Source organism: Triticum dicoccoides, chromosome 2B (genome assembly GCF_002162155.2).
Source record: "Triticum dicoccoides isolate Atlit2015 ecotype Zavitan chromosome 2B, WEW_v2.0, whole genome shotgun sequence".
NCBI lineage: Eukaryota > Viridiplantae > Streptophyta > Magnoliopsida > Poales > Poaceae > Triticum > Triticum dicoccoides.
The window spans coordinates 510794522-510866610 of NC_041383.1; the positions used below are offsets into that span (position 1 = coordinate 510794522).

General features: G+C 44.4%; 3 protein-coding genes across 3 annotated transcripts in view; all 3 read right to left on the minus strand.

The window, feature by feature from the left end:
* The window catches only part of LOC119364552 (poly(A)-specific ribonuclease PARN-like), a 4443-nt gene extending 4112 nt beyond the window's left edge, over nt 1-331 (minus strand). Inside the window, exon 1 of the mRNA XM_037630037.1 lies at nt 1-331. This exon is cut by the window's left edge and continues 157 nt beyond it. Coding sequence (XP_037485934.1) covers nt 1-265 — 265 coding nt within the window. The 5' untranslated portion in view covers nt 266-331.
* Nucleotides 332-13238: 12907 nt separating this feature from the next.
* LOC119364554 (indole-3-glycerol phosphate synthase, chloroplastic-like) lies at nt 13239-17077 on the minus strand. The gene is made up of 10 exons (XM_037630038.1): nt 16844-17077; nt 16510-16767; nt 16227-16403; nt 15679-15753; nt 15536-15580; nt 15265-15429; nt 15064-15142; nt 14344-14426; nt 13677-13745; nt 13239-13578 (listed from the first exon to the last, which is right to left on the minus strand). Exons 1-10 carry the CDS (start codon nt 17021-17023, stop codon nt 13480-13482), a joined length of 1230 nt encoding a protein of 409 aa, XP_037485935.1. The 5' UTR covers nt 17024-17077; the 3' UTR covers nt 13239-13479.
* Nucleotides 17078-18415: 1338 nt separating this feature from the next.
* LOC119364555 (protection of telomeres protein 1b-like) lies at nt 18416-23783 on the minus strand. The gene is made up of 10 exons (XM_037630040.1): nt 23569-23783; nt 21576-21709; nt 21212-21395; nt 20542-20609; nt 20378-20466; nt 19827-20105; nt 19667-19743; nt 19515-19573; nt 19082-19237; nt 18416-18916 (listed from the first exon to the last, which is right to left on the minus strand). The coding sequence occupies exons 1-10, from the start codon at nt 23765-23767 to the stop codon at nt 18698-18700; spliced, it is 1464 nt and encodes a 487-aa protein (XP_037485937.1). The 5' UTR covers nt 23768-23783; the 3' UTR covers nt 18416-18697.
* Between the last annotated feature and the right edge of the window lie 48306 nt (nt 23784-72089).

The window sequence follows — 72089 nt, forward strand, 5'->3', positions numbered from 1 at the left end:
CGCTCATCTCAAGGTCGATCCCGACGAACGCGGCGTCGCGCACCCGCGCCCGCAGCTCCTCCAGCGCCTCCGCCAGGTTCCCCCGCGTCACCTGCTTCACCGCCACCCCGGCGACGCTGCCGTTCCCGGCTTCATCCCCGCCGCTGCTAGAGGGCGGCGGGGGGGAGGAGGAGGAGGAGGAGGCGAGGCGGGAGAGGAGGCGGGGGAGGAGGGTTTTGGGCGGCGGCGCGCGGAGGAGGGGGGCGAGGCGGCGGCGGCACTGCATGGCCACCGTCGCTGGAGGGGGGAGACGGGCAGTGGGTTCGCACTTGGGCTCGATTTGTTTGCCGTGTGAAAATGTGACAGAAAAGGTCCGAGTCGATTGGCCCGTACGAGAATCGTCATCGAACGGGCCTAAAACTCGGCCGCGCGTCGTAGGCCAACTCCGCACGCTCCGAGCCCTGAAAAAAAACCTCCAAAAATATTTCTCGGGAATGTTCCCCTCCAAAAAAAACTGAAAAAAAAGGTAGTAGGAATTAGATGTCATGTTTTGTGGAATTCTATAGGAATCCAAGACACGCAAATTATACTTTTTTTTGTTGCAAATGACATGTAAATTATTTCGCAGAAAAAAAATGACATGTAAATTATACACATATGTGTTTAGATGCCTCGTAATGAATTTTGCAAGACATCTCTAGAAGATACAAAAAAGAGAAGAGAGAAAGGTTCAAGCCTTAGACTTGGCACTCATGGTCGTATTTTTCTGGATTTATTTCATACCTTCTAGCAATGTATACTATGTCCCAAAAAACTGCAGCCCAGAATAAGAACACAACAAGAGGTCTATCAACCGATCTGTACAATGTAGCATGCCTGTGTGTCAGCATACCTGACACGTCGGGCCCGCAGGGCAGCGACCACACCAGCATCAGCGCTGCCCAGTGACCCGTCAGGCCAAGACGGCCCAACCCAAGAGTCCATGGGCCGGAACGGGCGAACTGAAGACCGCTCGCTTCGTTACTTAAGGCAAAGCTGCAGGAGGAGAATCCATTCAGAGGATCAGGGTATCGACGGCGGCTACCTACCCTGTGTTCCCTTCCTTGTTCTTCCTGTTCCTCCTGCACCCACAATTCCCCAATTCATGTAAACCATGTATCTTAAGCTACTACTTCGGAGAGCTTGATCGAGAGAAATACTAGTGTTGCTTATCATCTGGTATCAAAGACACCAACCACCACCCCTCCCCGCTCCGCCATGGCGCATCTCATCGAGACGCGCGGTCTTCGCCAAGCTCGCGAAGCCATGGATCCCAGCGTTTCCGCCTTCCTCACCCGCTTCGAGACCAAGATCGAGGCCGCCATCGATGGCCTCACCAAGGCGCAACAATCCACGGCGACGAAGATCGACGATCTGCTAAGCTGGCGCCCAGATCTCGAGCGCCGAGTCGCGGATCTGAGCGACGCAGTGGCTGCCCTCCAGGCGGTGCTGCCACCACTGTTCAAGGAGCAGGAGGACCAGCAATTGCGCACCTCCACGCTGCTGCCGCCGGGCGACCACATCGGCACCTCGACAGACACAGCGAGCAACCAACAAGGGCTCGATGGCCACGGGCATTCCATCTCCAACGGGGGCACCCGAGGGCGTCCCTGGTGACGCCGCCTCTGCCCTCGACAAAAGGTCAGACCGAGTTGCCGATCTCTCCAGTTCCTCTGTGTAACACCCACGATGCGGCTATATCTCCCACGTGTCGAGGCACGACTTAGAGGCATAAACACATTGTGGTTTTGTCGCAAGAAGGGTCATCTTCATACAATCCCATGTAATGAACAAGAAAGGGATAAATAGAGTTGGCTTACAATCGCCACTTCACACAAGTACTTAAATAAATCATACATCATTCAGAGTACACACATAGGTCCGACTATGGACAAATCCAAAAGAAAGAAGACAACCTCAAATGCTAGATCCCCGATCGTCCCAACTGGGCCCCACTAATGATCATCCGTAAAAGAAACATAGTAACGACCAAGGTCCTCGTCAAACTCCCGCTTGAGTTCGATAGCATCGCCTGCACTGGTATCATCGGCACATGCAACTGTTTTGATAGTATCTGTGAGTCACGAGGACTCAGCAATCTCAAAACCTGCGAGATCAAGACTATTTAAGCTTATGGGTAGGATGTGGTAATGAGGTGGAGCTGCAGCAAGCGATAAGCAAATATGGTGACTAACATACGAGTACAAGAGTAAGATGAGAAACTACGCAACGGTCATCATCTAGAAGTGATCAAGAAGTGATCCTAAAGACTACTTACGTTCAAACATAACCCAAACCGTGTTCACTTCCCGGACTCCGCCGAGAAAAGACCATCACGGCTACACATGCGGTTGATGCGTTTTAGTTAAGTCAAGTGTCAAGTTCTCTACAACCGGATATTAACAAATTCCCATCTGCCACATAACCGCGGGCATGGCTCTCGAAAGTTTATACCCTGCAGGGGTGTCCCAAGTTAGCCCATCACAAGCTCTCACGATCAACGAAGGATATTCCTTCTCCCGGAAAGACCCGATCAGACTCGGAATCCCGGTTACAAGACATTTCGGCAATGGTAAAACAAGACCAGCAAGACCGCTCGAATGTGCCGACAAATCCCGATAGGAGCTGCACATATCTTGTTCTTAGGGCGCACTGGATGAGTCAAGCTACGAGTAAAACCAGCCCTCAAGTTGCTTGGTTCGGACCAACACTTAGAGAAGCACTGGCCCGGGGGGGAGGGTTAAAATAAAGATGACCCTTGGTTTGGTCTGCCCAAGGGAAGGTTATAGGTTGTTAGGCAAAAGTAAAACCAAAGTTGGGCCTTGCTGGAGGAGTTTTATTCAAAGCGAACTGTCAAGGGGTTCCCATAAACCCGACCACGTGAGGAACGCAAAATCAAGGAACATAACACCGGTATGAAGGAAACTAAGGCGACAAGAGTGGAACAAAACACCAGGCATAAGGCCGAGCCTTCCACCCTTTACCAAGTATATAGATGCATTAATTAAATAAGAGATATTGTGATATCCCAAAATAATCCTGTTCCAACATGGAGCAATCTTCAACTTCACATGCAACTAGCAACGCTATAAGAGGGGGCTGAGCAAAAGCGGTAACTTAGCTAAACAACAGTTTGCTAGGAAAGGTGGGTTAGAGGCTTGACATGGCAATATGGGAGGCATGGTAAAACAAGTGATAGGTAGCGCAGCATAGCGATAGAACGAAGCAACTAGCAAGCAAAGATAGAAGTGATATCGAGCGTAATGGTCATCTTGCCTGAGATCCCGTAAGGAAGAAGAACGAGAACCCATGAAGTAGACGAACCAACATAGCAGAACGAATCCTCACCATCTTAACATAACCGGAACTATCGAGAAGAAGCACAACCGGAAAGAAGCAAACAACATGGTAAACAACCATCACATAAACATGGCATGATGCACAACCAAGTATGATGCATGTCTAGTTTAAATAAGCATGGCATGGCAATATGCAACAAACAATACTACAAGTTAAGTGGAGCTCAATATGCAAAACGAGTTGCATATTGACGAAACACCACATCGAATTATTTAGTTTACTCTTGATTAAGATACTCAACAATTATTAAATGTTAATTAACATGGAAAGAGGTGAAGCATAATAAAACTACCTATCTAGGCAATTTAAATGAGGCCGGAAATAACAAACAACAATTCAGGAAAATCCTCATGTCCATATTTTGAATTAGCTATTGTTCTTCCCTCAAGGACATGTACAATAATGTTATGACAAGTGTTCGAACAAGTGATGTCGACACCGATGACTTCCCGATTAAGATAGGACTGCATCAGGGGTCAGCTTTGAGCCCTTATCTTTTTGCATTGGTGATGGATGAGGTCACAAGGGGTATACAAGGAGATATCCCATGGTGTATGCTCTTTGCGGATGATGTGGTGCTAGTTGACGATAGTCGGACGGGGGTAAATAGGAAGTTAGAGTTATGGAGACAAACCTTGGAATCAAAAGGGTTTAGGCTTAGTAGAACTAAAACCGAGTACATGATGTGCGGTTTCAGTACTACTAGCTGTGAGGAGGAGGAGGTTAGCCTTGATGGCCAGGTGGTACCTCGGAAGGACACCTTTCGGTATTTGGGGTCAATGTTGCAGGAGGATGGGGGTATTGATGAAGATGTGAACCATCGAATCAAAGCCGGATGGATGAAGTGGCGCCAAGCTTCTGGCATTCTCTGTGACAAGAGAGTGCCACAAAAGCTAAAAGGCAAGTTCTACATGACGGCGGTTCGACCCGCAATGTTGTATGGCGCGGGGTGTTGGCCGACTAAAAGGCGACATGTTCAACAGTTAGGTGTGGCGGAGATGCGTATGTTGAGATGGATGTGTGGCCACACGAGGAAGGATCGAGTCCGGAATGATGATATACGAGATAGAGTTGGGGTAGCACCAATTGAGGAGAAGCTTGTCCAACATCGTTTGAGATGGTTTGGGCATATTCAGCGCAGGCCTCCAGAAGCTCCAGTGCATAGCGGACGGCTAAAGCGTGCGGAGAATGTCAAGAGAGGGCGGGGTCGACCGATTTTGACATGGGAGGAGTCCGTTAAGAGAGACCTGAAGGATTGGAGTATCGACAAAGAGCTAGCTATGGACAGGGATGCGTGGAAGCTTGCTATCCATGTGCCAGAGCCATGAGTTGGTTGCGAGATCTTATGGGTTTCACCTCTAGCCTACCCCAACTTGTTTGGGACTAAAGGCTTTGTTGTTGTTGTTATTGTTCTTCCCTAAACCATATTTTAGAGTTGTTAAACATGAAAAGTAATGCCATCATGTTAAACTATGCATTTTTCTAGACAATTTACATATATAGTTTATTTAATTCGGAGCTACGGTTAATTAGTTGTGAAATAAATCATTTTAGCATGGCATTTGAGCAAATTTAAACAAATAACATTTTGAACATTTCAAACATGGTTGAAAGTAGCAGATTATGAAACTAGATGAAAAACTAAGCATTTTACATGTATAAAGTTTTACATATGATGCATGGTCAATTAGTTATTAGATGCATGAACACTAGGGTTTTTTCTGCAAAACTGTAAATCACTGGATAATTGATAAAATCGTAGGCAGGAAAAAAACATGACATGGGCCGAATTAGGGCTACAGGCCGAAACAAGACATGGGCGCTGGGGGGTTTCTCACCATGGGCTAAGGCCCAGCCGGAGTGGCTTCTTTGGCGCGGGGAGATGGAGGGCGAGCTGGGCCTTGGCGCTTGTCCACGCTGGCGCCAGATCGGGTCAACGATGGGGCGGCGCTCATCCTGTCGCTCGAAGCAGAGGAAGCTAGCAGGCGCGGGACTTGCGGTCAAGACAAACAGGAGGGGCAGCGAGGACGACCTGCTAGTGTTGTTCACTGGCGGGACGATGACAAGGGCGGAGCAAGGCGGCGGCGTGGGCGATGAGATGGAGGTCGGGGATGGCTCAGTGCAGGGGCATGCTCCTGTGAACAAACGCAGAGAGCGACAGAGTTTAGAGAGGAGAGACAGCGAGAAGAAACGGAAAGAAAAGGCAGGGGCCAGGGGACAGCCTAATGGTTCGGTCGTCGACGATGGCGGGCGCTGGTCTGCTCCGGCGGCGTGGGGTCCTGGAGGAGGCCGCAGGTGAGGGAGGCGCTCGGCAGGATGCGAGGCACGCAGCGGCGACGGGGACGACCATGGATGCTCCTGCAGGCTTCCTGGAGAAGACAGGGAGCAGGTGAGAGAGGGAACGGGGGAAGAAGGGAAGGGCATGACGCTCATCTACTGGTTTGGTCGGCCGACGACAGTGTTGTTGGGGTGGCCGTCGTGGAGCGGCTGCAGCGGGTACGGGGACGAGAAGGAGCTGCTGGTTGGGTGCTCAGGTAGGAGGTTGGAGGGGGGATCGATGGATTTGGTCACAGGGGAGATCGAGCAGAGGAACTCCACTCCTCTAGATCGGACACACGAGGCAGAGGGAGGAGGCTGCGGTGGTTGGTCGATGGGATCTGGGGGGATCCCGAGGGAGATTTTGGAGAGAGTGGCAACGGTGAGGGACAAACCTCCTCGAATTTAGGGTTTGGTCTGATTTGGTTAGGGGTTGCTTTATATATAAGGAAATAAGGGAGTTTGGATTATCCGATCGAAATCGGATGGCCTGGGATAAATAGGTTAGGAGAGTCAAAGAAGAAACGGAAGATATTTTAGGGATGTTAGGGGATGATTCGAATCCAACGGAGATGACTGAACGGGTCAGGTTCAGGGCAGGTTTCGGACGCACGCGAGGGATGTGAGAGAGGTCGACGAAGACAAGGGTCTGACAATTGGTCAACAACAACAGAGAGAATCGGCAACTACGAACGGTAACGAGTTTTATGATAAACATGCAAATGCAATGCACATGATGCTATGAGATGAGATGCATGACATGAACAAAACGCAAAACAAAAGACAAAAACCCAACCACGAAGGAAATAACATATCACATAGCCGGAAATGGCAAGAGTTGGAGTTACAATTATGGAAAGTTACATCCGAGGTGTTACAACACTCCACCATTACAAGAGGATCTCGTCCCGAGATCTAAGGATGGCACCAGAGAGAAACGGAAGAGGAAGAGAAGAGGTAAAACTAAGTTGCTTCTTCGACCAATGAGTGAAACCAAAGAACCTTGAGAGGTTGAAAAGTTGAAAGAAAGAACATAACAGAGTCGAACACAATTGAGAGCACTGCAGTAGAAAATAGAAACAAGGAACACCATGTGAACCTTGGAGGTTGCAAAGCTATGAATGACGAGTACAATGGACAAGAAGGAATTGGAACCACTCTGGTTGAAACGAGATAGACAAGGAAGATCAAATTCGGACAGCACTCCGGTTGAAAAGAGATGCAAGACTTGATAAGATGAAAAGAACTTGAAGAGATAACACAGCACTCCGGTTAAATAGATAAGCACGAAAAGAACACGACCCTCACAATTCGAGATGATGAGTGAAAAGAGCAACATCACAATGCCTCCGGAACAAAAGAATAGAAGCTAGATTGTTGGGATAGAGGGACGAAGAAGAAAATGACAACTTCTTCCACAATTGAACTTGGAAAGCATCCTTGCAAAGAAGAATTGAACGGAGTTGTTGGAAAATCAACAACTAAAGGCACAAGCTTGTTGTGGGCTTATGGAAAACATCTCAAAATGATGAGGTGACAACTGGCCACTAATGAAAACAATTGATTGGTTAAGATCAATGAAGAGAAGAGAAACTTCTTTCACCAAGAGGATAACTAGAGAACTTGGGTCATTTATACGCACCACAATTAGCAACATTCCTTAGGGAAGGCTTTTAGGTGAAATATCACCCAATATAACTCCAATGAAGAGATTGACGGGTTGCGAAGGATCTCCTGAACAAGAGAAAATGATGGGTTTAATTATCTCATTCCTGACAACTTGTGAATCATGAAACATGAAGCAAATTGTCAAGAATGACATAACACCACCTCAAAAGATAAGGTTGAAAGAATTGCACTTCGGAATGCACGATGAAGAACACTTGAACTCCTAAAAAAAACATGTGTTGGGCACCATGTTTATTTTTGAGTACAGCTTGGCGGATCTTAGCTTCGAGAGAAATCTTGAAGAACAATTGACGAATGAAAAGAATCCTTGACGAACCACCATATGTAGAGCCTCCATGAAGAACTCCGGTAAAAAGAAAATGATAGAAAGAAAAGATAATTTGGAAGAACATGGTGAAGCCTTGCAATGATTTAGATGGAGCTTCATGATGAGACATCCAAGAAAACTTGGAACTTCGGGAAAGAAAAGATGAAGCATCTCGAACCGAGAAATGTGGCATGATGAACAACTCTGGAAAGAAGAAACTAGATCACTTGGATGAAACAATAACAAGAATTATGTTATGCGTATCCTTCACCAATTTAAATTGATGACAAGCAACGGATTTGGCATACTACTTATTCTCGTAGAAAGGATTAAGAGAGATATAGCATAAACTAGAGAAATGTCTTCAACGATCCACCGGTAGGATTGAAACAATGAAAGAATGAATGAATTAATATGATAATAACGAAGGAAGTGAAATCTTGAACGAACCACCGTAAGAATTGAAAATGAAAGTAGCAAAGGCACAATTCACCGGGAAGAATTGGAAAACAAATGAAGATACTTGAGGGGATTTAGATACCTGAGAATGAAGAGATCATGAACTGATTAGAGGATATTTGAACGATTCACCGGTAAGATTTGAAGAATGATAGCTACACGCTGAGAATGAAGAATTATGACATGATGGCCTTCGGAGGAAAGAAATGGAAACAACTCATGAAATGCTCCGGATGGTAAGAAAAGAATTGTCACAATCAAAACCAATTATGAGGATGGCATGAAGCTAGAACCATGAATCTTCAAGAGAATGGACCAAGATTTTAGGAGAAATCTCTTCTTCGGTCTTCAGATGCTCATAGGACTAGGTCAAGCACACCCATCCATCATTTTCCCCCAATTTTCGGGTGAGAACCCCAATTTATGGAAAACACTGTGTGAGCAATACTTTAGCATGTTTGGGATAACTCGATCCTTTTGGGTACCCATGGCCACTCTCAACTTCTTTGGGCCAGCGACCATCTGGCTTCAGTCAATACAGAAATGGCTAAACGAGTTTGACTAGGACTCGTTCACCTCCCTTCTGAGCACGCGTTTCGGCCGCGATCGCCACCAGATGCTCATACGACAATTTTACGCGATCCATCAGACTACTTCTGTCGCCGATTACATTGAGAAGTTTGAGCTGATTATCAATCATTTAAGTTCATATTCCGATACTATGCATCCTTAGTATTTTTTGACTCGTTTTGTCGAGGGGCTGAGGACTGATATACAGGCGATGGTGATGGTGCAACGCCCTCCCGATCTGGACACGCCCTCCCGCTCTACTTCAAGAGGAGGTGGCTGACAGCGCGCGTGCGACCCCTGTACGTCTTCCCGAACCACCACCGCGCGTGGGAGTGCCGCTGCCGTTGTCAGCACCACCGGTGCGCCATCCAGCGCCTACAGTCGCCACCGATCGCTGCAGCACTGATGCAGCGCGTGCTGATGCATTCAAGCTCAAGAAACTGCGAGAGTATCGGCGAGCTCACGGCCTTTGTTTCAAGTGCGGCAAGAAGTGGGGACATGACCATACTTGTCCCACTTCGGTGCAATTGCACGTCGTCGAAGAGCTTCTGGACCTGTTCGGCATCGACAATTTCTCCGACACACAACTGCCAGAGATGGGAGAGACAAGCGACGCGGTCATGGCAATCTCTCTGATTGACATGACAGGGGGCGACTCTGCCAAGGCATTCCAATTGCGCGCCTAGATCCAAGGGCATGAGGTGTTGATGCTGGTTGATTCCGGCAGCTCCAACTCGTTCGTCGATGCTCAACTTGCTAAGTCCCTCTCGGGCATACAAAATTTGCCCAAGCCGGGACGCGTCTGTGTGGCCGACGGGGGCGAGCTGATCTGTTCTGCTTTTGTACCACACTGCGCCTGGTACTGCAAGGCCACGAGTTCTTCACTGATCTGAAAGTGCTCACGCTCGGGACCTATGATGCAATCTTGGGGATGGACTGGCTTGAGGAGAACAACCCTATGGTTGTCAACTGGCATGCTCATTTCATTGAGATACCCACACCAGCGGGGCCTCCCCGTCTTACCGGCCAAGATGCTTCATCAACTTGTTGTGAATCCATCAACTACGTGCAGCTACAAGGGCTCTGCAGCAAAGGATCCATTTCCCACATCATTCACTTGTGTGTGGTCACTTCTGAAGCTGAAACACCTGCTCCAATACTTGCCTACATTCAAAAAGTGGTTGATGAATTTCCTGACGTCTTCGCCGAGCCCACTGGTCTACCTCCTCAGCGTGCCTGCGCTAACATAACTCCTCGTATTCCAGGAGCACAACTAGTGAATGTGCGGCCGTACCGACACAAGCCAGAGCTCAAGCCTAAGATTGAAAAACAAGGGGAAGAATTGCTGCGATTAGGGGTCATTCAGAGGAGCACCAGACCATTTTCTTCTCCGATGATACTAGTCAAGAAAAAAGACGGAACCTGGAGGTTATGCATCGATTACAGACACCTCAATGCCCTTACAGTCATGGCCAAGCATCATGTACCTATCATAGAAGAACTTTTGGATGAGCTCCACGGCGCAACTTGGTTCTCCAAACTTGACCCCTACGCCGGGTACCACCAAATTAGATTGGCACCAGGAGAAGAATACAAGACCGCCTTTCAAACACACCAGGGGCACTTTGAATTCAAGGTGGTCTCGTCCGGACTGGCAGGAGCACCGACAACTTTCATTGGTGCGGTCACAACCACTCTGCAACCAGTCAACCGTGTCTGTGTGGTGTCATTCTTCGACAACATATTGGTTTTCAGCGCTACACTTCAAGCGCACATCGACCACTTGCGCCAAGTCTTAACTCTGCTCCACCGAGACAGCTGGTACATCAAGCTCAGCAAGTGCGCTTTCGGGCAACAACAAGTTTCTTATCTCGGTCACACCATCAGTGCTCAGGGGGTTTCCATAGACCCATCCAAAATCACACGGTTGCAAATTGGTCCACTCCCATAGATGTCAAGGCGTGCGCAGTTTTCTGGGGCTCGCTGGCTATTATCGCAGATTTGTCAAGATTTTTGGAGTGATCGTGAGGCCTTTATTCAATCTGCTCAAGAAAGGTACTCCATTCCTTTGGACCTCGACCACATAAACAACTTTTCAAGTGCTCAAACAACAACTTGCGTCAGCTTCAGTACTCGCGCTACCCAACTTCCAGCAGTCGTTCACTGTCAAAACAGACGCTAGTGACCGTGGCATTAGAGCTATTCTGCAGCAGCAAGGACACCCAATTGCCTTTATGAGCAAGGCACTCAGCCCACGCTATCAAGACTTGTCAACCTACGAAAAGGAGTAGCTAGCCATTATTGTGGCTATTGATCAATGGCATCCGTATCTACAACACGCCAAGTTCGTCATTCTGACGGATCAGAGAAGCTTAGTTCACTTGGAAGAGCAAAGGCTGACCACACCTTGGCAACAAAAGGCATTTACCAAACTGTTGGGCCTCTGCTACCGCATCCGTTACAAAAAAGGTACTAAAAATGCCGGCGTTGACGCCCTGTCCAGGGCAAATCCAACTGACACACTTGCCAGCGTCATTTCTTGCCGTCCAGCATGGCTTGGAAAGACGTGGCCACCAGCTATATCAACAACCCACAGGCTTCACGTCTGTTGGAGCAATTGGCACTCAAGGAAGATCCTAAGAAGCGCTTCTCCCTGCAACAAGGTATCATTCGCTTTCATGATAGAATCTGGCTCGGAGGCAACACACAAATTCAACAGAGAATCATCTCAGCTTTCCACGACAACCCCGTGGGTGGCCATTCAGGATTTCATGTCACTTACCGACGCATTCGACGCCTGTTTGCATGGCCCAAGATGAAAACACACATACTGCAATACGTGCGCTGCTGCCAGGTATGCCAACAGGCCAAGCCAGACCGTGCATCATCGCCAGGACTGTTCTTGCCTCTGTCGATTCCAAAACAACCATGGGACATGATATCTGTGGATTTTGTCGATGGCCTTCCTCAGTCCAGTAAGTTCAACTGCCTGCTCGTCATTCTGGACAAGCGTAGAAAGTTTGCATACTTCCTTCCCTTGGCCCACCCTTACACAGCAGCATCAGTGGCTCAGTTGTACTTGCATCAGATTTACAAAATCCATGGCCTACCCGGTGCGATCGTGTCCGATAGGGATCGAATATTCACAAGTCACTTCTGGTAGGAGCTTTCCCGAGGGGCAGGAACATAGCTCCAACTTAGCATAGCCAACCACCCCCAGACTGACGGGCAGACAGAGCGCATTAATCAATGCGTCGAAACCTTTCTCCGTTGTTTCACTCAAGCCTGCCCTCGGAGATGGAGCTTCTGGATCCCACTAGCATAGTTTTGGTACAACAACAACCACCATTCAGCGATCGGCATGACGCCATTCAGAGCCATGTTTGGATATGAACCACACCATTGGGGAATCACAACAGACAACACTTGCTCGGTCCCAACACTCCAAACTTGGCTGGACGAGCGCGCCACAGTGCAGGAGCTGCTGCAACAACATCTCAATAGGGGCGCGCCAACTGATGAAAGTGCAAGCTGACAAGAAGCAATCCTTCAGAACTTTTCAAGTGGGCGACCGGGTGTTCCTCAAGTTACAACCGAATATTCAGTCATCGGTGGCACCGCGGGCTAATCACAACAAGTACTACGGGTCATTCCCCATCATCGCCAAGATCAACGATGTGGCTTACAAGCTCCAACTCCTAGCCCAAGCAACAGTACACCCGGTGTTCCACGTCTCCCTCCTCCGGCAAGCACTCCTTCCAGGTACGACGGTCGAATCTCAGCTTCCACATTGTTATGATGATTTGGTTGTCCTAGTGGCCATTCTGACGACATGCATGAACAAGTCAAGATACAGTGGTCAAACTCTTCACACCTGGGAACCACATGGGAGGACAAGAACAACCTTCAAGCTCGGTTTCCGCATGCAGAGGCTTGGGGACAAACCTCCACATAAGGAGGGGATGTCAGCATACCTGACACGCCGGGCCCACAGGGCAGCAACCACACCAGCATCAGCGCTGCCCAGCGACCCGTCAGGCCAAGACGGCCCAACCCAAGAGTCCATGGGCCGGAATGGGCGAACTGAAGACCGCTCACTTCGTTACTTAAGGCAGAGCTGCAAGAGGAGAACCCATCCGGAGGATCAGGCTATCGGCGGCGGCTACCTACCCTGTTTCCCTTCCTTGTTCTTCCTGTTCCTCCTGCACCCCCAATTCATCTAAACCCTGTATCTTAAGCTACTACTTTGGAGAGTTTGATCGAGAGAAATACTAGTGTTGCCTATCACTGCGCGGTTTAGGTCCTACTACTTAAGTTGAGTAATTTATTTGTGCTCCCAGTATTAGATAGGAGACCAAACAATCCCTAGGAGTAGCTCCAAATAGCATGTTTGCTACTGCATTATCTTATCACCAGCTCAGAGGCTGTCACTTGTCAGCATGGTCAAGATTATGCGTTGCAACTTGCGACAACAAAAAATCGAACTTAGATAGGACAGCAAAGAGCTGACCTATCAAGCTAAGTAAACTCAAGCTGATAACAGCTACACCCAACTTATTCGATCATCTCTCTTCGCATTGCATCCTTTGAACAATGAGGCCGGTTACAACTTACGGGAAATGGCAGCAAGGGAAGAACACCGATACTGGCCAGGTAAACAAAATTGCTGACCGAAACTCTCCAAAAGCGCATATCGCTCTGTTCTCCTATACAAAATATGAGAGGCCCAGCATTTCACGATTCCTTACCCCTTTTCCTATTTACACAGCACTACTCACGGGCGAGATGTCTTTGCCGAAAAGCCCGGCGATTGCTTTCCCAGGGTCCTCCTGCTTGATGAGGGACTCCCCGACAAGAATCTGCATCAAGGTGTCAAGTCAGGGTAAGAAAAAGCAAGAAAAACTAGACTTCGGAATCACTGTAGTGTTCATTTACACGTGTCTCATGGCTTACTTACCGCTTTGACCCCAGCATCCTGAACGAACGAAACATGGTCAGGCGTGAACAGTCCGGACTCGCCTACGACCTGAAACAGGTTAAAGGTAAGCATGAATACTGTATGCCAAGGAGTCACGTACATAATCCAACACGAGCAATTTTGTACTGAGAACTTGTGGATAGCAATATGGGCAGTGAAAATAGAACATGGCATAGATGAACTACAGTTCAATGAAAATTTTCTCATGGTTCGATAAAGAGACTGTTTTGATAGATGAGCCTTAACTGCACATAACTAATTTATGTTACTCCGCGTGCCAAGAGCTACCCTGCCTTATATGGGCTGATAAGAGTATCATTGCCAGTGGTCTCCCTTGAGCTAACCAAGTTAAATTCATGTACAGCTACACCATTAATAAAAGAGACATATGCCTGATTCACGGCATAGTGCTACCTAAATGCCAGTAATGGGGTTACAAGAGATGCCGATAATTTAAACTGAAAAAAAAAAGACTAATGCAGCAGATGCCAATATTTACAAAATATAAAATAGTACTAAAACATTTGTCTTGCCAGGTAACTACAGTGTAGAATATATGGATAGTGCTTCGTTATCAAATACTGCAACGTGTGGTAACTACTGTAAAGTGCACAAAATTGGTAGCAAGAGACATGGGGTTACTTACAATTATGTCCTTCTGGGTTATAAGTTGTCCTCGTTCACCCTCCAGAAGCTTTTTCGTGTTTGAAATGTCAACTTCGAAAGTTTCTGCAATAAAATTACGTTCCCTGTGAATTATTGATCCTAGAACACAATTTGAAGCACCACAAGATTAACATCTTTAATCATCTACTTTCAATAATGAACGCGTTACCATGTTTTACGTCCTTAAGCTTGGATATCAAGATCTAAGGTGTAGCTCTAGCTTTTTACATTTTAAGAATCAAATAATCTGGATTATACATGATTAAACACCAAAAGAGAGCACATCCTTCCCACGGGCACGCTTGTGCATGTGTGGTCTGCACTGTGAGGTCTGCACACGTGACAACTCCTTGGAAATTCAAAAAGATTATACCATGTAAACAGAAGCTCCATAGTATATGATTTATGATGGCAAATAGAAATAAGTGATCCGTTAGTTTGTATGAAAGCAACAAGCATCCAGGTGATAAAATAACTGCAACGACTTGTAAAGAACATATGTGACATAGATAGGGATGCTCAAATATGGTTTCTTCAAACCATTCAAAGATTGTCATGCACGTGTGCATTACTAATTGAGTAACGTGGAGTCATTTTTGTTTTTGTACTGGACAGGTTTTGCTCTCAACAAACACCCCCAGATTGTTATATAATATGTGCCAACGAAACTTATAACTAAACCAAATGAACAATGTCATACCAAGATTACGGTTATTGATGCCAATAAGCTGAATGCCGTCTATCCCTATAACACGGTCGATTTCCCTTTCATCATGCACCTTCAACAACACAATTAACATGTTAATTCCATCAGACTTCGAATGCTGAAGGTGCATTTGATTTGAAGAGGGGAGTAGAAAGCTTCAATATACAAAATATGTTGCAAAAATAATTCACAAACCTCAACTAAAGCTGCCATCCCGAGTAGTTTGCATATTTTCAGCATATAACTGATATCGCGATCAGGTAAGATGGCAGCAATCAGAAGAACAGCATCTGCTCCCTTAGACCGTGCATAGTAAAGCTGCCAAGCATCAATGATGAATTCTTTGCACAGAAGAGGACACTGCGTTCAGAAAGATCAGATCATGAGCCTTTCATGCATTCGAACTACCACGTCTGAAACCACTGACTTCTGCAAGTAGTACAACATATGGCCAAATATACAGTACCTTCACTCCAGCATTGCGTATAGCCTCCAAATAGTCGAAACTTCCCTGTTTGCATATCAAAGGAAGCCAAGTATTTTCAGTACAGATGACTCCACAACATATGAAAATAGGGATCCAAATCTCCTACAGAAGAAATTACTAACCTGAAAGAATTTTGAATCTGTAAGAACACTTAAGCATGCTGCTCCATTTTTCTCATATGCTTGAGCGATCTCAACCTGTTTATGTCCCAACAAACATTAGTTAGTTTAGGTGTATCTGCACTTCTTAGTTGGTGTTACAAATGAAGAGCAACAGCTTGGTCTCCTTCAAGAAAAGAAAAAACAGTGTATGTTTGTGCTAGTGAATGTCAACAATGGAAGTCTCACTAGCTGGGAATAGGCAAATCAAGTGGATAGTAAGTAGTGACATAAATAAAAGGGCAAGCATAGTTTGAAATCTCTCCCTACAGTTGTATGACCCATTCGTATTAATGCCTCACTGTTATAACCAGTTTTGAAACAACATAACACGTTTAACTAAAGTAAGTTCATATACAAGATAGTATCGTCGAAATGATAGTTTACACATCAAATATAAATCACATTCAGTGAGCAGGTGAACTCCGATAAGGCGATAACATAAATGGCCAATAGACTGTGCAGGCTGCCTGCACCTAATTTTAGCATCACTAGTCATCCCACACACTCACCGGGTCAAAATTCTCCCTGAGAACCCCCCGGCTTGGCGAGGCCTTCTTCACCTCCGCAATCAGAGCGGGCAGAGCAGTCCGATCGTAGGACGCTTTCAGCGCAGCAACAAAGTCCCTGGCCGGAGGCGCATTGTCCAGAGGGCCTTTCAGCCTGTACAAGGGCATTTTCTCCTTCATCTGGCGAACACAAAATCAGCCAGAACACGAATTTGGCATCGCATGAATGAAACATCACTTTGCACAGGGCAGCACAATGCTCCGGAAGTCCAGCATGACATCATACCTGCCAAATCTCAACGTCCTTGTTCCAGACAATCTTCTCGAGGATGTTGCGCGGCGTGTTCCCCACGTTCTCGAGGCGGAACTGGAAGGGGCCCACGTGGTGCACGGACGGGCCCGTGACCGGGCGCCTCCGGATCTTTATCCCGTCCAGCCCCTCGATGCTGGAGGCGGGGGCGTCCGCCGCCGGGGCGCCGTTGTTGCCCTGCTCGGTGGCTTCGACCGCCGTCTCAGTCTGGTCCGAGGTCGTCGCCGCCGCATCCTGCAGCATCCACACAAACAAACCGTTACGAACTCCGCCTTCCACGGGGGGTCGCGGGAGCAAGTTGGCGACTCACCGTCTCGGCGGGAGTGCAGCGAAGAGGTGCGGCGCGGGCGCCGTCCATGTGAAGGGCGGCGATGACGCGGCGAGGGAGCTTGGAGGCGGCTAGGGCTTTGGGGCGGCGGAGATGGGAGCAGCGGGTCGGGGGTGGGAGGCCTGGACGTGACGGCGCGGGTGCGGTAGCGAGCGCCTCCATTAGAGGAGGTGTCGGGATTTATGGAGGGAAGGGGAAAGATGGACTGAGAGAAGATGGAGGTGGGGGCACGGGCGGCTGCTTTCCTGGCGGGGGCGGGGGCGGGGGCGCGGGGCCTCAGCCTCGCTATCCTATCACTTTCGAAATTACTCCTAAACTAAATTAATTAAGTCCCGCTTATCTTTTTTAACATCTGATTTATTCTTTAAACATTTTTTTCGAGAAACTTGCAATCTATTCATCTTCAATCATGGCAGTACAAAGAACAACAAAGGTAATAAAAATTACAACCATGTTCGTGGACCACCTAATAACGACTACAAGCACTGGAGCGAGCTGAAGGCACGCCGCCGTCATCACCCTTCTTTACCGGAGCCGGGGAGACCTTGTTGTAGTAGGAGTCGTTGTGCTAAGGCTCAAAGAACCAGCGCACCAGAACAACAACCGTCGCCGATGAAGAGAGATTGAAAGGATCCAATCTGTAGACACACGATCGTAGACGGATCCAAACAAATCGACCGAAGACGAACACCAACCAAATCCCGTAAGATCCACTGGAGACACCTCCACACGCGCGCCCTCGGTGATTCTAGATGCATCGTCGGGACGGAGGCTAGGCCAGGATAACATTACTCCATCTTTAGGGAGCCGTCACGCCTCGCCTTCTTTAGCAGGACACAAACTTTAAAGAAACTAAAAACACACACCGAAAAACGGAGCGGGAGCCCTTCCACCTGTAAAGGCCGGGATCCACTGTGCCTTCATGATCCTAAGGCCAATGAAGACGAAACAGATCGACGGCGGGAGGCGTGAAAACCCTGGTCGTGGGGGGAGTTTCTTGTGAAAGAGAAAAACATTTCTTGCGGAGGAGAGATGTCGACGGCTTTGTTGAGTTCTGTTCATCTACACAAACTTAGTATCATCAGATTTTTTTATATAAAATATACTTATGTAGTAGTATGCATATTTGATGTTGCATACTTGGAATATTTTGCTATGGATTTGGCCAGGCATAAATAAGTTTGACCTGGAACAAACCAAAAACTTCGGTTAATTTAAAAGAGAGAGTACAGTTGAGTGAAAGCTAGCTATTCTCGCAACAGAGGAATTAGTTGAACGCGTGATGATCCAGTCAGTGCACGCAAAGTTGAGTAAAAACTCAACCGCACTGACGGTGTGAAACTCGGACGATCGGCTAGCTTTGATTTCCATTTCCTGCACGCTAAGCAAGTGACCGGCTGGCGAACCGACCGTCATCAACACCACGACCTGGCCGTCAACGCCGTGCCGTGCGGCGAAACCCAACGCCTCCGGCGGGGAACTGCAACGCGCTTTCATTCAGGAAACTCCTCACGTTTCTTCCCCACGACGCACACGGCACACACACACACTAACTAAGCTAGTGCCATCGACTTCGCAACTTTGGGAGGAACACCGAGCACAAGTCATACAGGATATACAGGATGCACACTAGCGGTGACTAGTGCCAACATGCCATCGACTGCACAAAAACTGCACTAATCCAGTAACACCAACAGAGTGGCTCCTCTAGTCTAAGGAACAAACAGCAGCAACGGGATGACTAGTAGTGCCAGTTCAGGCAGACCTCTCTGTACACAGTGCAGTCTCCGAGGCGGTTCGCCGCGTCGCGGATCGATGGATCACCTTCCGCCTATCTCAGTCCCTGATCTCTGTGCCGAAGATCCGGTACCGTCGGCTGCCCCAGGGATCGTACTTGCCCAGACGGTACGACTTCAGGCAGCACCATATCCAGGGAGGGTTCCTGCCTCCGGCCATGCCTTCCTCGGCATCGTCTTCTGGTTCCGGGACGCCCAGCAGCCTGTTCATCTTTCTGGTCAGCGCGGCCAGTGTGAGGAAACCGCCGAAAAAGCTCACCTGGCATCCATAAGATGAACACAGGTTTCAGCAAAGGCAAGCATTTTCTCAGGCACTTGTGGCTTCTTTTTTTTTACCACAAAATGTAGTTTCTGTGACTTCTGAGAATGGACACTGGAGGGGAGGTGCATTGTAAACCGCAAGGCTGGCTCATTAACATCTTACCGCATCATCCTTGTGGACGTATGCATGGATTCTTGCTGTAGGATCCTCGAGAGTCAGCCGAAGGCAATAATCACCCGTCAACAATGAATGCAGCTCTTTGCCTTGACAAGGGTATGCCGCCACCACACGGACCAGGGTTTTGAATTTGTGCGTCACCTGGCACAAAAGATACAGAGATATCGGTGCCGGCATTAGTTTTCACTTTTCAGAACACTTCTAGGTTAGTGTTGATTAGGAAAAGCAGCACTGGAAGAGTCCGGTTCTTGAAAACTTCTAGGTTAGTGTTCTGTTGTTACCTTGGTACTTTGTGCTTGGTGGGTGCTTTATTTATAAAGCGGGGCGAAAGCCTTTTTCGGTATAAACTAAAACGAATGCAACAAGTGAAGCTGATGAACAATTGACAAAAATGTTGCAATTGGGAAATGAGTATTACCTGTTCATGGGTGAGCGACTCCATTAATGTCGTGTAACCTGCTCTCTTGAACTCCACATCTGATAGAATTGGCAAATATCACATGGCAGGTCTTAGCATACAACAGATGGCAGCAAATCTGCATCACGTAATTATCCAGTTATGACCCATACCAGTAATATCAGAGGCCATGTGGAGGCTAGCCATTGGCTCTCGATGAACTTGGGTGGCAAAACGACCATCATATGTCCTGGAGTTATTAATGCACTTGATAAACATTTCCTAAAGGAAATTTAAGATGCACTAGCCATCCATGAGAAAAGAGAAGATTACTTCAGACGTTCAATGACACTGCCATCTTCATTAGATAAAAGACGGATTCTACTAGAAGGCAGCAAAGAGCCTTTCCACATGCCAAACTCCTGTTTGCAAGTAATATTGCAGAACCGGGCCCAGTAAATATCCTTTTGCAAGTGTAGTATTTCCTTTGAAAATCTGTTTGAGAATACCCTCAGGACAGTTCCAACACAAGGCAGTGTGCATAGAACCTCCCTGGGTAACGGCGCTTCTTCAGGATGCAGAGGGGTTGGTGTAACTGCTTCCATGTCCAAACTACAAGGTCGCCAAGAAAAATAACAGAGGCGCACCATTTAGTTCAAAAAATGAACAGTGACATTAGCATATGCTTTATGAGAAATCAAGTCTATTTGCTCCTATACCCAAAGTTAAAACAATGTGATATTCCCTTCAAAACAACCAAACGAAGGCCCTGATAAATATATCAAAAGCACTATTGCCATCCTACATTTTTTTAGACAGACTTTATTTGCTATCGCATGTTGGTGAAATAGAACTTAAACAATAATTAGAGATTCTAACCCTACCGTGTCTGAAGCTCAGTTGGAGGAGTATCAGTTCCATCCCAAACATAAAAAATCCATTCGCCACTGGGAGCTTCACAGACATGAAGTACCTATAAAGAAAAACTAGATATTTCCTCAGTTGACATAAGTATCAAATTTAATTTGATTGAATATAAGGAACTAACCTTGCATACAAGGTCAAAAGTAGAATCAGACTTTATATTCCGTAGCTGCAATTCAAGATCTTTCAGACCTATGGTACAAAAAACTATTACAAACAGCAACAAATATCACAAAAGATACTCACACTGAATATATTCTCTACTGAAGATAGAAATAATTCATGAATCTGTGTATAAACGCATACACATAAATCACTAGACAACTTTGTATGCAGGCCATGCTAGGATAAGCACTTACACAATGCAGCATCATGGCAAGGAGATAAAACCAACAAAAAAGGGACCATTTGTGCATATAAAAACTTAAGTGGCACTATATTAGAATGAAGTCCATACAAAGACAGCCTTACCTAAGATGGTAAATGCAAGAATGCAAGTAGAAATACGAGAATAATTAATCAGATGGATCATTGTATACGAATGGGGCCTAGATCAGATCATGCATAGACATTAACTGTCCGGAGCAAAAGTTTGAAAACAGTGATAGCAAGATCCCATCAAGGCTGATGGACAAAAGCAGAGTTTCCGTCTCAGTTGGAAGCTCCTGTTTGCTTCCATGGTATGAGACAGATGTACAAAATTTGAAAGAACGCGATTGTAACACTGCACAACATGTAATGTGGATGCGTGAACCAAAGAAATGAACAACAGTAGTGTTCAAATTAGGAGTCACCTGGAGGATGATACACAAGCCACATTCTCATCTGGGTTAAAATTTGATTGTCATGTTTGGTTCCTTGATGTTTCATAGAAATCTGGTAAGGCCTGAACTCTGTAGATACCATCCCTCCAAATAGTGCAAACGAAGAAAACCTTTTCTCAATAGTTACAAAGAATTCTCCATGTAGCACTTTTACCTGCAAATAAAAGTAGACATGATCTAGTCACCACAAATACTTCATAAAAACGAGGGGAGAAAATTGCACATAAAAGCATACAAAAGGGACAATGTAAGTGCAAAGTTGTATTCTCAGAAGAGAAATGCCATAGAATGTGGCACTACGATAAGTGGACACTTGAAGAGTATTCAGCTATACCACAACATTATGGAGACTGATGATATCGCCGCTTGACCTAACACATGGCAGTAGTGCAGTGTTGTTAGCAAAGAAAGTCACGGAGATACCAGATGTACGTGATTGATCAGCTATCCTCAATGTAAGAGTGAAATCTGCAAAAACGTTAGCCATGACTGAGTGGCATCGCATTGGTTTCATCAATAAGCAGAATGGAACAAAAAAAATGAAAATCACTAGGCCATGTAAAGACAAGATTACCATAAACATCAACCACCTTGTTTCAAACATATATGCATTAACCTGCTAGAAACTTACTTCCATGCCTTCAAGGATGTGGGATAGGGGGGGCATTATCCCGCCTTGCTTTTTAGTATTATTATAGCTGTTAGTGTGGCCATTTTGGTCAATAAAAAGAGTGCAGGAAGGATTAATAAAGGATATTGTTTCTCATTTCAAGGAAGACGGTTGTGTGATGTGTCTATTCTCAAAGATGCAGATGACACCATTCTTTTTGTAGAAAATTTACAGCAGGCTAGAAATTTGAAGCTTATCCTACGCTTAAACATATTTGAGGTTTGAAAAGAAATTTGAAGTGAGCTCTATTTCTTAGGAATGAGGTTGAGAGATGAGAGATTTTCCATTTTGTGGAAGACTACAGAGGAAAAAGTAGAATGGAGTTGGCTAGGTGGCAAGATAAAACATTATCTTATGCGGAAGGGTTTACTCCCAATAATTCTTGTTTAAGCAGCATCGCCTTCCTACATGTTGTACTTCTTTAGGATTCCAAGGGAAGTTCTCAAGAAGTTAACAACTTCAGGATAACCTTGTCATGCCATTTGGTTAGCTAGCCAGCAGTATTTACAAGGGGGCACTCTTTCTCAGGTGGAAGTTAGATCACGTGAGTTGCATTTCTAGTAGAGTTTAATGCAGAATAAGCCACTGTTGTTTGCATTCTGTCACAAGAAAGTGGAGGACGCGGGTCGAACAGCCAAACAAGTTCTATTCCTTCCCTTTGACACGTCTTCGTGCACTTTACTTGTTTTACAAAGCAGACCGATAACTCCACTTGTTCCTGGGAGGAGTGGAAGGGAACAGAAAATGTAGCTTTCAAATTCCTTTGATTTTATTACTCAGCATTCGGTAAGAATGTGACTGACACATGTTTTTAATGAAGGATGGGGTATGTAGGGTTTATGAGAATTTTGTAGAGAGCTTCTGGGTATGTGGATGCCGCACCAGCTTCAGCAAGAATCTGATGTCCCTTAGCTGAGGAACCAGATAGATCAGTGTGGAAGTTGGGTGCAAAAGGAGAATATATTGTGCATTCTTTTTTATGTACTATAGATCTTAGAACAGAATCTGATTGTTATCCATTTAGCTTTAGCATTTTCATGTGTTCATTGTCAGGAACCCATGAGTTAAACACACTCACCATCTCATGGTTTCAGCAAAAGTCATCACTAACGGGAAGTCACCAAAGAGTTGATTTAGGGATGATCATTGTGTGAGATGCTAAAGCTTGAGTTTTTCTCGTGCTAAAGCCACCAGATTTATTAACCAGCACGACTTGACAAATCAAAGCAAAGGTAGTACTGTAGTACTATAATTTCATAGCTAAAAACAACAAAATATCACCCCAGGACTTCCTGTTTCCACAGAATTTGCAGAGCAGGACCTGAGAACAGTTTGTGAATCGACCATAGAGAAGGAAGAAGCATGACGCAGAGCTCAAGGCATCAACCGGTTACACTAAAAAAAGACAATTGTAACGAAATTCTACATCAACTGACTCGCAATCATCTACAACCTTGACCAGTGCGTGCGACAGAGGTCGACTGAGCATTACCTGACTAATTTCAAGGCATACGAAGCAACGGCAGAACACCACTCCAAGTGTCTCTAACCTAAGCCCCAATGCACCCGAGCAGCGCAAATCGGTGCAGCGATAAGAACCCTAGGGGAGCGCGCGCACGGCAGGTGCGCAGGGGAGGGGAGGGGAGGGGTGACTCACCGGTTCCGCGGCTGCGGAAGGCGGCGCCGATCTCGATGACGACGGCGAAGAGGCAGACCCGGATGCCGGAGGCCTTCAAGGCCTCGGCGATAGGCAGGTACACGTACTCCGCCTCCCCGCCCGCCATCGATGGAACCGCGCCTCCCTCGCGCTGTCGCTTCCGCTCGCGCACCGCCGCCGCTGACGACGAGGCGTCCATGGTGTGTTTTGTGCGTTACCGAGTGACGACACGGACACGTAGCGAGTATGACTTGGCATTTGTAACCCGAAATTTCAATACTCGCTCCTGTTAGGAATTAATTAAATAGATTAATTAAGTGTTAAATCTATGTTAAATTCTAATAGTACAAAGTTAAGACACTTATTTTGGGACGGAGGTTTTTTAAGACGAAATGTGAGCACAACACCAAGAATGCGAGTACAAAGACTCGAACTTGAACGGGTGGGAGGTTTCACCACCTGCTGGCCACCGGGTTACACCACATGTCTCTACTAGAATGTTAATTATTATTTTGAACAGCTGCCTCCTATTTGTAACCACTTCTGTATCCTGCACATATATATACCCTAAATTTATCAATGAAAAAAACTGTTCCATCATTTACTTCTCACTTTTACATGTTATCAGCACGGTCACTAAGGATCACCTTGATCATGATTGTGCCAAATTAGTTCATTTCATCCACAACATGTTTACTCTCAATGATTGCGAAAGCATTTCATCAAATACATGACTGTCATTTTCAAAAGGAAACACACTAAGCTCATGTTAGGTGGAAGTCATTTTTTTTACATGGAGGCATGGACATCATTTTTTATCCCTTCTTGCCACTATAACTCCACATTCAAAAACTGACATTGCTATTTTTTATATCTAATATGCACATATACATTTTATATGTCAGCAACTTCACTTAGTTTCCAAGTTCAAAAAAAAACTTCACTTAGTTTCCAACTAAGCATATAATAGTTAAACATCTATTTACCATGTGGTACTTCCTTAAGAGAAGTATGTTGTCATGACCACAACGCAAATGATCACTCATTCATTTTCGGGACTCGAGTCTATTGCAACTTACAGTCATGTCACTTGTAAAATCAACTTCACCTAAAGTGAGCTTAGTGTATTTCTGATAAAAAAACTCATAATACACTTTATATCATCTTACTGCAACTTACAGTTCTGTCACTTACATTGTGATCACGTGAGCTTATAGTTTTGTCACTCTAAATGTTGTGGTCGTGTGAGCTTACACTTCTATCACTTCTATTGTGACTGGATAATTTTTATGCATTTCTGATAAAAAAAACTCATAATGCACTTTATATCATCTTATTGTGATATCGCCATTTTCTAGGCTTAAGAAACATAGAATTTCGTAAAGGCAAAATTCTTGCTAGTACTCATAATACTAAGCGAGTTAGTGGCCACAAAGTAAAAAACACAAGGAATTCAAAGTAAACTCAAGGCGTCAAACAAAGATAGAATTATCTCTTGAAAAGGGAGAAATTATTTAACAAAAATGAATTAAAGATAACTCCGAAGTTTGTTAAATGAGCAGCTGAAAGGATCGATATAGTTGACTAGAGGGGGGAGGTGAATAGGCAACTAACAATTTTTAGCTTTTCTTTACCAAATTAAACTTTGCATCAAAGTATGTTGTCTATATATTCAACTAGGTGAGCAACCTATATGATGCAACAGCAACAAGCTCACAAGCAAGCAAGGGATATAACACAATATATCTTGCACAAGTAAAGGTGATAGATAACCAAAAGTGGAACCGATGGAGACAAGGATGTCTTACCGAAGTTCCTTCCCTTTGAGGGGAAGTACGTCTCCGTTGGAGTGGTGTGAGGGCACAATGCTCCCCAATAAGCCACTAGGGCCACGACACTCTCCTCACGCCCTCACACAATGCGAGATACTGTGATTCCACTATTGGTGCCCTTGGAGGCGGCGAGCGAACCTTTACAAACAAGGTTGGGGCAATCTCCACAACTTAATTGGAGGCTCCCAACGACACCACGAAGCTTCACCACAATGGACTATGGCTCCATAGTGACCTCAACCGTCTAGGGTTCTCAAACACCCAAGAGTAACAAGATCTGCAAGGGATTAGTGGGGGAAGCAAATTTATCTTGGTGGAAGTGTAGACCGAGGCCTTCTCAACCAATTCCTAGAGAATTAACAAGTTTGATTGGCTAGGGAGAGATATCGGGCAAAATGGAGCTTAGAGCAACAATGGAGCTTAGGGATGGAAGAGGTGGTCAACTCGGAGAAGAAGATTTTATAGTCGAGGGACAAATCCAACCGTTATCCACTTATCCAGCCCGCGACATGCGGTACTACCGCACCAGACATGTGGTACTACCGCTTGCGCGGCAGGAGCCAGACTAGCCCTGTTGCATTGAAGCAAGGAGCGGTAGAACCGCCGGAGCGGTACTACCGCTCGCCCTTGCGGTACTACCGCAAGGCAGGGTTGGTCTGGGCCGGGAAGGCACGGACGAAGAAAAATACATCTGTGGCTACTTCCCTGAGTTTCGATCTGTGCAAAAATCTGACATGGTACTACCACATACAGGGAGCCGTACTACCGCGTAGGGCGCGGATGTAAAAAATTACATCCGCTCCTCCTCCCGCTCGTGTTGCTGTGCTGGGCCAGAGGCCACGGTACTACCGCACCCGCAGAGCGGTACTACCGCAAGGACCTGCGGTACTACCGCACGACCGATTGGTACTACCTTGGGCCTCTGCGGTACTACTGCTCCCTTGAGCAGTACTACCGCATGCCACAGCTCAATAACACTAGGAGGCCTTCATTTTTCAGAGACACGGATAAACGATCGGTGCTCCAAAGATGCAAAGGAAAGGTGGTGCAAAGGAACATGCGTGTATGTGATGATTCCACCCTAACCTTTCCAAAGCGGACCCCCTCTTAATAGTACAACTTTCCTACGACTCAAATCCACCGAAAAGAAATGTAGAGAAACGCCGTCTTCACTAGGCTTCGAGGGGCAACAAATTGTCTTGTGCCTAAACATCTGAAATGCTCAAAGCATACGATTAGTCCGCAAAAGTATTGTCATCAATCACCAAAACTGCATGGGGTGAAATATGCCCTTACAATCTCCCCCTTTATGGTGGATTGATGACAATACGGGATTTGCACATAAGAGTACATATATGAATATAAGAAAACCCACCATCTACAAAATATAGGCAGGCTCCCCCTAGATGTGTGCACTCTATATAAATGCTTTGGACTGCACGACACACATACTAGGATCAACACTCCACCTATATTTTATAGACGAGGCATACCTTGCAACAATACAACTAACACTAAGCATGGAGGCAAGGCAATGTTTATAAGCATAAAGTAAAGGGCACAAGATAGCATAGGCTCACACTACTAAGCATGAAAGACAATCAGGTAAGCTAGAGTGCATATGTCTTACACCATATGATAGGGTAGCAGGTGATAACCCACAAGTGTAGGGGATCGCAACAGTTTTCGATAAGTAAGAGTGTCGAACCCAACGAGGAGCTAAAGGTAGAATAAGTATTCCCTCAAGTTCTATCGACCACTGATACAACTCTACGCACGCTTGACGTTCGCTTTACCTAGAACAAAGATGAAACTAGAAGTACTTTGTAGGTGTGATAGGATAGGTTTGCAAGATAATAAAGAGCATGTAAACATAAACTAGGGGCTGTTTAGATAAAGAAGCAATAAAGTAAATATAGCGAGTGTGGAAAAGTGGTGGTAGGAGTTGTGGAATTGTCCCTAAGCAATTGACTATGTTACTAGATCGGTAATCACTATTGCAATTCTATTTGAGGGAGAGGCATAAGCTAACATACTTTCTCTACTTGGATCATATGCACTTATGATTGGAACTCTAGCAAGCATCCGCAACTACTAAAGATTCATTAAGGTAAAACCCAATCATAGCATTAAAGCATCAAGTCCCCTTTTATCCCATACGTAAACAACCTACTTACTCGGGTCTGTGCTTCTGTTCACTCACGCCACCCACCATAAGCAAATCATAAACATATTGCAAACCCTACAGCGAGAATCCCTCACGCTTGCACGACACGGAGGGCACAATAGGACAACACCAATAATAAAACATGCAACTCAAACCAAGCATAGCAATTCATCAATCACCGATAGGACAACGAAAATCTACTCAGACATCATAGGATGGCAACACATCATTGGAAAATAATATGAAGCATAAAGCACCATGTTCAAGTAGAGGGTACAGCGGGATGCGGGAGAGTGGACCGTTGAATATAGATGGGGGAAGGTGATGGAGATGTTGGTGAAGACGGCGGAGGTGTTGGTGTAGATCGCGGTGATGATGATGGCCCTCGGCGGCGTTCCGGCGCCACCGGAAGCAAGGGGGAGAGGGCCCCCCTTCTTCTTCTTCTTCTTCCTTGACCTCCTCCCTAGATGGGAGAAGGGTTTCCCCTCTGGTCCTTGGCTCCCATGGCGTGGTAGGGGCGAGAGCCGCTCCGAGATTGGATCTATCTCTCTGTTTCTGCATTCTCAGATTCTACCCCTTCACCGTTTCTTTAATATCCTGAGATCCGTAACTCCGATTGGGGTGAATCTTTCGCCCAGATTTTTCTCATAAAATTAGCTTTCTTGCGGCAAAAGAAGGGCATCAACCGCCTTATGGGTGGCCCATGAGAGTGTCAGGCGTGCCCAGGGGGTGTGGGCACACCCCCCTGTCTCGTGGCCACCTCGAACACCGTTTCGCATTGATTCTTCCTCCGGAAAATCCCAAATATTCCAAAATAATTCTCCGTCCGTTTTTATCCCGTTTGGACTCTGTTTGATATTGGTTTTCTGTGAAACATAAAACATGCAACAAACAGGAACTGGCACTGGGCACTGGATCAATATGTTAGTCCCCAAAATAGTATAAAAAGTTGCCAAAAGTATATGAAAGTTGAAGAATATTGGCATGGAACAATAAAAAGTTATAGATACGACAGAGACGTATCAGCAGGTCTCGTGAACACACACCAAAGCAAAGCAACACAAATGAAGGTCCAACGAAACGAAAACACAGAGACGACACGAACGCAAATCCTACTATCTCTCCCCCTTTGGCATCGAGACACCAAAAAGGCAGAGAGGACATCTACGACATAATTGGTAGCATCCTCTGCATAGATCACTCAGCACGCTCCTCATCAGACTCTGCAGCTGGGATGGTCTCCTCCTCTGACTCGATCCACTAATAGCCCTGCTTGGCTATCCATTCAGCCTCCGGAGTGATGTTCACCTCTGACCCGCTCTCCACAATCTCACCGAAAGTCATCAAGATCCTCTTGTCGCGCTGGCGACTCTCCTTGGAAGCAACGTAGGTCATGTACTGCCCCTTGGCTTGCATACAGAACGGGGTCTTCATCTTGGCCTTCAACTTCTTAGCCCAAGAGGGCTCAGTAGATGGAGGAGCATACCCAGCAGAACTGTCCTCAGCCTCCTCCTCCTCCTCCTCAACCTCGTCCTCATCCACATTCATCCTAGCAGCCTCAGCCTCAGCCCTGGTAGTGGTAGTGGCCCACTTGTTCTTCAGATGCAGCCTGCTAGGCTCGTGGCGAACCCAGTTTGGAGCAGAAAAGTCTTCCTCCGGAAACATCTTGTCCCAAGTCTTCGAGATCAGGAGGTGCAAGTATGGACCATAGATGGGACCTTTGCGGTTGTAGACTGCAAACTTGAGCTCATTCCACATGATATGAGAGATGTGCAGAGGCTGGGCAGCATGCTGATGCGCCTCCTCACACAGAAGCATCATATCCATGAGATAAGCGTGCACCTTATCTTTGTCACCGACGCGTGGAAAGAGGGTGTTGCGGAAGATTTGGTGCATGACATCGAGGAAGGGGTTGAGCACCCAAGATTGAGAGCCATTGGGTAGATTCTTCTCCACAAGAAATGGCATAAGCTTGTCCTTGTTGGCTGACTCGGCGTTGCCGTGAGGGCAGGCACCTACGGGCACATCAGGCCCTTCATCACGGACATTCAATAGCTTCATGAATTCCTTCTAGGTAGCAGACAACTTCTTCCCATTGGTCATCCAAGACATAGTCCGCTCCCCATCTGTGTGGAAGTGAACAGAGGCAAAGAACTATGCCATGATCTCCGGGTCAAACTCCATATGGAATGTGATGAAGTCTTCAATGCCAAACTGCTCCACCAAGTCCAGTGTCTCACCAAAGTAGTCCCGGTTCTTCCTCATATGGGGCATATCAATCCACTGCATTGGGACATAGAGGTTGTGCTTGGACTTGATCACATCGATGTATATGAGATTCTGCTGCTTGGTCCAGAACAACTCATTCCCTCTAACATTCTCACGAGGGTTCACATAGGGATTGATCCTCCTTCGAATGATGAACTCAGACAGAGGTATCTCATCCATGACAAGAACTGGCTCCTTGTACCTCTGAGCGGTCTTCTTGACACTATGGTGTTGGGCATTGGAGCCCTCCGGTGCTTCTTGATTGCGTAGATGCTTGGAGCTTGTGTCGCGGCTTGGGTTCGAGCGATGGACATTGGAGCCACTACCTATGACACACAATACAAGAACACACGAGAGAAACGAGAAGGATCAATGCAAAGACCACAACCAAAACAAACGAAACACGTAGACATAAGATTGGGAAGTTGCAACAAGGTAGCTTCAAAGTAAACGGTAGTACCTCACCACTAAGCGGAAGTAAAAAATTTACTTCTGCTCTAGCCGCGGTAGTAACGCGCCCGGAGCGGAAGTAAAATTTTACTTCTGCGCCCCGAGCGGTAGTACCGCTCCAGAGGAACGGTAGTACCGTGCGAGGCGGATGCAGCCAGAGCGGTAGTACCGCACGGGAGGTGCGGTAGTACCGCTTGGAATCCAATCCGGCACGAAACGGATCTAGGCACATCCACAACTTTGGATCGGTACTACGGTTGATCAAAAATACTGTGTGGCAACATTCCAAATAGCATATCTACTACACTACTACTCTCCTACATCCTTCTCTTGCAAATATTTGGCCTAAAATCTCAAGAACAACATGCATCTCCCCAAAAACCTAGAAGCAAAAACTACGAGGCAAGGAGAGAGGGATACGGGTAGAAACCTTGTTCCATGGCAAGAGGGCGAGGTGGGGATCAATCCCACTGGTCGAAATGCGAGAAGAGCGGCCGGAGGCGGAGATCCGGCGAGGTCCTCCGGCGTCGTTCTTGGGCAGGAGAGAGAGAGAGAGAGAGAGAGAGAGAGAGAGAGAGAGACGGAGTGGGGAAACTGGGTTGAATGGGTATGGGGGAGTTGAAACTCCCCCTGCCCGCACTTGACCCCCACCCGCTCGTGACGGCATGGTAGTACCGCGGGTCATCGTGGTAGTACCACCTAGGCGGAAGTACCGCACACAGGGCGCTAGTACCGCTCTTCCAGTGGTAGTAAAAAATTACTGTCGCGATGGAAGCGGTAGTACCGTGCTCTTCTCCTGCAGTAGTACCGTGGCTTGCCGTGGTAGTACCGTAGACCCAAGAAAGTGCTCATTTCGACAAAACAGAGAAACACGATCTTTGCACAAAAACCTTCAAGCGACTGGACACGCAACCGCGCACACACACACGACGCAACGCAAACACAAACACGGCACAACAATAAGGCAAAATGCAACAAGGAACAAGCACAAACAAAACCTCTCTAGAGGAGAGGGCGGTGGCTGAAGGCACCTATGTTTGAGTCAATTGGTATGGCATCGTGAAGAATTATCCTTGGGCTCATGACCAAAACTCATCTTTGAAGCACAAGTACCATCAAGAATGGCTAATGTGAAAGAGTCGATCAATTTATGCATAATGGGGGGAGGGAGAGTTCATGGAGATAACAACACTCCCCCTATGTCCATGCCTACACCTAAACAAGATATTAAGTTGAGTATGGTGGGGTGTACAAGGGTTCAAACTACATTGCTCGAATCAATGATATTTAGCGCATGCCTTAACTCGCGAAATCTTGCTTCATCCAAGGGCTTCGTGAAAATATATGCAAGGTTATCACGAGTGTTGACATACTGGAGCTTGATCTCCCCTCGCCTAATGTGATCCCGGATGAAGTGATACCGAATCTCAAAATGCTTCGTCTTGAAGTATTGCACCGGGTTGAGAGAGATCTTGATGGCACTTTCATTGTCACACAAAAGAGGCACTTCGTCAAAAGTGACACCGTAATCCTTCAAAGTTTGCCTCATCCATAGAATTTGAGCACAACAACTACCAACAACCACATACTCCGCTTCGGTGGACGAGAGAGACACACAACTTTGCTTCTTAGAAGACCAACTCACCAAAGAGCAACCAGTGAATTGGCACCCTCCAGAGGTGGACTTCCTATCCACTCTGTCTCCCACCCAATCTGAGTCTGAATAGCAAAAGGTTGAAGTTGGCTTCTCTTGGGTACCATAAGGCAAAGTTTGAGGTATGAGCCAAATATCGAAAGATTCGCTTAACCACCACCTGGTGGCTTTCCTTAGGTGCAGCTTGAAACCGTGCACAAATTCCCACACTCAACATGATATCCGGTCTAGATGCACATAGGTAAAGCAAGGAGCCAATCATGGAGCGATATACCTTTTGATCCACCGCTTTACCATTGGGATCAATGTCAAGTTGGCATTTGACGGGCATTGGAGTGGAAGCCGGCTTGAAATCACTTAGCTTGAATCTCTTGAGCATGTCTTGAGTGTATTTGGCTTGGTTGATGAAGGTGCCTTCTCTTCTTTGCTTGATTTCGAACCCAAGAAAGAACTTCAACTCTCCCATCATGGACATCTTGAACTTTGAGGTCATGAGTGCGGCAAATTCCTCATTAAAAGCTTTGTTAGGGGAACCAAAGATAATATCGTCAACATATAGTTGGCATACAAACAACTCCCCTTTGGCCTTCTTAGTAAAAAGAGTGGGGTCGATTTTCCCAATTTCAAACCCACGATCTTGCAACAACTCGGTAAGGTGCTCATACCATGCACGTGGGGCTTGTTTAAGGCCATAGAGTGCCTTGTCGAGTTGGTACACATGATCGGGGAAATAGGGATCCTCGAACCCCGGGGGTTGTTTGACATACACCAACTCATTAATAGGACCATTAAGAAAAGCATTCTTCACATCCATTTGTTGCAACTTGAAGTTATGATGAGAAGCATAAGCAATCAACAAACAAATAGATTCAAGGTGAGCAACGGGAGCAAAGGTTTCACCGTAGTCGATACCCTCGACTTGGGAGTAGCCTTGTGCTACCAAACGAGCCTTGTTGCGAACAATAATCCCCTGAGCATCTTGCTTGTTCTTGAATATCCACTTGGTTCCAATGACATTATAGTTCCCTGTTGGCCTTGGCACCAATCTCCACACCTTGTTGTGCTCGAAGTTGTTGAGTTCTTCATGCATGGCATTGAGCCAATCCGGATCCTCGAGCGCTTCATAGACCTTTTGGGGTTCGACACAAGAAACAAACGCGTGATGTTCACAATAGTTTGCTAATTGTCTACGAGTGCTTACCCCCTTTCTTAAGCTTCCAAGCACATTCGTCATGAGATGATCTTTGGTTGTGAGCTTGGATGCAATCTTAGCAGCTCGACACTCCAATTCCTCCTCAGGTGTGAGACGAGGAGTGGAAACTTGATCATCTTGAGCATCGTCTTGAGCTTGTTCTTGATCTTGAACTTGCTCGGAAGGGAGAACTTGACCTTGGGCATCACTTGGTGGCTCACCACCATCCTGAGGTCGATCTTGCCCTTGATCTTGTTCACTTGATTGAGAGCCTTCACTTTGTTCTTCAAAAGCGTGTGGGTCTTGGGTTGGTGATGGCTCCACTTGAGTGGAGCATTGTCCTTCCCCTTCGGACACAAGGGGCTCCTCAATGGGTAGGATATGACCAACACCCATTCTTCTTATGGCTTGGGGAGGAATTTCATCACCTACATCACAAGTAACACTTTGCTCCACTTGGGAGCCGTTATTCTCGTCAAACTCCACATTACACGTCTCCTCAATGAGTCCCGTGGACTTGTTGAGGACACGGTAAGCATGAGAGTTTGTAGCATAATCAACAAATATTCCCTCATGAGCTCTAGCCTCAAATTTAGACAAACGAACACCTTTCTTGAGAATGAAACACTTACAACCGAACACCCAGAAGTACTTGAGGTTGGGCTTGTTACCGGTAAGTATCTCATATGGAGTCTTGTTCAAGCACTTGTGGAGATAGAGCCGATTGGATGCATGACAAGCAGTGTTGATGGCTTTGGCCCAAAAGTTGTAGGGAGACTTGAACTCCGCCATCATGGTCCTTGCCGCATCCATCAACGTCCGGTCCTTCCTCTCTGCTACACCATTTTATTGAGGGGTGTAAGGTGCTGAATATTGTTGCTTGATCCCCTCATCACTAAGGAACTCATCCAAGGTGTAGTTCTTGAACTAGGTGCCGTTGTCACTTCTTATTGTCAAGATCTTTGCATTGTGTTGATGTTGACCTTCATTTGCACGATGCCGGTTTGTTGAGTTTCACTCTTCCTTTTGAAGAAATATACCCAAGTGTATCTTGAATAATCATCAACAATCACTAATTTATACCCCCAAGACTATCAAAGGATGGAGGCCCAAAGAGATCATGTGAAGTAGCTCCAAGGGTCTCTTCGAGTAGTTGATAGTCATGGGAGGGTGAGCCTTCTCATGTAACTTTCCTTCGATACAAGCACTGCAAGCACGATCTTTAGCAAAACTAACATTTGTTAGTCCACGGGCATGGCCCCCCTTGAGAATACTTTGCAAAGATCTCATATTGACATGGGCTAAATGGTGATGCCAAAGCCATCCCACATCAACTTTAGCCATTAGGCATGTCGCGGTCTTAGTGGGTCGCTCCGAAAAGTTAATCGCATAAAGACCGTTCTTGACATGCCCAACAAAGGCTACTTTAAGAGTCTTGCTCCACAAGAGGGGCCATAGTATCAATATCAAAGAATGTGGCAAAGTCCATGAGTGACGAACGGAAAGTAAATTGTATGCAAGGTACTCAACAAGCATGACTTTCTCGATCGTGAGATCATGAGAAATGACAACCTTGCCAAGACCCAATACCTTGGAAGACGAGGCATCACCCCACTCGACATTGGTGGGCATAGATGGAATCGTGTGCACGTCCACCACCAAGTCCTTGCTTCCGGTCATATGATTTGTGGCTCCACCATCGAGCAACCATGACCCCCCACTGGAAGCAAACACCTTGTTGGTGGATTTTGCCATGAGGCACTTGGCGGTGACGTTCTCGTTGGGTGAGTCGAAGAGGGACACCCGTGGAGTTGTGGTTGTTGGGGAACGCGGTAATTTCAAAAAAATCCTACGATCACGCAAGATCTATCTATGTGATGCATAGCAATGAGAGAGGAGAGTGTGTCCACGTACCCTCGTAGACCGAAAGCGGAAGCATTATGACAATGCGGTCGATGTAGTCGTATGTCTTCATGATCCGACCGATCTTAGCACCGAACGTACGGCACCTCCGTGATCAGCACACGTTCAACTCGGGGACGACCCTCGTACTCTTGATCCAGTTGAGGCCGAGGGAGAGTTTCGTCAGCACAACAGCGTGGTGACGGTGATGATGAAGTTACTGGCGCAGGGCTTCGCCTAAGCACTACGACGATATGACCGAGGTGTGTAACAGTGGAGGGGGGCACCGCACACGGCTAAACAATGTCAACTTGTGTGTCTATGGGGTGCCCCTCCCCCATATATAAAGGAGTGGAGGAGGGGGAGGTCTAGCCCTCTATGGCGCGCCCTGGAGGAGTCCTACTCCCACCGGGAGTAGGATTCCCCCCTTCCCTAGTTGGACTAGGAGAGAAGGAAGGGGGGAGAGGGAGGAAGGAAAGGGGGGCCGACCCCCCACCCAGTTTGGATTGGGCTTGGGGGGCGCTGAAAGTGCAACTATCCCTAGGTGGTTTTGGTAATTCCTAACAACATATAGCTCATTGAGCTAACACCATTCCAAGACAAATATTTCAGGAAAGCTCAATGAATGGCATGGCATGGATGAGAAAAGTGGACCCCTCAAAATGCTAAGGATAAAAGGATTGGCTCAAGCTTCAAGCTCAAGACCCTACATTTTATATTTTAGTGATCCAAGATCACATTGAGTCTATAGGAAAAGCCAATACTATCAAGGAGGGATGAGGTGTTGCTTAATGAGGTTCTTGCTTCATAGTGCTTAGTGATATGCTCCAAAACCCTCAACTACTTTCCCACATCCACATATGACCTAAACCTAAAGTCCAACTCGGCCCCACCGATTCTTTCTATCCGGCGCCACCGAGTTCAGATGTCATAGCCACTGCCACAAACCCCAGGCAAATCGGTCTCACCGATAGGGATCTCGGTCTCATCGAGATGGGATTGTAATCTCTATGTTTCCCTTCGTAACATTTTGGTACCAACGAGATGAGCGATCGGTCCCACCGAAATTGCAATGTAAACTCTTTGTTTCCCTTTCATAACATTTCGGTCCCACTGAAATGAGCGAACCGGTCCCACCGAGTTTACCTGACCAACTCTCTAGTTAGCTTATTACCAAAATTGGTCTCACCAAGTTTGTGTGATTGGTCTCACCGAGATTACGTTATGCCCTAACCCTAACCATATCGGTCCTACCGAGTTGCATGTCGGTCCCACCGAAAACCCTAATGGTCACTAGGTTTACTGAATCAGTTAGACCGAGTTTCTTGATTCGGTCCCACCAAGATTGGTAAATTGTGTGTAACAGTTAGATTTTGTGTGGAGGCTATATATACCCCTCCACCTCCTCTTCATTCATGGAGAGAGCCATCAGAACAAACCTACACTTCCAACTTACCATTTCTGAGAGAGAACCACCTACTCATGTGTTGAGACTAAGATATCCCATTCCTACCATATGAATCTTGATCTCTAGCCTTCCCCAAGTTGCTTTCCACTCAAACCTTCTTTCCACCCAATCCAAATCCTGTGAGTGAGAGTTGAGTGTTGGGGAGACTATCATTTGAAGCACAAGAGCAAGGAGTTCATCATCAACACACCATTTGTTACTTCTTGGAGAGTGGTGTCTCCTAGATTGGCTAGGTGTCACTTGGGAGCCTCCGACAAGATTGTGGAGTTGAACCAAGGAGTTTGTAAGGGCAAGGAGATCGCCTTCTTCGTGAAGATCTACCGCTAGTGAGGCAAGTCCTTCGTGGGCGACGGCCATGGTGGGATAGACAAGGTTGCTTCTTCGTGGACCCTTCTTGGGTGGAGCCCTCCGTGGACTCGCGCAGCCGTTACCCTTCGTGGGTTGAAGTCTCCATCAACGTGGATGTACGATAGCACGACCTATCAGAACCACGGCTCAAAAATCACTGTGTCTCCAAATTGCGTTTGAATTCTCCAAACCCTTCCCTTTACATACTTGCAAGTTGCATGCTTTATTTTCCGCTGCTCATATACTCTTTGCATGCTTTCTTGAATTATGTTAAGATTGCTTGACTTGTGCTAAGTTTGCTAAAATCCGCCAAAGACTAAAATTGGGAAAAGGTTAAGTATTTATTTGGTCAAGTAGTCTAATCACCCCCCTCTACAGATACTTCTGATCCTACAAGTGGTATGAGAGCTTTGGTCTCCGTTTGCTTTGATTTCCATAGCTTTTGGTGGTCATAGCCTTGGTTTCACAACCTAGGAGAGTATGGCGTCTATCAAGGGAAACTACCACCATAGAGGTCCTTACTTTTATGGTACTAATTTTGCTAGTTGGAAGCATAAGATGAAAATGCATATTCTTGGACATAACCCCGCCGTTTGGGCTATTGTGTGTATTGGCTTGCAAGGTGAATTCTTTGATGGGAGAGAACCGAACCGTGAAGCTAGCGCAGAAGAGTTGAAGATGTTGCAATACAACGCTCAAGCTTGTGATATCCTCTTCAACGGATTGTGCCCCGAAGAATTCAACAAAATCAGCCGTCTTGAGAATGCAAAGGAAATTTGGGACACTTTGATTGATATGCACGAAGGTACCGACTCCGTCAAGGAATCCAAATTGGATGTGCTTCAAAGTCAACTTGACAAGTTCAAGATGAAGGATGGTGAAGGCGTCGCTGAAATGTACTCTAGGCTTGCTCTCATCACAAATGAGATTGCCGGCTTAGGAAGCGAAGAGATGACCGACAAATTCATCATCAAGAAGATCCTACGAGCCTTGGATGGAAAATATGATACCGTGTGCACATTGATCCAAATGATGCCCAATTACAAGAATCTAAAGCCAACGGAGGTCATTGGAAGAATTGTTGCTCATGAGATGTCCTCAAGGATAAGGAGGAGCTGCACAACAAGTCAAGTGGTGCTTACAAAGCCTCATGTGAAGCTCCCACATCATCAAGTGAGAAACAAACCTTCAATGAAGAATTGAGCCTAATGGTGAATAACTTCAACAAATTCTACAAGAGTATAAGCAAGGAAAGAAGTTCGAAGTCAAGGTCCTACAATGATAAAAGATCTTCTAGTCGAGAGCGAAATTGCTACAACTGTGGAAGACCCGGACACTACTCCAATGAGTGTACGGCTCCCTACAAAAGAAGAGAAGAATCACCCAAGAGGAGAAGTAAAAGAGAAGAATCACCGCAAAGAGAGAGAAGGAGTAGAGATGATCGTTATGAACGAAGAACATCCCGGAGAAGCAAAGATTTGGAAAGGAAGGACAAGTCATCAAGGAGCTACACAAAACGAAGACATCAAGCTCATGTTGGTGAATGGGTATCTGGTTCCGACTCCGAACATCACTCCGAGAGAAGCTATCACTCCGACTCTGAACATACTCAAGATGAAGGTGTTGCCGGTCTAGCACTTGTGTCAACCAACTCCTACGACATATTTGACTCACCAAATGAAGGAATTGGAAGATGCTTCATGGCTAAAGGCCCAAAGGTAACACACCTCGAGTATGTTGATTTCAATAGTGATGAAGATGACTTGCTAGGTGATGATGATTTACTTATTGACAACTCTAGTGATGAATACTATGATGAAACGTCAATTAATCATGCTAATCAAGATAAAACGAATGATGATGATAAGGAGAAAATTGAGCTCCTAACTAAAGAACTAAACACTCTTAAGTTAGCTCATGAAACTATCTTAGGGGATCATCGAGAACTTTTAAGGACTCATGAGAAGTTACGCTTTGAAAAGCTCAACCTTGGGCAAGAGCATGAGTTCTTAAAGGAAATCAATGATGATCTTCGCAAGAAAAGTTCTTCTTACATTGCCAAGCGTTTACTCTTATCTACTTACATGCCTCAAGTCAAGTCTAGTAACAAGAACAAGAAGGATTCTTCCTCTAGTAGTAACAAAAATCGTGCTAAATCCAATGTTGTTGCTTCTAGTAGTTCTCTTGATTCCACTAATGATTCTCTTATCCAAGTTACACTTGAGCAATAAAATAGTTTATTGAAGGGAATTATAGATAAAGGTGTTTACAAGAGTCTTGCCGGGAGTAAGCAATTCAAGGAAATATTACGCAAGCAAGGAAGGCACCGGAAGAATCAAGGTGTTGGTTTTGAACGAAAGTTCAATGCCAATGGAGTTGAGTGGGAAGAAGATAAATACCCCAAGACGAAGTTTGTTCCTCAACAAGAGAAGTATGATCCTACTTCCTTCAAAGGGACACAAGCTCAAGATGATCTTCCACCACAAGACCACAAGCAAAAAGGCAAGGATGAACTTCAAGAGGAGATTGATGCATTTGAAGAAGCTCCCAAGGCCTTGATCAAGTGGGTTCTCAAGACTACGTCAAGTTCTACTTCATCAAGTACGACTACAACTCCAAGGATTCTCATCAACATGGTGTGGACCCCGAAGAAGAAGAACTAGAGAGTTCTTGAGGGTGACTCCACCAACATACTTCACTCATATCATTTTGGCAAGGACAAGTGCAATCAACTTCCACATCTTGCACTAGTTCATGGAGTCACAAACCCTCTTGTTGGTAAGACAAGGGACAAGGTAACCTAATGCTTTCATAGGCATCATTTTGTATGTGCATCACTCTATGTCTATGGATATCCTTGTTTGTTCCTTGTGGGACTAACCCGTGTAGGTATTGAAAGTGCAACTCACTCCAAAGGATTGCTCCAAATGATCTACATCAACATTGAGCGTCCACATCTTCAACACCTACATGAAGTCATCATCGACAAAACCCAAGGTTAGTTCATCCCTCTAAGGGGGGATCTCACATCTAGGGGGAGCTTTACTCTAAGAATTGAGTTAAAGTAACTCTAATGGTGTGAACACATCAATGCATTATGTAAAAGTGGTAACCCCACTTGAGCTTAAACGATGAGTATGACATATGATCAAATGTTCTCATTTGACTCCTAAGTCAATATACTCATATATAGATGACCTAGTCATCGCCAATTGCTTGATAGATGCTAGAATTGGGTGTGCGTGCTTTGCCACATATTTCATTTGTCATTTTATTGTGTGAGCATGTTGGTTGCATATTTCACTCATTCGAGGACATCCACTTGTAGTCTTGCTTGGTTTATTTCCTTTTCTTTTACCAAGTGGATGGACAAGAATGCCTAAGAACCATCTCTAGCTATCTATGCTTTTCTTGTCTCAAACTCTATTCATGCTACATCACAAAATCTGATCAAGTCAGATTCGAACCACTTTGTGTGAGGAGCACTCGGAGTCCCCGATTCGTCATGTACTTAAACTTCCAAAACTTCTTTGTGTGTTTTGGTCTGATCGATTCTTCCATTTCGGTCATACCGAGATCACTAAGTCGATCTAGGTTTTCAATCTCGGTGCAACCGATTTGAACGTTTCGGTCTCACTGAGTTGCAGTAACTGCTTGCAGTAATGCATCTCGGTGCCACCGAGTTGTTCCACTCGGTCACACCGACAGGGTCGGGCTATATATACCCACGGGCAAAATTTTGGAAATTTTCTCCGAACATTTCGCCCGCGCTCAGCCCGCTCTGCCTCTAGGGTCTCCGGATCGTCCTCCTTGTTGCCAGCCGCCTCCCGTCGCTGGTCTCCGCCGCCGTAAACGGGAATCAACTCTGCCGTTGCCGCCGTAGCGAGTCCATCGCCGAGCTAGGGTATGGACTTGATCACTGTGCTATCCCTATCTGATTCCTAGCACATTGTGTTCGCCATGAATCTTGCCACGATTGAAACTATCTCATCTAGTCAAAACAATCCTTAGATTAGGTTTGGATTGAAAATTTAGGGTTAGGTTTTCGCCGAAACCATCTCGGACCCACCGAGTTATAGAAATCGGTTCCACCAATTTGGCCAAGGCCATTGCACATGTGATTCTCGGTCTGACCGAGAATTGCTAATTGGTGTGACCGAGTTCAGAACTTTGTGAAACCCTAGCAGTCTTGGTGCCACCGAACTGTGACTCGGTCTGACCGAGTTCACTAGTTTAGGTTCCTAAAGCTACTTCGGTATCACCGAGTTTACAAATTGGTAGATCCGAAATGCTTTCTGTGGAAAACTAAAACTAAGTTTTGACTCATTCTTTTGCAAAAACCTCAGTATTTTGTGATGCTCATCCCCTCTATCTCATCTATATCTATTCACAGGGTCAGCTGTCAGTGTTTGCAACATGTCTGATCAGAGTGACAGCCAGAACAGGGAAGAGGAGCAGGTTCCTATGAGTGAGGGCACTAGTCCCTCTAGTTCCTCAGATGAGGGCAGCAGGAGCACCCCAAGCAACTTACCCAAAGCTGCCACCAGGAACAGGAAGAAGAAAACCTCAGACTCTGAGGATGAAGACTATGTGGCAGAAGAGGATGAAGCCACATCCAGGAAAGTGCTCAAGAAGGAATATGGCACAGCTGCAACCACCAAGCCTGGTTTGAACAGGAAAGTCCTTGCCAAGAGGACTCCTATGTTGAAAGTCAGAGCATCAACTCAGGAAACTGAGAGATCAGAACCCAAGGAGCCAGAAGTGACTGAAAAGAAGAGGAAGGAAAGGGTCAAGAAGACCATGGCCAGGGTTGTTGGAAAGCCTTCCATGATGGAAGAGGAAGAAGAAGAAGCTGCTGCACCAGCTCCCAAAGCTCAGAAGCTTATGGGTGATGCCATCAGGTCAGGGGCTGCTTCATCAAAGCCCAAAGAAGCACCCAAGGCTGCTTCCAAGCCCAAGACTGCACCAAAGAGGAATACCAGGAACATTCCAGCTGCTGAGAAGAACAAGGCCCCAGTGCCTGAAGTTGTTGCCGAAGAGGAAGAAGATGAAGAGCATGTCCTGAGAAAGTTGAAGCCTAAAATTCCAGATCAGGATGCTCATCTTGTTGCTAAGAACATGAAGCTGAGAAAGAATCAGGACTCAGACAGTGGAGGTTGACTGATCCTTATGCAGTCAGGAGGAGAACTGTTGTGGACTACAGGTTCCATACAAAGGAACAACGGGATTTCTATGAGACAATGCTGCTGGACAAGAAACCAATAGTCTGTGATATGAGATGGGTGGACTGGAAATATATCAAGGAAAATGAAGAACACTATCCTGGTGTGTTTGACAGTTTCAAGGGTTGTGGAGTGGATAAATTTGTTGGGCATAAGCTCACCAAGTGGAATGATGAACTCATAATGCAATTCTACTCCACATCACACTTCTATCCAGATGGCAGGATAGTATGGATGTCTGAAGGTACAAGGTACCAATCTACTATTGAAGAATGGGCCAATCTGATCAATGCACCTAAGGAGAAAGAGGATGACTTGGATGTCTGTGCCAAGAAGAAGATGGATCACAACACTATGGCACACATGTACAAGGAGATCCCAGATGCTGTTGTTGAAACACACAAGTTTGGATCTGTACATTACCTTCTGTCAGGACTGCCAACCATCAATTGGATCCTCAGGCACACACTTTTGCCCAAGTTAGGTGATCATAACATGATCAGAGGCCATGCTATCAATCTGCTACACTTATTTGATGTGCCTCAAAAGTTCAAGGTCATGAGCCTCATTGTTGAAACTATCAAGAGGACAGCTGCAGACCAGAAGAGAAGATGTGGGTATGCCCCATAGATCCAGGAGCTGATTAACTCCAAGATGGGCACTGGCACATACTTGTTGGACAAGGAATACATGCCTATCTATCCAGAGTTTGAGGACAACCAAGTGGTTATGGATGAAGATGAACCATCTTCTATGCAATCACAAGCAAAGAAGGAGAAGACAAGGACAAAGAAGGCTGCCAAGTGCTACCTCTTGAGCACTGCGTTGGATTTCCCCGAATAGGAAAGGATGATGCAGTAAAGTAGCGTAAGTATTTCCCTCAGTTTTTGAGAACCAAGGTATCAATCCAGTAGGAGATCACGCAGGAGTCCCTCGTACCTACACAAAACGATAGCTACTCGCAACCAACGCGATTAGGGGTTGTCAATCCCTTCACGGTCACTTACGAGGGTGAGATCTGATAGAGATGATAAATAATATTTTTGGTATTTTTGATATAGAGATGCAAAGTAAAAAGAAAAAGGCAAAGTAAAAACAAAGCAAGTAATAAAGTAATGGAGATTGATATGATGAGAATAGACCCCGGGGCCATAGGTTTCACTAGTGGCTTCTCTCAAGAGCATAAGTATTCTACGGTGGGTGAACAAATTACTGTTGAGCAATTGATAGAAAAGTGAATAATTATGAGATTATCTAGGTATGATCATGTATATAGGCATCACGTCCGAGACAAGTAGATCGAAACGATTTTGCATCTACTACTATTACTCCACTCATCGACCGCTATCCAGCATGCATCTAGAGTATTAAGTTAAAACAGAGTAACGCCTTAAGCAAGATGACATGATGTAGAGGGATAAATTCATGGAATATGATAAAAAAAACCACCTTGTTATCCTCGATGGCAACAATACAATACGTGCCTTGCAACCCTTTCTGTCACTGGGTAAGGAAACCACAAGATTGAACCCAAAGCTAAACACTTCTCCCATTGCAAGAACTACCAATCTAGTTGGCCAAACCAAACAGATAATTCAAAGAGACTTGCAAAGATAACTCAATCATACATAAAAGAATTCAGAGAAGAATCAAATATTATTCATAGATAAGCTGGATCATAAACCCACAATTCATCGGTCTCAACAAACACACCGCAAAAAGAAGATTACATCGAATAGATCTCCACAAGAGAGCGGGAGAACATTGTATTGAGATCCAAAAAGAGAGAAGAAGCCATCTAGCTACTAGCTATGGACCCGAAGGTCTGAAGTAAACTACTCACACTTTATCAGAGAGGCTATGGTGTTGATGTAGAAGCCCTCCGTGGTAGATGCCCTCTCCGGCGAAGCTCCGGAACAGGCCCCAAGATGGGATCTCGCGGATACAGAAAGTTGCGGCGGTGGAATTAGGTTTTTGGCTCCATATTTGATCTGATGGGGGTACGTAGGTTATATAGGAGGAAGGAGTACGTCGGTGGAGCAACAGAGGCCCACAAGGCAGGGGGCGCGCCCAGGGGGGGCACCCTCCACTCTCGTGACCACCTCCGGCACTTCTTGGAGTAGGGCCCAAGTCTCCTGGATCACGTTCGGTGAGAAAATCACGTTCCCGAAGGTTTCGTTCCGTTTGGACTCCGTTTGATATTCTGTTTCTTCAAAATACTAAAATAGGCAAAAAAAAACAGCAATTCTGGGCCGGGCCTCCGGTTAATAGGTTAGTCCCAAAAATAATATAAAAGTGGAAAATAAAGCCCAACATAGTCCAAAACAGTAGATAAAGTAGCATGGAGCAATCAAAAATTATAGATACGTTGGAGACGTATCAAGCATCCCCATGCTTAATTCCTGTTCGTCCTTGAGTAGGTAAATGATAAAAAAGAATTTTTGATGCGGAGTGATACTTTGGCATAATTTCAATGTGAATCTTCTTAATTGTGGCATGAATATTCAGATCCGAAAGATTCAAGACAAAAGTTCATATTAACATAAAGGTAATAATACTTCAAGCATATAAATTAAAGCAATCATGTCTTCTCAAAATAGCATGGTTAAAGAAAGTTATCCCTACAAAATCATATAGTCTGGCTATGCTCTATCTTCATCACACAAAGTATTTAATCATGCACAACCCCGATGATGAGCCAAGCAATTGTTTCATACTTTAGTAATCTCAAACTTTTTCAACTTTCACGCAATACATGAGCGTGAGCCATGGACATAGCACTATAGGTGGAATAGAATGGTGGTTGTGGAGAAGACAAAAAGGAGAAGATATTCTCACATCAACTAGGCATATCAACGGGCTATGGAGATGCCCATCAATAGATATCAATGTGAGTGAGTAGGGATTGCCATGCAACGGATGCACTAGAGCTATAAGTATATGAAAGCTCAACAAAAGAAACTAAGTGGGTGTGTATCCAACTTGCTTGCTCACTAAGACCTAGGGCACTTTTGAGGAAGCCCATCATTGGAATATACAAGCCAAGTTCTATAATGAAAAATTCCCACTAGTATATGAAAGTGACAACATATGAGACTCTCTATCATGAAGATCATGGTGCTACTTTGAAGCACAAGTGTGGAAAAAGGATAGTAGCATTGTCCCTTCTCTCTTTTTCTCTCATATTTTTTTTATTTGGGCCCTTTCTCTTTTTTTTTCTTTTATGGCCACTCCTTTTTTTCGTCCGGAGTCTCATCCCGACTTATGGGGGAATCATAGTCTCCATCATCCTTTCCTCACTGGGACAATGCTCTAATAATGATGATCATCACACTTTTATTTTTTCTTACAACTCAACAATTACAACTCGATACTTAGAACAAAATATGACTCTATATGAATGCCTCCGACGGTGTACCGGGATATGCAATGAATCAAGAGTGACATGTATGAAAGAATTATGAACAGTGGCTTTGCCACAAATACAATGTCAACTACATGTTCATGCAAAAAGCAATATGACAAAAGTAATGTGTGTCATATGAACGGAACGGTGGAAAGTTGCATGGCAATATATCTTGGAATGGCTATGGAAATGCCATGATAGGTAGGTATGGTGGCTGTTTTGAGGAAGGTATATGGTGGGTGTATGATACCGGCGAAAAGTGCGCGATATTAGAGAGGCTAGCAATGGCGGAAGGTGAGAGTGCGTATAATCCATGGACTCAACATTAATCAAAAGAACTCATGCACTTATTGCAAAAATTTAGAAGTCATCAAAAACCAAAGCACTAAACGCATACTCCTAGGGGGATAGATTGGTAGGAAAAGACCATCGCTCGTCCCTGACTACCACTCATAAGGAAGACAATCAATAAATAGAATTGTGCTCCGACTTCATCACAAAACGGTTCACTATACGTGCATGCTACGGGAATCACAAACTTCAACACAAGCATTCTTTAAATTCATAATCACCCCAACTAGCATTGCTTTGATATTATCACCTCCATATCTCAAAACAATTATCAAGCATCAAACTCATCTTAGTATTCAACGCACTCAAAAGAAAGTTTCACAAATCTTGAATACCAAGTATATTAACATTAAGCAAATTACCATGCTATTAACAACTCTCAAAATAATCTAAGTGAAGCATGAGAGATCAATAGTTTCTTTAAAACAAATCCACCACCGTGCTCTTAAAGATCTAAGTGAAGCACTAGAGCAAAAATTATTACGCTAAAAAAGGTTTAAGTGAAGCACTATGAGCAAAACTATCAAGCTCAAAAGATATAAGTGAAGCACATAGAGTATTCTAGCAAATTCTAAATCATGTATGGCTCTCTCAAAAGGTGTGTACAGCAAGGATGATTGTGATAAACTAACAAGCAAAGACGCAAATAATACAAGACGCTCTAAGCAAAACACATATCATGTGGTGAATAAAAATATAGCTCCAAGTAAATTACCGATGGAAGTAGACGAAAGAGGGGATGCCTTCCGGGGCATCCCCAAGCTTTGACTTTTTGGTGTCCTTGGATTATATTGGGGGTGCCATGGGCATCCCCAAGCTTATGCTCTTTCCACTCTTTGTTCCATAATCCATCAAAAGAATTCACCCAAAACTTGAAAACTTCACAACACAAAACTCAATAGAAATCTCGTGAGCTCCGTTAGTGAAAGAAAACAAAAGACTACTTTAAGGTACTATAATTAACTCATTCTATATTTATATTGGTGTTAAACCTACTGTATTACAACTTCCTTATGGTTTATAAACTAATTTATTAGCCGTAGATGCATTGAAATAAGCAAACAACACACGAAAAACAGAATCTGTCAAAAACAGAACAGTCTGTAGCAATCTGTAACTAACGCAAACTTCTGGAACTCTAAAACTTCTACCAAAATAGGACGTACTGGAAAATTTATTTATTGATCAGCAGAAAAAATAATCAATGCAAAATCCCGTTTCTGTGATTTATTGAATTTTTTCTCGTGAGCGCAAAATTTCTGTTTTTCAGCAGAATCAAATCAACTATCGTCATAGCTTATCCTATAGGTTCTACTTGGCACAAACACTAATTAAAATATAAAACCACATCTAAACAGAAAGTAGATGGATTGTTTGTTCCTAAACAGAAGCAAAAACAAAAAACACAAAATAAAATTGGGTTGCCTCCCAACAAGCGCTATCGTTTAACGCCCTTAGCTAGGCATAAAAGCAAGGATAGATCTAAGTTTTGCCATCTTTGGCAGGCAATCCATAAGTGGCTCTCATGATATATTCATATGGTAATTTTATTTTCTTTCTAGGGAAGTGTTCCATACCCTTTCTCAAGGGAAATTGGAATCTAATATTCCCTTCCTTCATATCAATAATCGCACCAATCGTTCTAAGGAAAGGTCTACCGAGAATAATAGGACATGAAGGATTGCAATCTATATTAAGAACGATAAAATCTATGGGAACATAATTCATATTTGAAACAATAAGAACATCATTAATTCTTCCCATAGGCTTTTTAATAGTGGAATCCGCAAGATGCAAGTTTAGAGAGCAATCTTCAAAGTCACGGAAATCTAGCAAATCACACAAAGTTTTGGGAATAGTGGAGACACTAGCACCCAAATCACACAAAGCATGAAACTCATAATCTTTAATTTTAATTTTGATAGTAGGTTCCCACTCATCATAGAGTTTTCTAGGGATAGAAACTTTCAACTCAAGTTTTTCTTCATAAGATTGCATCAAAGCATCAACAATGTGTTCGGTAAAGGCCTTATTTTAACTATAAGCATGAGGAGAATCTAGCACGGATTGCAACAAGGAAATACAACCAATCAAAGAGCAATTTTCATAATTAAATTCCTTGAGATCCAAAATATTGGGTTTAGCAACATCAAGATTTTTATTTCTTTCAATCCCACTTTCATCAATTTCATCATCAAGATCTAGAAACTCCGAATTCTTAGAACGCCTTCTAGGTAAAGGAAGATCATATTTAGTTTCATCAATATTCATATTGCAAAACAAAGATTTAATAGGGTACACATCAATAACTTTTAGATCTTCATCTTGATTTTCATAGGAATCGAAAGAACACGCTTTAATAAAGGCATCTTTGGAAGCACGCATCCTAGCGGTTCTTTCCTTGCACTCATCAATGAAAATTCTCATAGCTTTGAGAGACTCATTGATATCATGCTTAGGAGGAATAGATCTAAGCTTTAAAGAATCAATTTCAAGAGAAATTCTATCAATGTTCCTAGCCAAATCATCAACTTTAAGCAATTTCTCTTCAAGCAAAGCATTAAAATTCTTTTGTGAATTCATAAACTCTTTAACACTACTCTCAAATTCAGAGGGCATCTTATTAAAATTTCCATAAGAGTTGTTGTAGGAATTTCCATAATTATTAGAAGGATTGCTAGGATAAGGCCTAGGATTAAAATTCCCTCTATACGCATTATTTCCAAAACTATTCCTACAAACAAAATTCACATCCATAGATTCATTATTATTCTCAATCAAAGTAGATAATGGCATGTCATTGCGTTCAAGAGCAGTATTTTTAGTAGAAAACATCTTCATAAGTTCATCCATCTTTTCACTCAAAACATTGATTTCTTCTATAGCATGCACCTTTTTACTAGAAGATCTTTCGGTATGCCATTGAGAATAATTAGCCATAATATTGTCAAGCAATTTTGTAGCATCTCCTAACGTAATTTCAATAAACGTGCCTCCCGCGGCAGAATCTAAAAGATTTCTAGAAGCAAAATTTAATCCGGCATAAAAAATTTGTATGATCATCCATAAATTCAAACCATGAGTAGGGCAATTGCGAAGCATCAATTTCATTCTTTCCCAAGATTGGGCAACATGCTCATGATCAAGTTGTTTAAAATTCATAATATCGTTCCTAAGAGTGATGATCTTAGCGGGAGAAAATACTTAGAGATAAAAGCATCTTTGCACTTGTTCCAAGAATTAATACTATTTTTAGGCAAAGACGAAAACCAAATTTTAGCACGATCTCTAAGTGAAAACGGAAATAACTTTAATTTGACAATATTGTTATCCATATCTTTCTTCTTTTGCATATCACACAAATCAACAAAATTGTGTAGATGAGTAGCGGCATCTTCACTAGGAAGGCATGCAAATTGATCTTTCATAACAAGATTCAGCAAAGCGGTATTGGCTTCACAAGACTCATCATTATTAAGAGGAGCAATCAAAGTACTAAGGAAATCATTATTATTGGTATTCGAGAAATCACACAATTTGGTATTATCTTGCGCCATGGCAACAAGTAATCCAACACACAAGCAAAGGCAAACGAGAAAAAGGCGAAAGAGAAAGAGAGGAGGAGATTGGGAAAGAGAGGGCGAATAAAACGGCAAGGGTGAAGTGGGGGAGAGGAAAACGAGAGGCAAATAATGTAATGCGAGAGATAGGGATTGTGATGGGTACTTGGTATGGTTGACTTTTGCGCAAACTCCGTGGCAACGGCGCCAAAAATTCTTCTTGCTACCTATTGAGCACTGCATTGGATTCCCCCGAAGAGGAAAGGATGATACAGTAAAGTAGCGTAAGTATTTCCCTTAGTTTTTGAGAACTAAGGTATCAATCCAGTAGGAGATCATGCATGAGTCCCTCGTACCTACACAAAACGATAGCTACTCGCAACCAACGCGATTAGGGGTTGTCAATCCCTTCAGGTCACTTACGAGGGTGAGATCTGATAGAGATGATAAATAATATTTTTGGTATTTTTGATATAGAGATGCAAAGTAAAAAGAAAAAGGCAAAGTAAAAACAAAGCAAGTAATAAAGTAATGGAGATTGATATGATGTGAATAGACCCGGGGGCCATAGGTTTCACTAGTGACTTCTCTCAAGAGCATAAGTATTCTACGGTGGGTGAACAAATTACTGTTGAGCAATTGATAGAAAAGCGAATAATTATGAGATTATCTAGGTATGATCATGTATATAGGCATCACGTCCGAGACAAGTAGATCGAAATGATTCTGCATCTACTACTATTACTCCACTCATCGACCGCTATCCATCATGCATCTAGAGTATTAAGTTAAAAACAGAGTAACGCCTTAAGCAAGATGACATGATGTAGAGGGATAAATTCATGCAATATGATAAAAAACCCATCTTGTTATCCTCGATGGCAACAATACAATACGTGCCTTGTAACCCTTTCTGTCACTGGGTAAGGACACCACAAGATTGAACCCAAAGCTAAACACTTCTCCCATTGCAAGAACTACCAATCTAGTTGGCCAAACCAAACGGATAATTCAAAGAGACTTGCAAAGATAACTCAATCATACATAAAAGAATTCAGAGAAGAATCAAATATTATTCATAGATAAGTTGGATCATAAACCCACAATTCATCGGTCTCAACAAACACACCGCAAAAAGAAGATTACATCGAATAGATCTCCACAAGAGAGGGGGAGAACATTGTATTGAGATCCAGAAAGAGAGAAGAAGCCATCTATCTACTAGCTATGGACCCGAAGGTCTGAAGTAAACTACTCACACTTCATCGGAGAGGCTATGGTGTTGATGTAGAAGCCCTCTGTGGTAGATGCCCTCTCCGACGGAGCTCCGGAGCAGGCCCCAAGATGGGATCTCGCGGATACAGAAAGTTGCGGCGGTGGAATTAGGTTTTTGGCTCCATATTTGATCTGACGGGGGTACGTAGGTTATATAGGAGGAAGGAGTACGTCGGTGGAGCAACAAGGGGCCCACGAGGCAGGGTGGCGCGCCCAGGGGGGCGCCCTCCACCCTTGTGACCGCCTCTGGCACTTCTTGGAGTAGGGTCCAAGTCTCCTGGATCACGTTCGCTGAGAAAATCACGTTCTCGAAGGTTTCATTCCGTTTGGACTCTGTTTGATATTTTGTTTCTTCGAAATACTGAAATAGGCAAAAAACAACAATTCTGGGCTGGCCTCCGGTTAATAGGTTAGTCCCAAAAATAATACATAAGTGGAAAATAAAACCCAATATAGTCCAACACAGTAGATAAAGTAGCATGGAGCAATCAAAAATTATAGATACGTTGGAGACGTATCACCAAGATGCCAACAATTGATGAGGCATCTGAGTACTTCCTGAAGAGCAAGCAAGATCAGCTTGGCTACTTGATTGCATCCACTCTAAGGATTGAGAAGGGGTTGGCCACCCTGACTCAAAACCAGGAGAGCCTGGAGAGGATCATGGAGCAGAAGTTCTATGTCATGGATGTGAAGGTAACTGAGATCCAGTCTGTTGTGGAGCAACTCCAGGATGACATGCAGGAGAGGAAGTGCAAGACAACCACTAAGGTATTTGCTAGAGTGCCTAGAGCTCAGAGATCAGCTGCAGTGCCAGTGACAGACACAAGAGCAACTTCATCTGCACCTGCTACAGCTTCAGTACCACCAGCTCCAGCACCTACTCCACCAGCTCTAACTTCATCAGCTAATGCCTTCGTCCTTGGAGTCATTTCTACACCACCACATCAAGACCAAGCCTGAGAGATGACATAGAACAATGCATTTTCTAGGAACTTTTTGGTAACTTGTTGCCAAAGGGGGAGAAAATGTATAGATCACAGGCTTCGAGAGAGAGAGTTTGCTTTTATTCTCTCTTGTTTTGGTGGTTGAACTTTGTTTGCTTTCGCTTGTTTGAGATACTTTATTGCGTGTGTGATACTTGGATGATCATGTGCTACATTAATGCTTGTTGGATGACATTATCCTTTTATCTCTATATGATCATTCACTTTGCTTGGTGATGAGTACATGTATTTTGATTATTATCATTTTGAGCGCTCCACCAAGATGTATGTGACATGGGAGAGTAACTCATGATCCTAACTCTATGTGCATTTGTAGTCCAAAGAAAATCTTAAACTATGCACAAATTTAGGGGGAGCTCTCACATTTCACATACTTCTCAAAGCAACAATGTTTTTCAATCTTATTATCATTTGTCGAAGCTTTGATCTATATGTTATCATCAATTACCAAAAAGGGGGAGATTGAAAGTGCAACTATCCCTAGGTGGTTTTGGTAATTCCTAACAACATATAGCTCATTGAGCTAACACTATTCCAAGACAAATATTTCAGGAAAGCTCAATGAATGGCATGGCATGGATGAGAAAAGTGGACCCCTCAAAATGCAAAGGATAAAAGGATTGGCTCAAGCTTCAAGCTCAAGACTCTACATTTTATATTTTAGTGATCCAAGATCACATTGAGTCTATAGGAAAAGCCAATACTATCAAGGAGGGATGAGGTGTCGCTTAATGAGGTTCTTGCTTCATAGTGCTTAGTGACATGCTCCAAAACCCTCAACTACTTTCCCACATCCACATATGACCTAAACCTAAAGTCCAACTCGGCCCCACCAATTCTTTCTATCCGGTGCCACCGAGTTCATATGTCACAGCCACTGCCACAAACCCCAGGCAAATCGGTCTCACCGCTAGGGATCTCGGTCTCACCGAGATGGGATTGTAATCTCTCTATTTCCCTTCGTAACGTTTCGGTACCACCGAGATGAGCGATTAGTCCCACCAAAATTGCAATGTAAACTCTCTGTTTCCCTTTCGTAACATTTCGGTCCCACCAAAATGAGCGAACCGGTCCCACCGAGTTTACCTGACCAACTCTCTGGTTAGCTTATTACCAAAATCGGTCTCACCGAGTTTGTGTGATCGGTCTCACCGAGATTACGTTATGCCCTAACCCTAACCATATCGGTCCTACCGAGTTGCATGTCGGTCCCACCGAAAACCCTAACGGTCACTAGGTTTACTGAATCAGTCAGACTGAGTTTCTTGATCCGGTCCCATCGAGATTGGTAAATTGTGTGTAATGGTTAGATTTTGTGTGGAGGCTATATATACCCCTCCACCTCCTCTTCATTCATGGAGAGAGCCATCAGAACAAACCTACACTTCCAACTTACCATTTCTGAGAGAGAACCACCTACTCATGTGTTGAGACCAAGATATCCCATTCCTACCATATGAATCTTGATCTCTAGCCTTCCCCAAGTTGCTTTCCACTCAAACCTTCTTTCCACCCAATCCAAATCCTATGAGAGAGAGTTGAGTGTTGGGGAGACTATCATTTGAAGCACAAAAGCAAGGAGTTCATCATCAACACACCATTTGTTACTTCTTGGAGAGTGGTGTCTCCTAGATTGGCTAGGTGTCACTTGGGAGCCTCTGACAAGATTGTGGAGTTGAACCAAGGAGTTTGTAAGGGCAAGGGGATCGCCTACTTCGTGAAGATCTACCGCTAGTGAGGCAAGTCCTTCGTGGGCGACGACCATGGTGGGATAGAAAAGGTGTCTTCTTCGTGGACCCTTCTTGGGTGGATCCCTCCGTGGACTCGCGCAACCGTTACCCTTCGTGGGTTGAAGTCTTCATCAACGTGGATGTATGATAGCACCACCTATCGGAACCACGGCTCAAAAATCACCGTGTCTCCAAATTGCGTTTGAATTCTCCAAACCCTTCCCTTTACATACTTGCAAGTTGCATGCTTTATTTTCCGCTACTTATATACTCTTTGCATGCTTGCTTGAATTATGTTAAGATTGCTTGACTTGTGCTAAGTTTGCTAAAATCTGCCAAAGACTAAAATTGGGAAAATGTTAAGTTTTTATTTGGTCAAGTAGTCTAATCACCCCCCTCTAGACATACTTCGAATCCTACAGGCGCGCCCTCCTCCTGGCCTCCTCCTCCTCTCTCCCACTATGGCCCAATAAGGCCCATATACTTCCCGGGGATTCCGGTAAATGCCCGAACTCACCCGGAACCATCCCGATGTCCAAACATAGGCTTCCAATATATCAATCTTCATGTATAGACCATTTCGAGACACCTCGTCATGTCCGTGATCACATCTGGGACCCCGAACTACCTTCGGTACATCAAAACACATAAACTCATAATACCAATCGCCATTGAGCGTTAAGCATGCGGACCCTACGGGTTCGAGAACTATTTAGACATGACCGAGACACATCTCCGGTCAATAAGGAATAGCGTAACCTGGATGCTCATATTGGTTCCTACATATTCTACGAAGATCTTTTATCGGTCAAACCGCATAACAACATATGATGTTCCCTTTGTCATCGGTATGTTACTTGTCCGAGATTCGATCATCGGTATCTCAATACCTAGTTCAATCTCGTTACCGACAAGTCTCTTTACTCGTTCTGTAATACTTCATCCTGCAACTAACTCATTAGTTACAATGCTTGCAAGGCTTATAGTGATGAGTATTACCGAGAGGGCCCAGAGATACCTCTCCGAAACACGGAGTGACAAATCCTAATCTCGATCTATGCCAACCCAACAAACACCTTCGGAGAAACCTGTAGAGCACCTTTAATCACCCTTTTACGTTGTGATGTTTGGTAGCACACAAAGTGTTCCTCTGATATTCGGGAGTTGCATAATATATATAGTCTGAGGAACTTGTATAAGTCATGAAGAAAGCAGTAGCAATGAAACTAACACGGTCATAATGCTAAGCTAACGGATGGGTCATGTCCATCACATCATTCTCCTAATGATGTGATCCCGTTCATCAAATGACAACACATGTCTATGGTTAGGAAACTTAACCATCTTTGATTAACGAGCTAGTCAACTAGAGGCATACTAGGGACTATATGTTTTGTCTATGTATTCACACATGCACTAAGTTTCCAGTTAATACAATTCTAGCATGAATAATAAACATTTATCATGAATTAAGGAAATAAATAATAACTTTATTATTGCCTCTAGGGCATATTTCCTTCAGTCTCCCACTTGCACTAGATTCAATAATCTAGATTACATAGTAATGATTCTAACACCCATTGAGCTTTGGTGCTGATCATGTTTTGCTCGTGAGAGAGGCTTAGTCAACGGGTCTGCAACATTCAGATCCGTGTGTATCTTGCAAATCTCTATGTCCCCTTCCAACACTTGATGACGGATGGAATTGAAGCATCTCTTGATGTGCTTGGTTCTCTTGTCAAATTTGGATTCCTTTGCCAAGGCAATTGCACCAGTATTGTCACAAAAGATTTTCATTGTACCCGATGCACTAGGTATAACACCTAGATCGGATATGAACTCCTTCATCCAAACTCCTTCATTCGCTGCTTCCGAAGCAACAATGTACTCCGCTTCACACGTAGATCCTGCCACGACGCTCTGCTTGGAACTGCACCAACTGACAACTCCTCCATTCAATAAAAATACGTATCCGGTTTGCGACTTAGAGTCATCAGGATCAGTGTCTAAGCTTGCATCAACGTAACCATTTACGACAAGCTCTTTTTCACCTCCATAAACGAGAAACATATCCTTTGTCCTTTTCAAGTATTTCAGGATGTTCTTGACCGCTGTCCAGTGTTCCACTCCGGGATTACTTTGGTACCTCCCTGCTATGCTTATAGCAAGACATACATCAGGTCTGGTACACAGCATTGCATGATAGAACCTATGGCTGAAGCATAGGGAATGACTTTCATTTTCTCTCTATCTTCTGCGGTGGTCAGTCTTTGAGTCTGACCCAACTTCACACCTTGTAACACAGGCAAGAACCCTTTCTTTGACTGATCCATTTTGAACTTCTTCAAAACTTTATCAAGGTATGTGCTTTGTGAATGTCCGATTAAGCGTCTTGATCTATCTCTATAGATCTTGATGCCCAATATGTAAGCAGCTTCTCCAAGGTCTTTCATAGAAAAACTCTTATTCAGGTATCCCTTTATGCTATCCAGAAATTCTATATCATTTCCAATCAACAATATGTCATCTACATATAAGATCAGAAATGCTACAGAGCTCCCACCCACTTTCTTGTAAATACAGGCTTCTCCAAAAGTCTGTATAAAACCATAGGCTTTGATCACACTATCAAAGCGTTTATTACAACTCCGAGAGGCTTGCACCAGTCCATAAATGGACCGTTGGAGCTTGCACACTTTGCTAGCACCCTTTGGATCGACAAAACCTTCCGGTTGCATCATATACAACTCTTCTTCCAGAAATCCATTCAGGAATGCAGTTTTGACATCCATTTGCCAAATTTCATAATCATAAAATGCAGCAATTGCTAACATGATTCGGACAGACTTAAGCATCGCTATGGGTGAGAAAGTCTCATCGTAGTAAACTCCTTGAACTTGTCAAAAACCTTTTGCAACAAGTCGAGCTTTGTAAATAGTAACATTACCGTCTGCATTGGTCTTCTTCTTAAAGATCCATTTATTTTCTATGGCTTGCCTATCATCGGGCAAGTCCACCAAAGTCCACACTTTGTTCTCATACATGGATCCCATATGAGATTTCATGGCCTCAAGCCATTTTGCGGAATCTGGGCTCATCATCGCTTTCTCATAGTTCGTAGGTTCATTATGGTCTAGTAACATGACTTCCAGAACAGGATTACCGTACCACTCTGGTGTGGATCTTACTCTGGAAGACCTACAAGGTTCGGTAGTAACTTGATCCGAAGCTTCATGATCATCATCATTAGCTTCTTCACTAATTGGTGTAGGAATCACAGGAACTGATTTCTGCGATGAACTACTTTCCAATAAGGGAGCAGGTACAGTTACCTTGTCAAGTTCTAATTTCCTCCCACTCACTTCTTTCGAGAGGAACTCCTTCTCTAGGAAGGATCCATTCTTAGCAACAAAGATTTTGCCTTCGGATCTGTGATAGAAGGTGTACCCAACAGTTTCTTTTGGGTATCCTATGAAGACACACTTCTCCGATTTGGGTTCGAGCTTATAATGTTGAAGCTTTTTCACATAAGCATCGCAGCCCCAAACTTTAAGGAACGACAACTTTGGTTTCTTGCCAAACCACAATTCATAAGGCGTCGTCTCAACGGATTTTGATGGTGCCCTATTTAAAGTGAATGCAGCCTTCTCTAAATCATAACCCCAAAATGATAGCGGTAAATCAGTAAGAGACATCATAGATTGCACCATATCTAATAAAGTACGGTTACGATGTTCGAACACACCATTTCGCCGTGGTGTTCCAGGTGGCGTTAATTTTGAAACTATCCAATGTTGTTTCAAATGAAGACCAAACTCGTAACTCAAATATTCTCCTCCATGATCAAATCGTAGAAACTTTATTTTCTTGTTAGGATGATTTTCCACTTCACTCTGAAATTCTTTGAACTTTTCAAATGTTTCAGACTTATGCTTCATTAAGTAGATATAACCATATCTTCTCAAATCATCTGTGAAGGTAAGAAAATAACGATACCCGCCACGAGCATCAATACTCATTGGACCGCATACATCGGTATGTATTATTTCCAACAAGTCAGTGGCTCGTTCCATTGTTCCGGAGAACGGAGTTTTAGTCATCTTGCCCATAAGGCATGGTTCGCAAGCACCAAGTGATTCATAATCAAGTGATTCCAAAAGTCCATCAGTATGGAGTTTCTTCATGCGCTTTATACCGATATGACCCAAACGGCAGTGCCACAAATAACTTGCACTATCATGATTGAACTTCAATCTTTTGGCTTTAACACTATGAATATGTGTATCACTACTATCAAGATTTAACAAAAAATAGACCACTCAGCAGGGGTGCATGACCATAAAAGATATTACTCATATAAATAGAACAACCATTATTCTCTGATTTAAATGAATAATCGTCTCGCATCAAACAAGATCTAGATATAATGTTCATGCTCAACGCTGGCACCAAATAACAATTATTCAGGTCTAATACTAATCCCGAAGGTAGATGTAGAGGTAGCGTGCCGACCGTGGTCACATTGACTTTGGAACCATTTCCCATGTGCATCGTCACCTCGTCCTTAGCCAATCTTCGCTTAATTCGTAGACCCTGTTTCGAGTTACAAATATGAGCAACAAAACCAGTATCAAATACCTAGGCGCTACTACGAGCATTAGTTAAGGACACATCAATAACATGTATATCAAATATATCTTTCACTTTGCCATCCTTCTTATCTGCCAAATACTTGGGGCAGTTCCGCTTCCAGTGACCAGTCCCTTTGCAGTAGAAGCACTCAGTTTCAGGCTTAGGTCCAGACTTGGGTTTCTTCTCTTGAGTAGCAACCTTTTTGCCATTCTTCTTGAAGTTCCCTTTCTTCCCTTTGCCCCTTTTCTTGAAACTAGTGGTCTTATTGACCATCAACACTTGATGCTCCTTTTTGATTTCTACCTCTGCGGCCTTTAGCATCGCGAAGAGCTCGGGAATAGTCTTGTCCATCCCTTGCATATTATAGTTCATCACGAAGCTTTTGTAGCTTGGTGGAAGTGATTGAAGAACTCTGTCAATGACACTATCATCAGGAAGATTAACTCCCATTTGAGTCAAGTGGTTGTGGTACCCAGGCATTCTGAGTATGTGTTCACTGACAGAACTATTCTCCTCCATTTTACAGCTCTAGAACTTATTAGAGACATCGTATCTCTCAATCCGAGCATTTGCTATTAACTTCAACTCTTGGAACATCTCATATGCTTCATGACGTTCAAAACGTGTTTGAAGTCCCAATTCTAAGCCATAAAGCATGGCGCACTGAACTATCGAGTAGTCATCAACGCACGTCTGCCAGGCATTCACAATATCTGCAGTTGCGAGCGTGGGTGGTACACCTAGCGGTGCTTCTAGGACGTAATTCTTCTGTGCAGCAATGAGGATAATCCTCAAGTTACGGACCCACTCCATGTAGTTGCTACCATCATCTTTCAACTTAGCTTTCTCTAGGAACGCATTAAAATTCAAAGGAACGGTAGCACATGCCATTGATCTACAACAACATAGACATGCAAAATACTATCAGGTACTATGTTCATAATAAATTAAAGTTCAATTAATCATATTACTTAAGCAATCCCACTTAGATAGACATCCCTTTAATCATCTAAGTGATCACGTGATCCAAATCAACTAAACCATGTCCGATCATCACGTGAGATGGAGTAGTTTCCAATGGTGAACATCACTATGTTGATCATATCTACTATATGATTCACGTTCGACCTTTCAGTCTCAGTGTTCCGAGGCCATATCTGCATATGCTAGGCTTGTCAAGTTTAACCCGAGTATTCTGCGTGTGCAAAACTGGCTTGCACCCGTTATATGTGAACGTAGAGCTTATCGCACCCGATCATCACGTGGTGTCTCTCGGCACGACGAACTGTAGCAACGGTGCATACTCAGGGAGAACACTTGTACCTTGAAATTTAGTAAGGGATCATCTTATAATGCTACCGACGTTCTAAGCAAAATAAGATGCATAAAGGATAAACATAACATGCAATCAAAATATGTGACATGATATGGCCATCATCATATTGTGCTCATGATCTCCATCACCAAAGCATCATCATGATCTCCAGCGTCACCGGCACGACACCTTGATCTCCATCGTGGCATCGTTGTCGTCTCGCCACCTATTGTTACTACGACTATCTCTACCGCTTAGTGATAAAGTAAAACAATTACATGGCGATTGTATTGCATACAATAAAGCGACAACCATATGGCTCCTGCCAGTTGCCGATAACTTTGTTACAAAACATGATCATCTCATACAACAATTTATATCACATCATGCTTGACCATATCACATCACAGCAAGCCCTGCAAAAACAAGTTAGACATCCTCTACTTTGTTGTTGCAAGTTTTACGTGGCTGCTACGGGCTTCCAACATGTGACAGCCTGATTTTTGGCCCTATCTTTTTCTTTTGTTTTTCCGGGTTTTTTGCCCGAGTTTTCTTTTTTCCATGGCTCCGTGGTCTGGAAACTAAAGAAGATGCCGTCTTCTTTGCTTCCAAAGTGGCTTGCCATTCCCAAATCCTTCCCTAGACCCTGTCATTTCCATCCTAGCCCAAATCCCAATATTCTTTTTATTGGGAATATTCCTTTTCTATTAAAGGAATAACTCTAATTGCCCTAGGTTGTGAAGCAACCTAGATTTCCATCACTCCAAAAATTTCCAAATAATTCTCATAAATTTTTTGGGTCATATCTTGATCAAATATGGCAAAACTTTTCATTGCCATGTTCAAAAATAATTCCCCAATAATTATTCTTCATTTCTGTCTAGTGTGGTTTTCTGTGAAGGAAGTACCACCTATCTTTTCTTGATTGCTCCCCAACTCCTTGGGCATGCTTATATGTCCAATTAGTTGCCTCATGCACAAGTTTAACTTTATTTGCCTAGCTAATCTTCCTCAGCAATTTTTCAAAGTTTCTGTCAAACAGAAGCCATTGTGAAGGAAGTACTAGATAGGGATATCCAAATGAGTTGTACTTTTGCACACTCCTTAATGTGATAATATTAATCCCCTCCGCCCATTTGCAGCCTCATACAATAATCTATGTGAGCACAGGAGCCAATCTTTGATTCTGGCAATATTTTCAAGTTGTGAAGCAAGTATATTTTATATTGCTTCAAAAATCCTGAGAAATTACCAGATCATTCTTATACCCATAAAACATCTCTCCACCCAATTTGGAATCATTTCATTCAGCCATTTGACCACCATAATTATTTCAAGTTTCTGTCCAGAGGAGATGTTTGTGAAGCAAGTGCTCTTTTGGTTTGTCTATTTGGCATGAGCTTTTTACAGCATCTTAATATGACCAAATGACTAAGCTTTGCCCAATTTGAGCTCAAGTGGACACACCATAAGAGTGCATCACCATGATCTTCATTTCTGGACCAAGTATGCAGTTGTGAAGCAACTGCAGCAAATCTTGATCCTTTTACCCTCAAAACCTCTAGGATGAAAGTCCTTCGGTAGATAAACCTCCCAGACAAGTTATTTACTAAGTTACCTAGCTGGTGTCCCCACTGCACAGCACAAACACTTGGCTGCTGATTTGCTTTGGAGCTAAGTGCAAATCTCTTCTTTGCCCCTGGAATGATTTATTCCCTCATATATGCTTAGGTAACTAAGGTCATTCCACTAGGCATGGTCGGCCTGGCCAAAACCTGGAGTTTGATCCAGTGCGCGTGGTGATCACTCTGATGTCTTGCACATTGCACGCTCTGGCTTCTTCTTGTCCCTGTTCTCGTCGGCTCCCTCCTCATCTCGACCTCCATTCATGTCCCGGAGCTCCCGCGTGATGCCCTGCATCGCCCTGCATCGATGGTTCGTTGCTGTTCGCCTTAAATGCGTCGCAAACGCCATGCCCGTGCCGCGTCCAGCCTCTGCCCGCCATTAAAGCTCGGTCGGGAACTCGTCCGTGAGCTCCAGAGCCTTCCCCTCTGCCTATATAAGGACCCCCGAACTCCTCCACAGCTCCCAAGCCCCTCCTCGTCCCTCCTAGTCCACCGGAGCAGCTCTCCCTCGCCGTTTCCTCCTCGGATCATCGTGACTTAGCCGGAGTTGGTCTCGGTTCTGACCACCTCAGCGCTCCCCTCCCCCTACCGAGCCGTCCACCAGAGCCCCCTCATTCCCACGGTCCTCCCCACCCCACTCGTTCGACCCCAGAGTACCTCTGGCCACGCCTCCCCGCGCACGGCCGCCGCCTCCACCGTTTGGCCACCCGCCTGTCCGGCCGTCCGGTGCTCCTCTCTCCCTCCGGACTCCACCACCGCCTCCATCACGTCCAGGCGAACCACCCCACGCCCTCAGCCTCGCCAGAGTTGCCCTCATCGCCGAGCTCCACCTCCGCCCGTGCCGCTTCTGTCCTCCTCATGGCGCCGCCCGCCGCTGCCGTCCTAGGCCTCCCCGGTGACCCCTTCCCCTTTGAATGGGTGCGGCTGGCCTCTGCGCATCCGCCGGTGCCCTCGTCCGGGCCAGAGATGGCCGGAGCTGGCCGTCCCCCTCGCCGCTCCTCCCCTGCTTCTGCTCCTCCTCTGCTTCGGTCGGGCCAGGGCGAGGAAGAAGACGACGACGCCAGCCTGGCCCCTGCCAGTGGGTCCCGCGCCCCTCTCGGCCCCACTTGTCGGCCTCTGGCCGTTGACCAGCCCTGCCCATGTGGAAAAGTGCCGGGCCCCACCTGTGGGACCCGCACGTGTCAGCCCCGCCACTATTCCTTTGGATAAGGTGAAAACGTATTTCCCCGAATGCGCTTTCACTTTTTCTGTTCAGGCCCCTGGTTGAAATTATTTTCATTATAGATGGGTCCTTGGTAGAAAAACCTCAATATCTTTTTATCCGTAACTCCGTTTGAGGTGAAACCAACGCTCACTTCTTCGTTTCGTTGAGCCCGTTCTGTTGGTCATGTTTTCACTATGGTTTGACACTGTGAAAATGACCTTTCTGCCCTTGCCCTTATTCAGCCCCCTCCAAGAGAGAACGTTTTCCGGCGATTCGTTCCGCGAGCTTCTCGCACTTCTCCCCGGTGCCTTCTTCATCCCCAGGAAAGCCACAATACCCACTTGCATGATAGTCATGTAGTAGCCATGGTTTTCAACTTGAATCTTTACTAAATATTTGCTTGTTGAAAAGATGGTTATCATTGTTCCGGTAATGTTTAGAGTTGCATGTTCACTTTTGTGCTATGTTGTATTGTACTCTGTTATCATGTTGTACCTGCTAGTATTTATTTTCCTATGTTTATGCTTGCTAGTAGTACATGTTGATGTTGGAGATGGTCATGCTAGTCAGTATGCCATGCTCAGTGGATATGATTTATTGTTGATATGGTGGAAAGTTATGTGATTCTCTCACGATGATGTTGATATCATGTTCATGCATTTTATCATGGCTCAACATATTTGCATTCAAGTTAACCAGATTAAAATGAACTTGAACAACCGTTGGCTGAGTCATGGTGCCACTGAATCGATGCTGACCAGTGCAACCACGCTTACCGGTATGGGATGGTCCTAACTAGGTCTATTGTCGTGCCTCTCGCCGGTGCCTCCAACGAGGGAAGGTTATGGGCGTGCTGTACCCTGGCCCGGTAAGCAGGCATAACCTTGTGTGCCCGTAGTTGTTATAGCCGGCGGATCCTCGTGTGGGATCATTTATGTTTTGGCCACGACGGTGATCGTTGTGTCTGGAGGTAGGCACGGGGCCACCCATGACTTAGCTCAGTGAGGAGTGAGTAGGAGTGGCCGGGAGAGTGTCATGGCAGTAGGACGGTTTTGTCGGAACGCTGTTGGTGCACCCGAATGGGAGTGCAAGGCCATGGGTTCCGTAGTGTGGGTACAGTGTACTAACCTCTGCAGAGTGTATATTAAATCTATCAATAGCCGTGCCCGCGGATAAGGGCCCAGGTCGAAAGTAGGTCACACCATGAGTCAATAGTAATAAGAATAATGTGCCTAATAACAGTGAGATAAGTTGGTAGTGATCGCCGTAAGGATCACGGGCCAGGTATTGGTCGGGTTGTGATCGCCGTAAGGATCACGGGCCATGTAGTGGTCGGGTTGTGATCGCCGTAAGGATCACGGGCCATGTAGTGGTCGGGTCGTGATTGCCGTAAGGATCACGGGCCAAGTGTTGGTCGGGTTGTGATCGCCGTAAGGATCACGGTGGTATCGAGGATATCGAGTTGTTGTATATTCGTGCGAGAGTCATGGGTAAAAGCCAAGCTCCTTGTGGTCAACTAACAATTACTACGGTATTATTTATACCAAGCTTGGCTTGATCCTGAGATGATCGTGTGATGTCCGAGGTTGGTAAGTGATGCATATGTCGGTTACGAGGTAACCTGAGCAGAATGAATGGTGCATGAAGTGTCATCATGTTGCATGCTAGTATTGTCGGATTGTTATGCTCATGTGGTTCTAGCTGTATTATGTTCATGTTATATTGTTCTGATGATATCATGATAATTCCTGATTAACCTGTAATTGCCATGTTGTTGTTTGTCTTGAATGCTTCTGGTTATTGTGAGCTTGCAAGTACATTCAATGTACTGACCTGGCGTGTCATGCCAGTTTGCAGGTCATGCCGGATTTGATTGCTTGCTTGTCATGGTTTCTGTTCGTGCGAGCTAGGATAAGCGTTCCAGCCAAAGTCCCTGCGGAGTGGAGTTCACCACCGTCGTCGCTGTTCCACTGCTAGAGTCCTTCCGCTGCATAGAGCAACTGAGGATGGCGTAGTGTCACTGTACCGATGTTATTCATTGTAATATCGGAGACCTTGTAATCATATTCGTGTAATAATAGAAAGCTGGTTTGTTCTATGCTAAGCAGTGCCGTATTCCAGAAGACTTCTCCTTGATCTCTGGGCTGGAATACAGGGCATTCCGGTTTTCTCTGAGCCGGGGTGCCACAGGCTTGGTATCAGAGCAGGTCTGGCTGTAGGACACCCTAGACCGCGCGAACGTTAGAAATCGGTAGTATAGACCCCAGTTGGTTTGTTGCACTGGATTGCTGCATTTGTTTGTTGCATAGCATGCATATAGCCTTAGTATTTGTGATAACGGTTTATCTGGTGAGTGTAGCTGGCGTCGGTTCAGATCCACTATAGCTCAACCTTTGCATTTCCCCAGTCCTTTTTTCTTTCGGTGTTTGGTGTCATTTCTGTCCCAGCAGAGTGATGCCAAGTGATCCCGACACTGTTTGCAAAAATGGTGCTCAGGCATCGCGCCGATATCTTTCTTTCAGTCACGTCTATCATTTCGGTGATGGACATGCTTCTATCCCGGATCGTTCTTTTATTTTGTCGTGTTGGCAACCCTTAATGATCTTAGTTATCAAGAAAGGGCAATGTCAGCAGCCTCAGTTTTTTTCCCTGCTATCCTATTTCTTGGACGAGTACGAATCTTTTTCCGTCCACTTGATAATAATGTGGTTGCGACCTTCATGTCCCACTGCATGATTACCGAGTGCATCCTCGCCTCCGAGCTAGTTTAGGTTGCCACCTGGCTAAGCTAGCACTTGGTATAGCGCTGTTTACACCAATTCTTCCACACATTTATTCATCCTCGTGCACATCGTCACAGCATGCTAGATCGTAGTACTGGAGATTCCATGAAATATGTGTGCTTAAGTATGCATGCATATTGTGTGACTAGCAGTAATATATGATGATTGCTTGATTTATTATATTAGTAGAATGCTTGTGTGCTTTTGTTTTAGTCGTTTATGTTGTTCCTTTCTTTGAGCCTTCAGTGTTACAAATTTCCCCCCTATTAAAGTTGCTCGTCAGCCGACAGTGGACCCGAAGAGTCAGCAAGAAATGCATATATTTGGAAACTCAGCTAAACAGAATGGAATTATCAGCTGACTGCAGTGAAATTGGGAATATCTTGTCTGGATGCAAAAGAAATCCTGGATGGACCGTCAGTATCAAGTTTGCATTAGCGTGCACTCATCACAACAAAATGATCAAATCAGCAAGAAGATAAATTGTGTGCAAGATTGGCAGAATATTATCAAAGGTATGGCTCAGATACAAGTATAATTTTTCGTTGAGGATGATTTTGGAACTCGACGTACCTGGAAGCAAGCAAAAATATGGCATATACTCAGAAAGGAGGATAGTCCTGCAAAACCCTATTTCATACAAGAAATCAACATCAAAAATATTCAGATGGTTATATATGTGGAAATCGGTCCGCATATCACAATAAGAAGCTTCTGGTGTAAGCAACCCAGTCTTCCCTCACAAGATACCCGAGAAGCTTCCAAGGCAAGATTCATCTATCTTCCTCAGTATGATACGTGGATGATTCCCCGTGCAAGGTACTCTGCCTTCTTCAGTAAGCAACTACAAAAGCTTCCGGCATAAGGTACCGAGCCTTTCCCCAGCAAAGTCTTTAAGGGGGTAAGCTTCTGAAGCATGATACCCAGTCTTCTTCAGCAAGCTATCCGATGAATCTTTTGAGCACAAGCCAACAAATATTCCTCAGTAAGACATTGGTACAAGGTAGTACGCTATGAATTGACAGCATATGATAGTGAATCCCAACAATCAGAACTTGAGAGGTGTTGAACCTGCCATATAATGGGTTACCTTATCAAAAAAATGAGGATAAACTACAATTGCCAAAAAATTGCACCGATAGTACCTATGGTCATACGAAGAAACAATATGGCCCATCTCTTTCAGCCAAAGATCCAGACCAAGAAAACAATAATGAAGGAGCAAGACCAGTGATGCAGCATGAGTAATCGGCATGAGGAATAACAGTCTAGAAGCCTGAGTCCTCACTTATATGAATCATCAGGGATAGCCTGTCGTGAACAATATTTTTCCGTCAAGTCTGCAGATATTATCATACAGGCCAAACCCTTTATGCTGGTCGCGTCAGGAGATAATCAAATATTTGGTACGGATTCGATACTCACGGCAGTGTAACCGGTTAAGATGATTCAGAAACTTCTGCGATGAGTCAGAATCTGTCAGGAAACAGTTATGTTTTTAACTCACTGTTGGAACCCAAAGGACTTGCATCTAGTGGAGAAACCCAATGCAATGAGTCAGAGCTTGAGTTTTCATCAAAAAATCTGATCATCATTACATGAAAGGTTATCAGTGCTGGGTGGTGCACACCCAGCGGAAATCACTTTTGGATTTGTGAGACGAACGTATATTTCAGCCGTGATAATTAAATCACACTCAGCTAGTTAGCAGATCTAAAAATAAATTGAAGCCTATATAAGCATGAGCAAGCAAGATAAGGTCTGTCAGAAGGAGGATACAGTGAATCAAATCACCCCAGGGCCAGTCAGATAAAAATTTAATGGGAACAACAATAAAGGAAAAAGGATACCCGAGTTGGAAACGGTTTCCTTGAGTCAGAATATTCATACTTGTTCCCTGAGCAACCAAATCTCGAGGACGAGATTTCTTTAAGGGGGTAAGGTTTGTGACAGCCTGATTTTTGGCCCTGTCTTTTTCTTTTGTTTTTCCGGGTTTTTGCCTAAGTTTTCTTTTTCCGTGGCTTTGTGGTCTGGAAACTAAAGAAGATGCCCTTTTCTTTGCTTCCAGAGTGGCTTGCCATTCCCAAATCCTTCCCTAGACCGTGTAATTTCCATCCTAGACCAAATCCCAATATTCTTTTTATTGGGAATATTCCTTTTCTACTAAAGGAATAACTCCAATTGCCCTAGGTTGTGAAGCAACCTATATTTCCATCACTCCAAAACTTCCCAAATAATTCTCATAAATTGTTTGGGTCATATCTTGATCAAATATGGCAAAACTTTTCATTGCCACGTTCAAAAATAATTCCCCAATAATTGTCCTTCATTTCTGTCCAGTGTGGTTTTCTATGAAGGAAGTACCACCTATATTTTCTTGATTGCTCCCCAACTCCTTGGGCATGCTTATATGTCCAAATAATTGCCTCATGCACAAGTTCAATTTTATTTGCCTAGCTAATCTTCCTCAGCAATTTTTCAAAGTTTCTGTCAAACAGAAGCCATTGTGAAGGAAGTACTAGCTAGGGATATCCAAATGAGTTGTACTTTTGCGCACTCCTTAATGTGCTCGTATTAATCCCCTCCACCCATTTGCAGCCCCATCCAATCATCTATGTGAGCACAGGAGCCAATCTTTGATTCTGGCAATATTTTCAGGTTGTGAAGCAAGTATATTTTATATTGCTTCAAAAATCCTGAGAAATTACCAGATCATTCTTATACCCATAAAACATCTCTCCACCCAATTTGGCATCATTTCATTCAGCCATTTGACCACCATAATTATTTCAAGTTTCTGTCCATAGGAGATGTTTGTGAAGCAAGTGCTATTTGGTTTGTCCATTTGGCATGAGCTTTTTACAACATCTTAATATGACCAAATGATTAAGCTTTGCCCAATTTGAGCTCAAGTGGACACACCATGCGAGTGCATCATCATGATCTTCATTTCTAGACCAAGTATGCAGTTGTGAAGCAACTGCAGTAAATCTTGATCCTTTTACCCTCAAAACCTCCAGGATGAAAGTCCTTTGGTAGATAAACCTCCCAGACAAGTTATTTACTAAGTTACCTAGCTGGTGTCCCCACTGCATAGCACAAACATTTGGCTGCTGATTTGCTTTGGAGCTAAGTGCAAATCTCTTCTTTGCCCCTGGAATGATTTATTCCCTCATCTATGCTTAGGTCACTAAGGTCATTCCACTAGGCATGGTCGGCATGGCCAAAACCCGGAGTCTGCTCTAGTGCGTGTGGTGATCACGCTGATGTCATGCACATTGCACGCTGTGGCTTCTTCTTGTCCCTGTTCTCGTCGGCTCCCTCCTCGTCTCGACCTCCATTCATGTCCTGGAGCTCCCTCGTGATGCCCTGCATCGCCCTGCATCCATGGTTCGTCGCAGTTCGCCTTAAATGCATCGCAAACGCCATGCCCGCGCCGCGTCCAGCCTCTGCCCGCCATTAAAGCTCGGTCGGGAACTCGTCCGTGAGCTCCAGAGCCTTCCCCTCTGCCTATATAAGGACCCCCGAACTCCTCCGCAGCTCCCAGGCCCCTCCTCGTCCCTCCTAGTCCACCGGAGCAGCTCTCCCTCGCTATTTCCTCCTCGGATCACCGTGACTTTGCTGGAGTTGTTCTCGTTTCCAACCACCTCAGCGCTCCCCCCTCCCGAGACGTCCACCCGAGCCCCCTCATTCCCGCGGTCCTCCCCACCCCACTTGTTTGACCCCGGAGTACCTCTGGCCGCGCCTCCCGACGCACGGCTGCCACCTACACCGTTCGGCCACCCGCCCGTCCGGCCGTCTGGTGCTCCTCTCTCCCTCCGGACTCCACCACCACCTCCACCACGTCCAGGCGAACCACCCCACGCCCTCAGCCTCGCTGGAGTTACCTTCATCGCCGAGCTCCACCTCCGCCCATGCCGCTTCTGTCCTCCTCATGGCGCCGCCCACCGCCGCCGTCCTAGGCCTCCCCTCTGAATGGGTGTGGCTTGCCTCTGCGCATCCACCGGTGCCCTCGGCCGGGCCGGAGATGGCCGGAGCTGGCTGGCCCCCTCACCGCTCCTCCCCTGCTTTTGCTCCTCCCGGCTAAGTTATTTTACCGGAGGCGGGAGGTACCGGAGCCGCATCCGCCGTTGGGTGGTTACGTCAAGATCTGTGCGGGCCTCATCTGTATAAGTTAGTAAATGAACCGGCATCTTTATACATTTGTAATACCACTGTCCATACTGACAAGTAGTACACAATACAATTAAGTGGAGCCCACACCTTGGAGATATTTATTCTGTCTATCCTTCTCCTCTATAGATGCATCTCCTCTGCCCTCCTGTCTCCCTCCATCGCCATTATTTCTCCTCTAGTTCTTGCCCCAGTTCTCCAATCTCATATCAATCCATCAGTACACACCGGAGTAGATATTTTTCAATTCTAGGTTAGAAAACCTCTACTATAGATTTCGCATCCGATTTCTAGCCATGAAGTAGCCGTAGCAAAATCCCCATCTGATTGTATGCTGGAATCAGAGAAATTTAGACAGTGCTATCAAATTTCGTAGCGTTTCGCCAAGATCTTATCCGATCCTCTATCCAATGTTGGCTGAAGTAACCAAATAAGGTCAGTTCATATATGTTTTTCATTTTATTGTTTTCAGATCTTCTTTCTATTCTGTTTTGATGCAAAGAAAACACCTTATCAGTACTGTGCATACAGTTTATTATTGTTCAATCTTGTTCTTGCCTTATGTAGTTCCATTAATCTTTTAGGTAAATATGGAAAGTCAAATGGACACAGTGCCTGGCAGTTTTATGGAACTACTAAACATGGTTGAACATCCTATTACAAATTTCAATCAACCGTAAGTTATTAATTTTTAGATTGAAATATATTTACTTATCTTATGTTTCCCAATTACCTATAAAATAATTATCCGGATTATGCTAAACTATTTTTTTTATTAATATAGGAATACTGAAAACTCATTACCTGAAGAGAGTTCATGTTATTATGATAGACCTTATTGCTCCGAAGACAATGATGTACTTTCCAGACCAAACCTAAGGTAAACAACAGTAATTAAATTCAGTCAACACCTGTAAGTATGTGATAAAATTATTTACAATATATGTTAACTTGTATTCATTTTTTAAAACAGGGTTGACACTTGTGATTATGTCGATGACTCAAACGAAGTAGAGTCACGTCTACAATGTAGGAAAGACACCATCGAACTTCCAGATAAGATGTTTATGCCTGAGAATCTAGATGAGAACTACTTATTTTCTGCATACAATGTTCAGACTGAAGAGTCAGATTCAAATGAACGATTCCTCGAGTAAGAGTAAACTATGTTTGATCTTCATTTCATACAAAATATATGATATTAGTTTTATGTAAACTTGTTTGTTTGTTTTGGACAGAGGATGACAAGTTGGAGCTGTTGAACATGGAATTAGAAGTTATTGTGAAGACACATCTATGCAAATGTTAAGGCCGGTTGTTGGTATGAAGTTTTCATCAATTGCAGAAGGATATGACTTCTACAATACTTATTCTTGGGTACTTGGTTTCAGTATTAGGAATGGTGATAATTATATCACCATTCGGGCTCGCGTACAGACAATGTAGGAATTCACTTGCCAACGAGCCGTAAGTAATAATGTTATAAATCATCATGCCTTAATCTCATAAATAATCAGAACATAAATGTATAATGTCTTAGTATGTCTCCTAACATTGAATCTTATTCCGCAATTATGTTTCCAGGGATTCAGCAAGAATACTAAATATGCAACTACTAGATGTGGTTGCAAGGCAACACTCAGGGTAAATCTGAATGAAAATTCTGAATGGTATGTTAGAGTTTTTCATGAAGAACACAATCATGCCCTTGTGGAATCTTGCAGCGAGAAGAAACACCTGCATTCACATCAACGCATTGACAAGCCAATTAGAGACTTAATAAAGAATCTTCGAGAGAACAACGTATCACTAACAAGGGCTAATTCTATAGTTGCTGGTTTTCTATGTATCAACAAAGAAAGTTCCATTCTGTAAGCGGAAGTTACGTACTGTTTGTTCACATATTGCTAGTGAAACGCTTCAGGACGACATTGCTAAAATACTGGAGAACTTCCATGATATAATAGCATTGGACGATAGATTTGCTTTTTGTGCTCATGTGGATGACGGCAACAGGCTGAAGTCACTAATGTGGACTAGTGGAAGGAGTAGATCATTATATAATCACTTTGGAGATGCAATAACTTTTGACACTACGTATGGAACAAACATCTACAAAATGCCATTTGGTATGTTTGTAGGAGTTAGTAACCACTTTGAGAGTGTAATCTTCGCTGGAGTGTTCTTGACTAATGAGAAGGAAGAGAATTTTCGTTGGGCTTTTAAGCAATTTGTTGCTATGATGGGTGGAAAACCACCAATTACTATTCTTACAGGTAAACTATTAATTTGCAAGACCTTTGTTGCTGCCTCTTACACATTAATAGTAACTTTCCTAATTTAGAAAATGTAACCATTAATGTTCCTCATGAATAATTTCAGATCAGGCTAGAGCCATTGGAAATGCAGTCATTGAAGAGCTTCCTAATGCAGAACATAGATGGTGCAAATGTCATGTTCTGAAGAGGGCTCATGAACTTCTGGGAGCTGTTTACAGCAAGCATAAAACATTTGCCAATGATTTCCATAAGCTAGTGAACCACATGCTAACTATAAAGGAGTTTGAAGATGCATGACAATTTGTTACGGAAAAGTATGGTTTACAGGAGCATCCTTTCATGACTAGAGCCTACGAGTGTAGGCACAAATGGGCCAAACCATACTTTAGTTAAGTATTTTGTGCTAGAATGTGTAGCACTCAACGTAGTGAATGTGCAAACTTTATGCTGAATATACATACTATATGTAATTCTTCAATAAATGCATTCATTACACAGTACACTAAGCTTATAGACGATTGTGAGAGTTGTGATGCAGATGCTGAAAGGAAAAACAAACAGGTAAAAATTGTGTAAATTTGAATTCATTTGCATTTACCATAGAATTCCTTGATACATGTAGCTACTTTCATATAATTTGCACATCTGACTTTGTGTAATTGTAAGCAGAAAATAATA

Excerpts from the sequence above, each read along its gene's own strand:
- LOC119364554 (XM_037630038.1), bottom strand. The coding sequence starts at position 17,023 with ATGGAGGCGCTCGCTACCGCACCCGCGCCGTCACGTCCAGGCCTCCCA. Across the intron at positions 16,768-16,843 it reads GCTGCACTCCCGCCGAGACG|GATGCGGCGGCGACGACCTC; the intron begins GTGAGTCGCCAA and ends TGGATGCTGCAG. Across the intron at positions 15,754-16,226 it reads TCAGGGAGAATTTTGACCCG|GTTGAGATCGCTCAAGCATA; the intron begins GTGAGTGTGTGG and ends GGACATAAACAG.
- LOC119364555 (XM_037630040.1), bottom strand. The coding sequence starts at position 23,767 with ATGGACGCCTCGTCGTCAGCGGCGGCGGTGCGCGAGCGGAAGCGACAG. Across the intron at positions 20,467-20,541 it reads CTTTTGACCTTGTATGCAAG|GTACTTCATGTCTGTGAAGC; the intron begins GTTAGTTCCTTA and ends TTTTCTTTATAG. Across the intron at positions 19,574-19,666 it reads CATGGCCTCTGATATTACTG|ATGTGGAGTTCAAGAGAGCA; the intron begins GTATGGGTCATA and ends CAATTCTATCAG.